This window comes from Cololabis saira, chromosome 10 (assembly GCF_033807715.1).
Source record: "Cololabis saira isolate AMF1-May2022 chromosome 10, fColSai1.1, whole genome shotgun sequence".
NCBI classification, from domain to species: domain Eukaryota; kingdom Metazoa; phylum Chordata; class Actinopteri; order Beloniformes; family Belonidae; genus Cololabis; species Cololabis saira.
Genome location: NC_084596.1, coordinates 21,190,502 through 21,248,000, shown reverse-complemented (window position 1 = coordinate 21,248,000; position 57,499 = coordinate 21,190,502). Strand labels below are relative to the sequence as shown.

Genomic DNA, 57,499 nt, shown 5'->3' with positions numbered 1-57,499 from the left:
TTTACAGTAGAAAGTTTGCAGGGGTGATCAATTTCTTTCGTGTTTTTCTTTGTGTGTGTGTGTGTGTGTGTGTGTGTGTGTGTGTGTGTGTGTGTGTGTGTGTGTGTGTGTTTAAAGCATGACTTTTGATTGGTGGCCAGTACAGCCGATGGGCAAGCTGTCATTCCTTTTTGTACTGAACACACAGTTTAGACCTCTGAGCATAGCTTTGGAGCAGCGAATAAAGACTTGACAGAGCATAATCATTCATGTCACAAGAGAATATGTTTTATTATAGTGTTGATTTTACTGAAAAACCGCCATTACTGAGTGTGGGTTAGCCACAAAGGGGCCAAGGATGAAACTTAGCTCAGCTGCAGGCATCTTGTGCTAACCGAGCATTAGAAAAAAAATGCAGATGTTATTTCCAATGTTGCCTCTGAAATCATATTGGAAAAGATGTAAAGTCTGATTCACAATCAGGAAACTTTATTGATCCCAGGGGAAATTTCTTAGCCAATGTGGATGATTTCAGGACAGCAGCTGAAGTCTGGTGTGACCTGCAGAGTAATCGGGCCGCAATGCCGGTAGACTACAATGGGTGTAGCCTCTTTAGCTGCAGGCAACGGAGCTCGTTTCACCTCTGGCAGCACTCGTTTTGGATGTCTTTTCAGTAGCGACACTTGAAAAGATGATATTTGGAAAGATTTAATCAGAATGAATGAATATGACCTCAGCTTAGCATAAGCTAAGCATGCCCTGTTAAAAACAGCTAACCATGACAGAAATAGGGTGGACGTGTTCCAGCCAAGTTTAGTTAAAGGAGTAGGGAGCAAAGCTAACCTTGATTGACATGTGGTAGGCGTGTTTGCGTCGGCTTGCTGAGCAACATGGCTGCAACACATATCAGGAAAAACGGGCTTCAAAACGGCGCTTCGGAAACTGATGGGTCACATGACCAAATGCTTTGTCCATTGTTATACACAGTTTATGATTCCAGCTGGCTTCCCAGACTTGTTTGTTTTGCCCATTTGCATCATAGTACCACACAGTACAAGGAAAAAGAGGCTTAAAACCACTTTCAGAAAACCCATGAGCGACATCATAGGGGGGGAGTTTCCAGTTCTTTTTATACGGTCTATGGTTAGCCCCTGATATATGATACAACAAATTGCACCTCCTGTGCAAGACGTGCCGGACTTTCCCCACTCATTAGTACAATATTGTCCGTGGCTTTTTTTATGTGGTCTGAAGTGGTATTGCTACAGGGAGTGGCTTTCAGGATTATTGGAATAGCCATTATGATATTCCGTATTTTTTCTCTTCATGCCAAGTTTTGACAAAAAGGAAAGTGGGAAAGGAAAGGAAATGTAAAGACAGAGGTAGAGCCTTTCTTCAGAAAGAGAAAAGAACCCAATATTTATGAGACAAAAATCCAGTCAAACATTGATTTATTAAATCTAATGAAGCTAATAGGACCTTATATCACATTCATTCACTTTGCTTTTTTTTCTAAATAGTGAACATACTCCAACACATTTCTGATTTGTCTTATATTCAATGAACGTCAAGTCCACTGAATACATTTGCACATTTTTAGCTGTGGGTTGATGCATCATTCAGGGCGATTTTTCCCTGCAGTCACTGTTTTACACCCAATCTCATCATTATTTCATAGTGTGCTATTTATTATGCTACTGTACAGCACACACAGACACACACACAAACACAGACAGGCATACTGCTGAAGAATTCCGTTAAATTTAAACTAATAACCTATTAAAGCACATTTTCATTAATAATGTTAATCCTTCATCAGGGTAGTCATATAATATGCTCAAATTACAGAATTTCTGTTGTTCTTTTAATACGAAGACAATTTAGATATGATTAAATACATCTGTGTGGAATTGAAATCAAATGTAAATCTTTATTCAAAGGCAAGTATATTTAAAATTGGATGTCATGCACATTGAAGAGGCAGAAATTAATTGTGTTGATGTGTTTTAGGTTTTAAAGCAGGCTGTGTTTATCAGTGAGCTGGTTGAACCTTACGTCTCTCCCTCCTCCAGCTTTTCATGAAAAACCTTTTCAACTCAGGATTTATCTGACTGGTTAATGAAGTTAAAAACACGAGCACAGAAAAAACACTTGCTTTATTCTTACGCAGTGTTACACAGCACAACCCCGAATCAGAAAAAGTTGGGACCTCGCTCAGGTGAAAGACATTGTGGAGAAAGTAATATGTTGCTTAGAGAGGTAACCAAGGTAACAGTAGTTAAACAAAACATGAGGACATGCTTTCAATTAAGAACAAGGTATTTTCCGCTCAGTTCCCTATGCCTGCCTACAATAACTTAACTTACTACTAACCTAAATAATACTTTTTCAAGAATTTAGTTTAAAACGCATGTGGCTGCAGCGGTTGGACACTCTGGAGGAAAAGAATGAACCTTTAACAAAGATATTTCTTATCAGTTCAGTATTGATGCCGGCACAACTTCATTAATTAATAATTGCATGTTTTCAGAGTTCGTCAAGGAGATGCAGCATGAGAAGTGTGAAGCCAATCACAAAGCAAAACTCCTTGGATTTCACTGCTTACTATCCCAGCCGACAATCTTCAGCGTTTGTCATGTACAAGTCGTCATTTTTCCTTTTTTCTTCTCAATCCGAAAAGCACTGAGGGAAGTATGTATGACAGGAAATGAGCTGCAGTTTGCAGTAAAGTGAAGAATGACGTGACTTCAGCTCCTAACTGTGCTTCTATAAAAGGCCCCAGAAAGCTCAGTCGATGCCTACATAAGTGTGTGCATTCATGGTGCTGGTGCCACTCTGGGTGCTCATGTTTCCCAGCTGCCCCAGTCCCATTTATTGACCAAGCAGGTATTTACATTTGACAGATGGGAAAAAGATACTAATGCTTATACTCAAGTTAGATATTTCATTTAAGTCAGTGAGAGCTAGAGAATTGAACGTTTTATCTGTGTTGTTGTAGCTGCCTTTCAAAGCAGATATACCTCCTTTTCTTCCTTCGGCTTTCCATTTAGGTGTCACCACAGCAGATCATTAGTTTCCTTTTTTAATACGGACATACTAAAAGCTGAAGTGGACATGCTGTGCAAATAGTTGTTGTATTTCTATGTGAAATAAAGACGGTGTATCCAGATCTCTGACTCTACGACATAAGACTTTATTTGAGGACTTCAGCTAACTGTGTCATTCGATGGGCATTGCTCTGATTGTTGGGATTCTGTTGCAGACTAAAGGGGCCACACACATTCATGAGAGGGACAGTTGCCATCTACCCTCAATGATGTGTCCAGGCCAGCCAATGGGAAACAGTGATGCAGCAGTTTGAGACTTCAGATATACAGCATCTCCAGACCAAAGTCATTTCAGAAGTGGACGGTTTCAACTGAGCATCAATGAAGGAGTGATCAGCTTCTGCTTCATATGGACTGATACTTTTGTTGAATTGCTTTTACAGGTGTCCTAAATATATAATCTGTTTTGTTGCAATTCCTCCAGCTGATAACTTTAATACATGGGATCTGATTCTGGCTCAAGCATCCATTGCTGGATGTCCAGACTGGTCTTTCTTGGAAACAGAAGTAATCTCTTTACGCTTTGTTTGCCATAGCTTGATTTAAAGCTGTGCATTCAGTTCCTGACTAGAAACCGTAGCTGTGCCCGTAACCCTGCCCCTCATGGAAAGCTTACAAAAAAGTGACCAATCAGAGGACACTTAAAACCAGAGGTTTGTCCAGTGTTCTAGCCTGAGTCCGGGCTTTAAAGGATATATTTGCTGGTTTGGGGTCACAACCAGCTATAAATCTCTGATATAATCCAACCCTGTTTGGGGGAGGCTGACATCACATTTTTTTATTTTTTTCGTTGAGCAGAATTAACAAAGTTTCCCCGCCTTATCTCCACCTAACTTAAAACAATTCTGCATTTGCTGTACCTAAGCATTGGGTAACACAAATTTTGTTGACAATTTAAAAGTAAGAGGCACAGGCCACAAAATAGCAACGTAAAGTAGAATCAAGTGGTTGACTCCAATCCATTGAAGCGACTGCTATGAACAGGGCTGTAAAAAGATGTTGAAAAGGAGCTGTTTACTGAACCCCCTTGGTACCTTTAAGACATTTTACAGAGACCCCTGCCTCTCCCCTGTAATGAGCTGGGAGAGGCAGCAGACCCCCGTGACCCTGCAGAGGATAAACCAGGTATAGAGGATGGATGGATGGATGGATGGATGGATGGATGGATGGATGGATGGATGGATGGATGGATGGATGGATGGATGGATGGATGGATGGACATTTTATAGACATTTCACTAAGATGTCAGGAAAATTACTCAGCTGTTGAAAAAGTATTATACCATGGCTCATTTAAAGTGTGAGACTAATCACCAGAATTGCTAAGTGCAGTACTGCTCTATCGTAAGTGTAAACATCTTTGATAGGATGCCAACAATGTCTGTTGCCGAACCACCACAGCGGCATTTTCTTTTATCAGGCATTTATGTGATTATGCTTTAAAACCTTCCTTTTCGATAGCGCTTATAGCGAGGGCTGGCTCGGATACCATGGACCATACCTTTTAATTACATTGGCTGTCACGATTCAGTAGCTGGGGATCTGAATGATCTGAATTAGGTTGTCTGCCAAAAAGAAAGTCAGTGGTTTGATCCACAGCTTTGCCACATCCCAGTCTGCTTAGTTGAGACACTGAACTCCATCTTCTCTTGATGTGCTATAGAGTTGGGGATTTTTAGAGAAAAAAGGGTTATATAGCATGCTGAGTATACAATAAGAGTAAGAGAGCTTGTGTAAATGAGAAAATACATTGCAAAATGCTTAATAGAACCCAAACAAACTTGATAAGGTGTTGCCTGACTAGCATTTCCCATCTTATCCTACAGTATATTATGCCATGTGTCACTTCGCTGTGAAATGTGATTTCATAAGATATCATTGTTCGTAAACATACAAAAAACCATGAAAAGGCTATCCTGAGGTCTTATTCACAAAATGCCTCACAGTAATCTATAGAAAAAAATATTCACTTGATTGTGGAATATTGTTTCTACTTTGAAGGGGACAGAAAAAATATTCCCTGCAAATTAGTTTGAAAGTGTTTTGAATGCATTTTCTAAAACAGCTGTGTGTTAAGGATTATGTCAATAGAGTTCCCTTTGAAGTGGGCCGGTGCATTTAAAGTGTTTCAAAGTAAAAATGTCCAGTCTTTTTGATCAGCCGATTTTTACAGTAAAGTCTGGAAGCAAATTTTAGTCATTACATCACACGCAAAAGGTGTTTAAAACTAAAAGGTTTTCACACCGATATTTCAACTGATCATTGTTGTGTATTTATGTTGTATTTTTGTGCATTTATGTCAGCTTGTATGATCCCCACACAAATAGGGACTCTGGGGGGAGAAAACAAGTGAGAGGGAGAAAGAGACGGGATAGTACTGCAGACAGCCTGTCAGCATGCATCAACAGCAATGTGGTGATGAAGCGTACTCCGTTTTGACAGGGTGTCCTAAAACACACACACACACACACACACACACACACACACACACACACACACACACACACACACACACACACACACACGTACAAAGACAGTGAATATGAACACTGGAAAAACAGCATGAATAATATAGTTTTTATGTAATTGCTAGTTGTCAAGGTGACAGAGGTCTGGTGGAGGAGTCACATGGTACAGAAGTGATTAGTTGAGGGAGACAAAATAGAGCAATCAAAACAAGGGCAGTGACAGAAAGGGTGAGTAAGTCATTAATTAGTCATTTAAGTCTTGTGCAAGCTGGTCAGGAGTTAAATGTTTCTTTATGAACTTGTTTCATGGATTTCTAGTGTCACATACATATTTTCTAGTCTGAACAATATCTTGTGATTTTTTTAAACATGAGCAAAATGATTTATTCAAATTGTTTTGAGTATTTTGTAAGCGATTAATCATTTAATTTAAATTTTATTCAACTGGTTTTGGGGGCATTGGGAATTATTATAATGAATGTAAACATGTATTTTTAAAAAGTGATGCAAAGACTGAGATAAATCTGAAAATGACTCCAGTGCTGTTACTGTATTCAGTTGCAGATTAGACTTCATTAAAATCAGAGTGGGCATAGTCTGCAGGCTGCATTAGTTACTCCCAGTTAAGCTCTCTGGATGTGAGCTGTTGGTAAAAGAGTGTCATCAGCATGTTTAAAACAGTCATTACTCTTGTCAGAAGCTGTGCCTTTGCACCAACATGCAAACAGGCAACCCGCACTCTGAAAAAGGTATGGTCGTCATACAGATTTGGATTATGATAGCTTTGTTGTTTTACTAGATTGTAATCTAGTTCTTCAAAATGTACATGAGAACAGTATTTAGTCGAACTGCCAGTTTGGAAATTATTGTTAATAATTTGAAGACTGGTTTGTCAGTAAATGTGTTTACTGACAAGATAAGCAGGAAGGGGAATCAATCAAGATCAATTTAAAACACTAAACTTTAAAAAAATACAGAAATAAATAATGTTTATACGGACAACAATGAGTGACAGCAAAGGGCCACTCAGTGGGCGTTCAGTCCTTTGTTCTCTGCCTTCCAGTCAGATCCATCTGCAAATCACCTCGGGTTACAAAAAAAACTAGGCGATGACAGTTGAATTACAAACCCTGAGACCTCAAAACAGCAATCCATAAACCAACAAGTCACGTCCCAGCGGCCACTTATACAGCTTCACCTTACAAAAGCAACAGTCTTTGGCTCTTTTATTTTATTGTCTTTCTGAAAGTCACACCAGGTCAAAAGGTCAATCTACAGTCCCTCAGTGCCATCAAATCTTTCATTACATAAATGTCAGTTTTTTAATATATATAATTATTTCATACACACTGTACCAATATTGTTTAGTGGATTAAAGACCAATCAGAACGAGGAAAAGTTGAATATATGACGATGAAGCCAGCAGCATCGCGTGTTCCCTGAACAATGAACTGGACCAAATTCCTGTGATGTCACCCATAAGTTTTCTGTAGCTTTTGAGGCTCGTTTTCATGTCTGCACACGAGGTCACATTTGCAGAAACTGACACTGCGACCCACAGTCACTTGGTCTGAGACAGTCACAGGCAACTGGGGGATGAAGCCAGTGGGCTAGCAGTCTTGAATGGCTCAACTACTCATTAGCCACTGACCTGGTTAGTCAACCAAGAAGAAACCTCAAATGATCCCATACAAAGGTCACTACATCAGAGGCCCAAGCCAAGATGTAGCAGTGGATGAGCTTGATCCAGCTGGTGTCCTCTAGCTTTCCCCTGCTTCCCCAGACTGGTTTGCTAAGACCCCCCCCCCCCCCCAGAAAAAAAACCCATTCCAGGCTGCAGATTTACAAATCTTACTAAGGCTACAACAAGACACCGCTAAGACACGCCCCCCTCCGTCTCTTATTGGATCGCCAAGATATCTCACTTTGGCCACTGCGGTTCAAGTTTGTCACAGGACTGAGAAGACGCTCACTACTGTCTCAAACTGTCTGGGCTATCAAAAAGCCATTTTGACATTTTGAGTGAGTTTGTAACTAAATATGCCCCACTGTCTGTACATAAAATGTTTAACTTTCCTTTATTTATACAACACAGAGTTTTGACATGTGTTTTTTCACCAGTAGAGCTTTAGATATGAACTTAAAATAACAAATTGTTGTGTTGCATACTGAATTGTGATGGTAAATGGTGTATATGTGCGTGATAGTTTGTACACACATATGCTTCAGGCTCTGAGTTAATATTTAAATGTTTACAAAGTATCTTGAAGCCCATGGCCATACTTTGTAATGCACAGTTCTTACATCTGACACTGGGTGCTACTGAGCAGCACACTTTCTCTCTAGTTCTTCTTAAAAACCCTGATTGTATATCAAAGATGAAAATAAATTAAATAAAATAAAAATAAAATAAAATCGCTGTGGGCAAAATTAGTCATTCCAGTAGCAATACAAGATGATGTGCAGAGCCAGCCGATCAGAGACAGCGTAGGGTGGGTCTTGGTGTGGCCATCGTAGGATTCGTAGGTCAACCCAGAACCGGGCACAGTTGTCTCTTATTACAATAAAAATAACAACGAACCATATTATCTTGAAAAAAAGAATGACATTCCTCGGTTAGGTCTTTAGTCACAGCTCAAAAATCAAGTTTACTAATAGGCAAGGCAAGTTTATTTATATAGCACAATTAAACACAAGGTAATTCAAATGGCTTTACATCAACATTAAAAGCGGCAAGACACAATTAAACAGTATATAACTACAAATGAAATAAAATTATGAGAAAAGAAGGTAAAATAATAAAAAGAAAACTAATGGCAGTAGAGTACCGCAGGTACACATCTCATTCGCGGTTTTTGGAAAGTATTTAATAGTATCAAGTAGCTAAAGTGACAGCTAACTATTTAACACTGCAGGCCATTAATCAAAAGTCCAAGTCCTTGATTTGGCCACTTCACATTTGGCTGAGAACTGCTCCAGTGAGAGTTGTACCCCATGTCCTGATGAAGCCAACAGAACCACATCATCTGCAAAAAGCAGAGACCAAATTCTGAGGTCACCAAACCGGACTCCCTCCACTTCTTGGCTGCGCCTAAAAGTCCTGCTTGTAAAAGAGATGAACAGCATCGGTGGCAAAGGGCAGCCTTGACAGAGTCCAACCCTCACTGAAAACGAGTCCGACAATTTGGCCCAAGCATTGACACCGGAAGTACAGGGACCTTACAGCACGTAGAACAGATTCTGGCAGCCCATGCTCCCTAACCCTAACCCCCACAGTCCCCAAGGGATTGGTGGGATCCCTGCTCCAGGCCGTTAAGCACATGTAGTCTGGTTGGTCAAACTCCCATGCCCACTCTAGGATCCTACTGAGGGTGCAGAGCTGGTCCATTGTTCACCACCGGGATGAAAAACACGCTGCTCCTCTTGAATCTGAGGTTAGATTATCCGACAAACCCCTACAACCCCTGGATAGACATTACCAGGGAAATTAAAAAAAAAACACATAATAGGAACATTAAAGGAGCTGTATGTAAGAGCAACCCCGATATGTCAACAGACATTTAAAAATCATGTTCATTTCAAATACTTATGTCACTGACAACAGCACTCAAGCCAGGATATTCCAGTTTAAAAAGAGGAGTTGCAGCCCTCAACTGATGTTTATGTTGTCATTTTTTGTTTTGGCCTGAAGCTCCACCCTCCACCTATCTCCCAATCACCAAGTCAGTATTGTTTCTGAAGCTCCACCCTCCACCTATCTCCCAATCACCAAGTCAGTATTGTTTCGGCATCTGGGTTGCCAGCTCGGCTCTAATTATCGCAGCCATGGCAGCCTACGTTCCTGCTGCATTCTGCAGCCTACCTGGCAACCTCTGGTCGGGGGGAGGAGGGGGAGGGTACACGCCGCTCAACAATATTTTGAAAGTGACTGCAGTACCAGTTTTGGACATTTCTTACAGACGGCTCCTTTAAGCCTACAAAATAAAATAATAATACTCTGGTTCTAGCAAGAGTTTAATAACCTGATATTCACTGAAGGCCGGAAGTTCCTGAAAATCATAGGTGCTTTCAAAACTATACTTGACAGGTGACTGGAAGAGATGTCTTACTATCAAAGTCATGAGTTAAACGTCAACGGATCTGATTAAACACTCTTGCAGGGCACATATAAAATGAGATAAGACCAAGAACTTCCAAATATATTAAACATATTTGAGCATTTTTATTTTATCATTTGTAAAGCGCAAGATGTGGATAAGATTGTCTCTGACTGCCACCCTGCATCTAACCACAGGATAACGGGAGTACACCCGGACTCAAGCAAAACTCTTCATGATTTTCTTCTGATTGTGAAAGTAGGGATAGGTTAATAGGTCCCACCTTAAACCCCATCCCTACAGGTAGTGACCATTCCGTGACATTATTTGTTTTAAATAGGGTCAACTGACTAAAAGTGAACGATCTTTTAGGATGAAAGACTACATGGAGGATTGGAGGATGCTCTATGGAGAGTAGATGAGATTGTCTGGTATTTCAATCTTAAAGGCTTTATTTTAGAGATCCAGATAATGAAATCATCATCCCATCTGTCAGGATGTTAAAAGATGTCCTCATTTGTTAAAAAGGAAAAAGAAAAAGGGGTTGTAGCCATAGATGAAGAGTTTTTTCCCCTCCTTTTCTGTTTTGATGTTGTTTTTTATTCACGTTTAGCTACAATTGTGCAGCTGGCTGATAATTCTGAACAAGACTATCTGAAAAACCTAGATTTATTAGTAAGAGTAGTAAAGTAAATCATTTTAACATTTATAGAGCAATTTGTGTGTGGCATATTACAGAGGCTATTTATGATGACACGGTACACACCCACACACACTTACACACACCACCCGACACAACGCCTGAACGGTCTAATGCAATGACACAGAAAGATTGATTCAGGCTCCTAAACAGGCCACATCATATGAAAAACTCTTCTCCTCTCTTCTATTTTCTAATCCTCCTTTTAACCTTCAATTTTAGGTTAATCATTACAATACACAATTAGAGAATTTGTTTTTTGCAAAGGACTAATTTGTTTTGTCGTCCAACAGAGATTGTTTGTTTGTGTTTGCTCATTACATGAGTGTGTTGTCTTATGATGGCTCAGACACACAAAAACAAGGGGCAGGGTCTGAGACAGACAGACATTAACGGTCAGACAGACTGAGAGAGGGGGAAAAAGAGAAAAACAGAAAGAAAAGGAGAGCGGGTCCAAACAAGGAGAAATGCAGCACAGCACATCAATCATTAGGATGATTATTATGGCAGTTGCCATAGCAACATTCTCCCATCCCCCCTCTCCTCTTTTTTTTCCTCTCCTTCCATTTCTTTCTCTTTGCTCCCAGATCAATTCAAATGCACTTAAATGCCACCGTGGGCACAGTAAGGTGCTGCATTTGTAGACGAATATGAGAAGAGAAAAACCAAGGAAGAACATTTCAAGTATGAAGTGAGACATTTATTTTCATAATGTAATGTTTATTTATAGTGTGATGCACAGCAATTTAATTTCCTAAAGCATTTTAATTATTATGTGACTAACAGAAACGGATCTAACAAGCTGCTAGTATGTGATCACCTTTCACCTAATGAGAGACGCTAATCTACTGGTTGTGTTCTGACTCACAGGAGAGAGAGGGAGCTGTCCTACTCCATCAGCGAGGTTAAACGGCTCTGTTTTCCTGTAAATGACAGATACAATGGTCCCCAACCTATCTTTTGTTGCTGTTACAAGGAAGTGATTAATTAAGGAACAGGAATCCTAGTTTTTAGGTGACTGATGGACCTACACAATTACCGGAGCAGAAACTAGAAACTATGGTAGTTAAAGTCCTGAAGACATCACTCAGACATCACTTTTCTTTAATCAATCACATCCAGTCTTATCAATATGATTTTTTTTTCTGTATTTTTATTTTTCTGTGTCTGATTCAGGGATGAATCTCTAGCACCGCTGCTGATCTTTTGGTCCTCTGCTCAGCAGAAGTGGAGGTTACTCTTCAAAGTTGAAGGCCTCCTCTTCCATATTGCAATCACTCCATGTCAGCCATGATATCCTTTTAAATTAGCCTCTATTCAGGGAAATTAAATCACATTTTATGGCGTAACATTATTATCATTATTTCTATAGACAACATTTTCTACATGAAAATGCCAGTAATGCTTTTGAGGTCTCTGAATTTGATCTGTTTCACGGACGCTTTGTACATTGAAAAAAAACCTTACATCTGTGTTATTCTGCGTTCATGAATGCGTTCATTATTCAAACCCTCTCCATTCTGGATTTTGTTGCCACCAAAACCTTTTATCTTCTTTGTGTTTGTACGAACAGTATGTATGAACAGGCAAGTATCACTTCATTAGTCGCCAACAGAATGAGATAAAAGGTTGAAAAAAAGAGCATTTGAGTGTCTTTCACTGCTCTGCTCACTCCTGTTGATGTTTTCTCTCATCTTTATCATCAGAAAAAGATCACTGCGGGCTGATGTAGGAACATACAAAAGCAAAACCAAAAGTTCACTTTCGTGCAAATAACAAAAAAAATGTAGGTAAAACTATCTATTATCCAGAATAATGCATAAAGTGCACATGGACAGTTTTTATAGGGATTCACCGCAAAATGAAATGATACAAAAATGTCGACATGGAAAAATATCCCAAATGATCAGTAATATAAGAGATTTTTATCAGCAGATAAATTGAGTTCCTGAATACAACCAACACTTATTTTGATGTGGTCATAGAGAAATGTTGAACTTTGGTATCCCCTCAACAATTATGCAAATATGAATACCTAAATATCTTCATGGCTCAAAACATCCAACAAAAATTCGCCATGTTAAAAACTTAAGGCAATTATATTTTTGAATAAAAAGCAAGTATACTTCAGTCTTTCCCCATACTTTAAGGGTCGCCATAGTGCATACCTGTCAAGTCTCCCGTTTTGGCCGGGAAACCACCGTATTTTACCCCTCTTTCCCGCCGTCCTCCCTAGTATTTTCCCGTTTTATAATATAATAATTTTCAAACAGCAAACGGAATTGTCACTGGCCTCGCGAGAACTGCCACCTGCTGCCCGTGGCACCAGACAGGGGTGTCCCCTCTCTCCCCTATTATTCGCACTAGCTATAGAGCCCCTGTCAATCTTTCTGAGGTCCTCCCCCACTTTTACTGGGATCTCCCGATTGGGAACAGAATATAAGCTGTCACTTTACGCTGATGACTTACTGTTATATGTCTCGGATCCTGTCCTCTCCATTCCTTCAATTTTATCTGCTTTCCAGAGATTCGGGTCTTTCTCAGGCTATAAAGTGAACGTATCTAAAAGTGAATGCTATCCCATTAATGACTCAGCAACACAGCTCGTACAGTCAGATATCCCTTTTAAGATTAGTCCTTCCGGCTTTAGGTATCTTGGGATCAACGTAACCAGAACGTTAAGCTCTCTTTTTTCTGCTAATCTCTCACCTTTAATGTCTACAATTAAATCTGACCTCCATAGATGGAAAAGCTTACCTCTTTCATTAATTGGAAGAATTAACGCAGTTAAAATGAATATTTTGCCCAAATTTCTATTTCTGTTCCATTGTCTTCCACTTTTCTTACCAAAACACTTTTTTAAAATAATTGATCAAACTATTTCTGACTTCTTATGGTGTGGGAAGGCTCCTAGAATCCGCAAATCCACACTTCAGAGATGTAAATTCAATGGCGGACTGGCACTTCCCAATTTCCAACTGTATTATTGGGCAGCACATATTCAAAAAATTTCATTTTGGTTCAAATCGGTGAATATGCCATGGTGTAAATTGGAGGCACAGTCATGCATTTCATCCTCTTTACCTGCTCTACTTACCTCATCTATTCCATCCAACCTCTCTGTCTTTACAAATAATCAAGTGGTTCACTCCACACTTAAAATTTGGTATCAATTTAGGAAACACTTCAAATTTAAGTCAGCATCTACTTTAGCTCCATTACTGAACAATCATTTATTTCGACCTCCGCTTACAGATTCAACCTTTCTCATATGGCATAATAAGGGCCTGAAAAGTTTTGGAGATCTTTACAAGGATGGTATCTTTCGCAGCTTTGCAGATCTCTCAGGTGAATTTAATCTCCCGCCTTCTCATCTCTTTCGATACTTTCAGATTAGACACTGCGCTAAAGCTTTGTTTCCAGTTTTTCCATCCTCTCCGCCGACTCTACAGTGGGAGGTGCTTTTAAACCATGATCCACTTCAAAAATCACTGATCTCTAAGGTTTACGATGACCTTCTGTCTTACGATCTCTCTCCAGTTATTAAAGTTAGGGCTGCCTGGGAAGATGAACTGGATCTAAATTTGGAGGATGACTGGTGGGACGCTGCTCTTAAAAAAATTTACACAAGTTCATCCTGCGCTCGTCTTACACTTATACAGTTTAAAGTACTGTTTAGAGTCCACTTTTCTAAAGCTCGACTCTCACAGATCTATCCCAGTGTCACTGACGAATGCGACAAATGTCATGCCTCGTCCTGCAATTTAACCCATATGTTTTACTCTTGCCCACTACTTTCTCGCTTTTGGTCGAATTATTTTGACACCATGTCAAAAATACTCTCGGTGAATATAAAAGTCTCCCCCCATGTTGCCATATTCGGGCTCCCAGAGGACCATGGCCGGTTTACTTCAAACCAAAAAGACATTTTGGCTTTTACTTCCTTACTGGCAAGACGCCACCTTCTTCTCCACTGGAAGTCGACTAAGGCTCCTTCTAGTACCCAGTGGCTCAACGACACCATGTTTTTTCTGAAGCTGGAAAAGATTAAATATTCACTGAAGGGTAGTTGCAACAAATTTTATAATAAGTGGCTTCCCTTTCTTACATTCTTCCACTCTCTCCAGTCCCTGCCTCCTGATTGACGGATCCCCCCCCTCCCTCTCTTCTCTCATTCCTTTCTTTCTTCCTCCTTTTTATTTATCTTTTTACTTTTCTTTTGTTTTTGGTTTTTTTTTTTTTTTTTTCCCCTTTTTATTCATCTATTTTTTTAATTCATACTGTTTAGCTTAAATACTTAAATATTACTTGTATATAAGAATATAATAATTTTCGTGTATTTGTCATTGTTTTGTGTGGATTTTTTGTTCTGTTCTTAATTCCAAAAAAAAAAAAAAAAAAGGAGGTAGACTGTATATCTTTTTTTTGTTTATTCCTGTTCAACTGTGCCTTACCCCCTAATAAAAATATCAAAACAAAAAGAACTGCCACCTGCTGTAGCCTGGGTGGCAGTTCTCGTGAGGCAAGTGGCAATTAACCGAATTCACTTTTACTAATGATGAGCAGGACGGGGCTCAGTTACGCTTTCTGAAAGTCATGAGTGAAAATGACTAAATTAAAAGAAAATGTAAATGTTTCACTTGAAGACAACCAATGTGTATATAAACTAAAAATATTTCAAACAAATAAATGTACTTTAATTCACTCTTGTGTTTACATTTAGGCTCTATTAGGCTCAGTGTCCTTGCCAGGGACATTACCCAGTACTGGACCCCCATCAGAAAGTACAGGATGCCAGCCAGTGTTGCTGAAGTACACACAACACATTTAAGATCATATGATAAGGTTTTTTGGGGATTTTTTTAATACTGTAGCTTCTGTAAAAAGATATGTGTTTAAGTTGAGGAATAATAGCAGATACGCACCTTAAACACTCCCTTCGTGCTTCACCCTCTTCTTCTCCTCAGCCTCTATCTTCTCTCTCATACGCATCTGGAAGCTCAAGAGACGCTGCAGATCTACCAAACCTTCCCCGCACCACAGACTTAGTTTACTTCTCATCTTCATCATACATTTAACAATTTGAAAAAACAGCTGTGAGTATGCCATAGACGGCTGGGTTGCATTAATGAAATTGATGTCATTTATATCCACCTGGAGTCCATCATTCACTTTATTTTTAGCTTTGTTTTAGTTGTTTTGGACTGTATCAGCTTTCTCCATTGAGGAAACAGGAATGCAGCAAAGATCCCTGAGGAAATGCTTATGCTCTTAACCCCACCTGCTCTCCACATCCATAAGCATGAGACAGTTTCACCCTTTACAGATGCACAAGCGCTTTCATTATTGTTGATTATTGTGATAATTAAGGTGCAAGTTGGTCTGCAACAGAAGAAGACGAGCTGCTGTGCCTTTCAACTGCAGATAAATCATTAATTATCAACTGTGTGTCCTTGGAGGAGGCTACCTGAACTCACAGAATTGGGATCATGTCCAGTAACTCCTGTTTTTCTTCTCTGAGCTCGCAAAGTTCCTGCTCTTGAGAACCAATTCACCTAAATAACCAGCTGAGCACAGATATCAAGTGGTGAAACAAACTACTGAATGACAGTACTTAGAATTGGACGATACTTCTCAAATTTAAGCTGCAGCAGCAATTCCAACACTAACTAATCGAGAGAAGAAAAAAAAACACAATTCATAGACTAAATTTTAAGAAAATTATATATGCGCTAGCTTTTAAATTGCTATTTTGCCTCTGTTTGGTGCAATATAAGTGGGGAATATTTATGTTTTTTTTCATCAAATATCAATAATGCTGCAAGTGGAAAGGAGGCTGATGACTGCAAAGTTTAAAAAAAAAAAGATATAATAAGCTGAAAGAGGGTAAATAGCTATGCAGAGCTGGGCTATTATAGTGCACATGTAGCAATTTGATCCATTGTTGAATTAAAAACAGCAATTATGCAGCTTGTCAACACAAATCCAGAGCATCATTCTAGTTTGCTTTGGCTTCATGGTGCAGAATCAGGTCTCTAAGAGTCCAGCAGTAACAAATCACATGGCAAAAAAAACCCATTTCTTTTACACCTCTCATTACCTCTGATGAGAAGCCCTTGAGCATTTCATAACATGCTTCTTGTTGCAGTGAAGCTGCCTATGTCCAACAATGTGCTGCAGTGGGCACTTATATTGCTATTATCTTTTGAAAGAAATATGAAGGGTATTAAGTGCGTGCTATTACATCTGTGCCTGTGACCAGCTGCAGCCTTCGCAGTGGACCACGTGAAGCTGGTAAGTCAAACAGAAACCCTGCAACTTTCTGTGTGCAGAGCAGTGAATTACAAAAAACAGTAAAAATACTTAGATAGATGACATTTAGCTAAATTCCAGATGATGGGAGGACTCTCTTTCACTTACTGTCTCTATCTATCCGTCTATCTGTCTGTCTGTCTGTATTTTCTGGGTCTTTGCTCTGACACAATTACACTTCAGCGCATATCAGCTCGCTGGATGCTCCACTGCACCGCAGGAATGGATGGAAGTGCACACACTATCGCTTTTTGGGAGACCTACTCGGATGGGATTTATAGATGACTTTTATCATGTGATGCTTTCTATGTGCCCATGGTGCATAAAACAATTAAAATGTGTTTAACAGTATTACATGAAAACAATTTGAATTGAAATACTTTCACACTCAGAGAGGAAAATCAAGATTCTGCTATTTTCATTGTCATTTCAGCTCATAATATATGAGTATCTGGTGTCATACCTATGTCACACATGATGTCTGCCTCTCATATATAATCGTGTTAACAGTAAAGTATAAAGTACTCTATGCATTTTAAACAGGCTTATACAGTAGAGGTCACATGCATTTCTTGTATATTTCGTAAAGGAAAATTCTAGTTAAAACAAACCTGTGACTGTCATTGGTCGGTTAAGAGTTGCTTACTCCCAATGGCTTGAACTGAAGCAGTTATGAGTTAGAATGTAGCATTTGTTTGCAGCAAAATGGCCAATAATATTAGCACAGAGACAATAGAGCCACATCAAAGCAAAGCGCTATTGTAGACTATTTCACACTGAATCACTTGGCTTCGTCTTTTTCCTTCAGATATCTAGCCTCTGCTAACATTATAGAGTTTGCCCCATTTCAGCACCAGTAGGTCACAGTTGTAGCTCTGGATGGTAGCAGCATGCTTGCAGCTGGGATGTCACCTCTAGGTTTATTGAAGCAAATGTTGCAAATGTGCAGAACAAGAGTCCGACTGGAACCCGCCCACCTTATGTCAATCAGTGTTGGTCGTCTAAGCTTATCTGACTTAGCTTACACTAATGTATGTTGCTATTACTTACTACTATATATTAATTCAGTCTTGATATCAAAACATTCAAAATGAGTCCTGGCAGAGCTGAAACAACGACGAGCAGAGCTCCAATGAGCCCCCCAACGTTTGTCCTGCTGCTCGCGGTACATCAGGCCACTCCCACTGGCGCGAGGAGGCTTCTACTTGTAGGGATCCTGAAACCATTTGCCGTGTCTCCCAGCTAATTTATTTAAACCACACCGGAAGAGCCACACCGGACACCGTATTACGGGGACCCCGAACGTTTTTTAATCAGGCTGTAAGTATGTTTTTTCATTCGGCAAAGATGGACATTTCAACATGAGGGTCAACTGCAATTGACTTTTGGAGCCAGCCCCCGGTGGTCAGTCGAGGAACTGCTATTCTTCCTACTCTGGTTTCCTTTAAATTGAACAAAATCATTCTTGTAGCACTTGCTTTTCTGGGTCAAGTCCTGATGCTGCAGGTTTTCATCAACTTGTATATTGGCATCATCTCCTCCTCCAAGTGGACAGTGACACTTTCTCCTGGTATTCCAGCGCCATGAGCTTGTTCCTAAACATGACGCATGTATGGCATGAACTAAAGACATGTGGGGATGTGAATCTTACTTAAGATTAATAATTAAATTAATGCAGAAATGATTTAAGACCAAATTATCATGACATAGAAAGGGATCAAATGTAAGTACGGTACTCAACACTGATTTACGACCCCTGATACTTTTAATAGTTCAGTCTGAGTCCTTCATATTAGGATTTGAGTCGGACTCGAGTCTATGTCCATATCTCAAGTCTGATCCATATTAACATTGACATTCTTCGGTTCTGAAAATAGTGAAATGGTGTAATAATCCACAGTCTAGTGAAGACATAAAACTTTTGAGGGGTGAGCTGGCAAATGGCAAAAAAAAGTATCTGTTTTCTTTGTTTTGTGGCCTGTCATTACTTTCTCGTTGTATCTCTAAGCTGACGGGTGTCTACTGCCGGCAAAACACTGACTACTCATAAGTACTCGATGTAAGGCAAAGGCACTTCAAAAAAAGAAAATAGCCTTTCAAGTGACAAAGACAACTGTCATGTTAATCTATAAATTGTCAGCGCTGCTGCTTCTGGAACATGCCAGTCTTGGACCAGATCTGTCTAATCACATCAAGGCCAAACGAGAGAAACTTCTGAAAAATAAGAAATGGCTCATTTTTTTTACTGTTTTTTAAATGTTATTCTTTTTACTGCAATGCTTTACAAAAACCTTGTATGGTTTTATTCATGGTTTCAGTTTCCCCCCATTCCTCCCTCTCCTGCTTGACACAGATTGCATGACTAGTTCCTCTCCATGTCCCTGGCTCGCTCTCCATTATGCTGCCGTCATTTGGTAGATAATGAACTCTGCACTAATGTGAGCGAACCCATGGGGCACAACGGGGAGACACACGGGGTTAAAAGTGCAAAGGTCCTGATAGACGGTCAAGTTACCAAGCTGCAGGGGAGATCAGATGCTGCTTGACCACACACAACTTCTTGAATAAAACTAGGATGTAAACATCAGAGAATGGGAGAATACGTCGTCATGGAGTTTTAGTCATCCATTTCACTTAAATAGAGCAAGGACCTAAAAATAAAACAACTGGACTTTGAGATTACAGAAAAATGTGTCTCACTGTTATATCTTTGTGAGAAGATTTAAATCTTGAACAGCAGAGGAAGACTATAGAAATACTGGGGCGTTATTCCTACATATCAATGTGGGATGACTGGAGAGATGACGGGTCCTCTGTCATCTATCCGGTCTTCCCAGTAAACAGCAAGACACAAATCCAAAAGCCAAGGATAGGGAGGCTAAGGCTAAGAAAGAAGAAAATATACAGAATATAACATCAACTCAGACAAACCAGGCAGGGATCAAGCAGAAAGATGTCAACGGTCCATATGTAGAAAAAGGTTGTCAGAGATGAGACGACGAGCAAAAAGAGCAGAAATCATACACAAACCAATGACCATAAGAAAAAAAACTATTTCAAAGTGAAAAAAAGAACATTGCACATATAGTCAAACTATTCAATGAATCTTCCTCAAGGCTTCGTTGAGACATGTCAGTGAAAATGACGGAGAGAGCCATGGTGCATGCACAGTATTTCCCATTTGCATGAGATTGGACAGTAAATCAAGAGAGATGCACCTCTGAAATCCTCACAGGACTTCATCCACTGCTGCTATTTAAAACAATCCCACCAAGTTAGACTACCGTTGCAAAATTGTACCAGTAAAGCAAAAGTAGGAGTTCAGTCATGCACCGACACCAACACGTAATTACGTAGCCCATGTTTCACAAGTGGCTCCACTTCCTGGAATGGTTGTGAAACAAGTACCGGGACCTTTGCCTTGATCCAGTTAGCTTACTGAGAAAAATCTGAAATGATCTGCGTGTGCACGGACGTTAACAGCTTTAACTGCATTGTGTTAACTGGACAAAAACAGTCAACAAGTACAAATCCTGAACGGGAAAACACTGCATGATAATATCAGTTGAGGACATAAATCCTGAAATGCAAACATGAAGGAACCAAATGTTTGGAGAAAAATCAGATTGTGTTTTTGAAGGTCTAAAAACTGGAGACTAGATCCATTCAGGTGTAAGTTGTTAATCACATTTGCCAATCACATACATCTTAGTATGTATTAAAGCTCTTGACTGCCTTCACTTCTTATTTTTAGATGCAACATTTTCCAACTCTTTCATCAGCACACTTATGAGAGGGCTCAAAAGTAACATTTGAGATTGTAACAAATCATGAAAACTGACTGGCTGATTGTGGCATTGGAGGTTCACATATAGGGTTCAGCTTCAAGCCCTAACCGTGTGGTTCTGGTTTAATTACATTTCACTGATAGCAGTCTAGTAACACGAGCAAACAGCTCCAAAACTGAGCTCAGACTCAGATTCCTGAGAGTCAAGACAAAACTGTGTTAATGAATTCCAACAACTCAATGAAAGATGGAAAAAATAATAATTTTCTGACACTGTAAGGTTTTTTTAATGATAAAAATCAGTATTTGTGGTTGTTTTTGTGTACTAGTGTAACACAGACAAATCCTGGCTGTGTATGAGAAAGAAACTGAAAATGCAGTTTAGACGTTGTTTTCCTCAGGTTGACTTTACCTCTGTCCTCTGAGCCCATCGAAGAAAAAAAGTTGTTTTAAAAATCTCTCACTTCCAAAAATCCCCTCCAATCCTTGCTTTTCATTTATTTGTGACGGTACGGAGCCCCCTGCTGATCTTAAGGAGGGACTGCTACTGCAGCGCTCAGCAATGGTTCAAATAAAATAGGTCCAAACTCAAACGAAAACCTTTTCTATATGTTTCATTTCAACCACATGATCATACTGAATAAAGGTTCAAAGAAATATGCTGTGTAAACAGTCTTTTCCTCTCTGCTTTTCCCGTTAGGGGTCACCACAGCAGATCACCTGTTTCCATCTTCCCCTGTCTTCTGCATTTTCCTCTGTCACATCATTAACTGCATTTCTTCTTTCACCACATCCAGAAAGCTCTTTTGTCTTCCCCTTTTCTTCCTCTCTGGTAGCGCCATCTCCAGTATCCTGCTACCAGTTCATTCGCTATCCTTTCTCTTTAAGTGTCCAAACCATCTCAGTCCACCTCAGTTTATTTGTTTCCAAGATGTCTGACCAAGGCTTTTTTGACATACTTATTTTTAGTCCAAAACATCCTCAGTGCTCCAGCTCTGGTTCCTGTCTCTAAGTCAGTGCTGCTGTCTCCCAGACACAGAGACGGGCTACTTTCAGTTCTGACGTGTAAACCTTTCTCTTTATTCCAGCCCATAGATGTAAACCATTGACTGTCAAAAGAACTGGACAATGCTGCAGTGACATCACCCGTAGGTTTTCTGAAACCTCTTTTTGTTTTCTGTCTTACTGCACAGCACCATCTTAGTAGGTGGTCTTTACTCATAACTCTGAAGTCAAGTTAAGACAGTGCTACGCATGAAGTAGCTTAGGTGATGACGGTTCCCTTCAACTGTAGTCAGCTGTCAATCAAATTATGGCCAATTACATAAAAGTTCATACCACATGCAGTGGTCATGGAGATCAATGCTAGCTCTGGACACCAAACCCTTTTTGAACTTGTAGACATATTTAGCCGGCCAATTTAACGTGCCACTCATTGGAGATTAACTCGCTTTTGGAGTCAGTCCCTTGTGGTCGATTGAAGGAATGCAGCTTTCTTTCCCTCCCAGGTTTGAGTTAGACCAGTAAATTGGATGCAGCCCCTTGATTTAACTGTACGTATCTTGTCACCACTACTACTTGCATCCTCACAGTTCTGCCTGTTTGCCTTTCACTTACACATGTATTCTATGTTCTCACAAGCACGTAGATGTACCACTCCAGTTTTTCTTCCATCGGCTCCCTACTCTCACCACAGATCACAATGTCATATGCTATATGAGCACAAAAAGCAACTAAGACTGCTCAGTGGAATCCAACAGTGGAATCCAACAAATGCCAGTATGAGTTGTTTGCTCTTCTGAGACGAGCTCTCCAACTGTGGGGTGTATTCTATCTTTCTAACGGCAGAGGGCAGCATAGTCACGCTGATCTTCCTGTTCAACCCGTCATGACTGGAGTCTGGTACTGGACAGGCTCAGTTTGAAAGTCTTTCATCATGAAAGTTAGTCACATATTTATATTCAAAAGTATAAAACATTTATTATGCAGCACTTTAATTTACAATACTGCACAGTTATACTATTAAATCAATTAATTAATTACTATTAAAGTCTGAGAAGATTAAGACCATGTGCCTTAAAACTTCACCTGTATAGCTTCCTGATTCTTCTCTCCAAACTGTCTGCAGAGAGCAGAAACGAGCCGGCCCACAGTGCAATAAAAACTCTGTTTGTGGATTAAGGAGTGTAAACATAAGGCAGTGTCATCCTGACACCAAACAACCACACCCTGATAATCCACAAAAGGTTTGTATAAAATATCTTAACGAAGCTCAGGTATGTTTGATTTACTTAAGCAGACACATAACTGAACATCACACGATCAGATCAACTAATTCTTCATCATATTTCCACAGGATAAGGCAGGTTTGACCGGTTTTATATATACATGACTATATGTAGTCATGTATATATGTATATATATACATGTATATATACTATACGTTTATATATATATATATATATATATATATATATATATATATATATATATATATATATATATATATATATATATATATATATATATACTATACGTTTATATATATATATATATATTAGAATTTATTTTTATCAAGTATTTCCCGGATAAGACTATACCAATAACATGCCAATCCATCTCTTAGCTGTTGCTCAGAATACTTACTTACTTTTAATCAGGGGTCAGAACTGTAACAACCTTTTTAGGAAGAACCGCTCCTCCTTTGTAACAACTCGCAGTTCTATGAAGTTTGAAGGCCTCTTAGCAATAGTTCTGGAGCCTCATTTATAAAGCTTGCGTGCGCACAAAACAGGGCTTGAAACATGCGCATGCCATCTTTTACGCAAAGGTTTTAAAAAAAAACTTAACGGGAAAATGTGCGTATCTCTACGCAAACTTTGATCCTAGTGCACGAACATTTTGAAGATATGGCGATGCAAACGGTGAGGTGGTGAAATGAAGCCAGATTCATGTCATACTTTTAATGTCATCACATATCAGACTTATAATTTAATAGCGCTGATCGTGTCCCTCTGTGTTTGAAGCACAGCGTCAGTCAGTCGGCCACTTCCAGGTGCGCCATGTGCTTGGATCGCTCTGGTGCTGCTGCTGCAGCCGCGGTGCAGGACACACCGTGCCGGGAACCTCCTCGTCACTCACCGCTTCCAACTGGAGAGTAACTGAGGACAGAACAAATGAGTGCCGGGGCACTCTCCTCTTGGCCTCCACCTTCAGATCGCACCACTTCTTTTTTATTTCTGTCACAGATCTGTCCGCGGCACTCAAGGCGTTTAGCGCAGCAACGACGTGCTGCCACTCACTCGCTTTCTTTTTGTTAGTGATGCCACTACTGTGACCACCAAATAATGTCGTTTTCCTGGCCTTCACCTCATCCACAACATCTCCATCTCGGTCTCCTGGACTGTGATTTATAAAGAGAACATTGCATGCAGGTGTGCGTGCACACGGTTTTATAAATCAGGATTTTTTTGTGCGCACGCCATTTTCGGCTTTTTAGCGCACGTACACTTTTAGTATGAATACGCACTCACACAAATGAGGCCTCTGGTTGAGGTCTGAATTTTGGCTGCCCTAGTCCAACTATCTCGCCTTACTAGGTTTGAAAATTCACACACATATATATATATATATATATATATATATATATATATATATATATATATATATATATATATATATATATATATATATATATATGTATGTATGTATGTATGTATGTATGTATGTATGTATATATATATATATATATATATATATATATATATATATATATATATATATATATATATATTATCATTCTTTTAGTAACACTTTACTTGTGTTGCGTCAGACAGGCATCCATTTTAAAAATGTTTTAACATTTTAAAAAATGAGCTATTTCCTCAGTTTCACATTCATGCTGTGCATCTCACACAATATAATTTCCAAAGGTGTTGCACTAAAATTAGTTTTTTTATGTTTTTGGACTGAATTGATGAACACCTTCATGAAGCCAATTTGAGAGGACTTAGCATCTTTGGCACAGTGTATGATTATGCACTGTTAGCCTTTGGATGATGCAAAACTGTGATGTTATTTTGGCTTTAAGGGGCTTAATCTGCTGATTAACATGCCACCTGCAGCTTCTGCAGAAATGGAGATTCTGCAGTACCTGGCCAGACTAAAGTTGTCCAATCTACAGCTTTGGTAAGCCTGTGTCCACTGCAACCTATTCTGTCCCCAGGTTCAAACGCTTTTATGCTGTGCATGGTTGTAAAAAGTGATTGCTCTGGTTAGTGTTATTGTCATCCTTCCAATCACTCTCGACAATCTTCAACTGGCAACACTCATTAACAATACATTTATACCTTAATTATTAAACTCCAGGAAGTCTTGGGGGTGAGACTCTCACGAGATCAGCAAATTCACCTGCCTCCATCAATGATGCCAACGTTACAAGATCAGACCACCCCCACTGTGATATACAGCACTGACATTCCTGACCTGCAGGATTTTATACACAGAGCTGTTGCCACATTAACAACTTACTTTTGAATCCATAATTATTTAGGTTTTTCATGAGCTTATATCATCACTTTAATAAAACAGGAACAGTCTTGATTAGTGTTTCTGCATTATAATAAAAAATAGAGTTTAGTAAGTCAAACATTGTTTATTGTTGCTTTACAGTAACAGTTGTTAGTTCTCACAGTTTATTTCAGCTCAGTTTGACACAGACGGTACCTTGAAAGGACTACGCACACACTGTAACACACACACACACACACACACACACACACACACACACACACACACACACACACACACACACACACACACACACACACACACACACACACACACACACACACACACACACACACACACAGTTATAAACAAAAAAAGAAAAACATAAAGGGTGTGTCGGGAGTAGGCTTGACTGATTCAACATTCAAGCTCCAGATTGCAACAACATATTGATTTTTGTTTTTATTCCAACCTTCAGACCATGACAGAGCACTGAAGTAAAAACAACCTGACCCGGTGGGATTTTGCTGCTAAAGACACTTCCTTGGAAGATCTACCGGGAGAGTTTCTCTGTCACTCCTAATTTACATCACCCAGCTCCAAGACTTCTCTTTCTGTGAGCAGCTCAAATGCATCATTTCAGAAAGTCCGGTTAGAAATAAAGCCTTCGATTGTCCTTTAGGACGGTTAGGCCAGTTATAAAGTAATAATGATGAATGATCAGTGAAGTAGAATCTGTTCAATCAAGAAGAAACCTGTGGCTTCTGCTTTCAGCTTGGATGCGGAGCCGCTGATCACAATCTGAAAAACTGTAATTTCAACTTCACTTTCAAGATAAAGTTCTACAGAATTTGCTAAAACACTACTTTTTTGTGATTGTGCGTTCCAGTGTGTGTGTGTGTGTGTGTGTTTGTTCTGGCACATCTGCTGTTCATACTTCCTCCTGCTGTGATTGTAAAGCCTCCTATCATCTAGTAAAGCAAACACATCACCTACTGTAACAATAATAAGCGACATATATGTACAACACACACACAACCACGGGGTGCTGGACTCACTGTAGGAAAGATGGGGGAGAGAGAAACAGTGCAGGAATAGAATAACATACCTGCACACACACACACACACACACACACACACACACACACACACACACACACACACACACACACACACACACACACACACACACAAAACGGTGAAGTTGTGAGATCAATAGCTTCTTTGTCCACCTTCAGTCTGCAGCTGATACAACCAGAGCCTCATTTCTCTCTTTCTGTTTCCTCTCCTCTTCTCGTACTGCTTTCTTCTCCCCTGTAAAGGAAGAGAAATACAGATCTGATTAAAAGAATGAGAAACGGGGAGCCAGATGTGACCTGCTGTCAGGATGAGACAGTCAAGGGCGTTTTAAAAAGTAAGGGTGCAGTTTTACTGCACCCTTATTTGTGTGCTATGTTTGACTTTGACAACATTAACGCTTTGATCAGACTTGAAACAAAAAGAAAAGGGTGCAAATATAGGGTGAACTAAGAGTGGATCTCCAAGCAAATAAATGATGCTGGCACAGAGAGCTTTGATATCAACCAGCTGCTTTAGCTGTTAATTTAATCGGTTGGAGCCAAACTTTTCAGCGTTATCTTCGGGCCAAGACTCAGCTGTCGTTGCCTTGATTTAGTAGTTCTGTGTCGTGTTGTGTTGTACTGTATGGACACAAACAAGCCAGTCTCAGAAGGAACTGTGTGTCAGGTATGTTTGCACACATGTCCAAAATGTTGCATTCCTACAATAAAAGGTGCATAAAGTGCAGGATTCACAGGGTTACCAGACATTCCCATTCACTTCATGAAAATGCCCTTTAGGGAAGTGGGTCTGGTAATGCTCCCATTTAGACCCCTTTCCACCAGTACGAACAAAGCGAACGAACCCCAACAGAGCAAAAGGGGGCTCAAAACAGTACAAAACAGCCACTATTAAAAACAAATAAGATGGCTGCAGAATTGCCTACAAAGTTTATTTGTAAGGCACATTTCACATACAAGACTTTATAAAGTGCTTTACATAAAAACATTAAAAAGTGCATTTAAAACGTTAAACAGACAGACATGTGTTAATAAATGTAAAAACAGATGAAATGTAGGGAATATAAGTTAGGTCATTTTAGGAGATAACTGAAATGCAGCAGTAAATAAAAAGGTTTTAACCCTGACTTAAAGTAACTGAGAGTTTCAGCACCCCTGATGCATTCTGGGAGGTTGTTCCACAGGTGGGGGACATGGACTGTAAAAAGGCAAGGCAAGGCAAGGCAAGTTTATTTATATAGCACAATTCAACACAAGGTAATTCAAAGTGCTTGACATTAAAAGCAGAGAGACATAATTAGACAGTAAATAACAAATAAGATTGAATAAAATTATGAATAAGATGTGGATGTGGATGTGGAAAAAGCCTCTAGGTCACGTGACCCATTGGTTTTTCTTCTTGGGATGCAGCCATGTTGCTCTGGAAGCCGGGAACAACGGGAACACACCCACCTCGTGTCTGGCAGACGTTTACAGTATAATATATTGTGCAGTTACAGTGGCTGTTGTATTACTATGTTCTGTATCCGGTACAGTATGTTTTATTTGTCTCGCTATGCTGTGGCGCTCCAGGAGGTTGGGCGTGTCCTGTCGGCTGATTACTCACACCTGCAACTCATCAAACAACCTCCACATAAAACCAGATCCTCACCACAATTCTCCGCCAGATTGTACTGCTCTCTCAGGTTCAGTAACCTACATCCTCCATCTCCGGCTTTTGTGGCTTACCTTCCAGGAAGTCAGCCATTTTTTTCCAAACTCACAAAACCGTTACCATTTCTGGCTGTAAATAAAATATCCTTTTATCTACTACCACCTCTGTGTCGGAGTATCTCTCAGATCCCACTCTTGGTCATTCTTGGCCAGCATTTTTCAAGAAAAGTCTTTTTATGTAAAGCACTTTGAATCGGTCATTACACGTTTAGCCATTGCTGAGTTAGATAGACACAAGTTAATGGAGAGTAAATAGTTAGAGAGTTAGATGGTTACCAACCATGTAAGTTCCGGGTTGACGCTAGGATCCGTTGCATTTCCTCGACTGACCGCTAGAGGCTGACTGCAAAAGCGAGTCAATCTCCATTGGTGTTCATGGTAAAATGTCCAGCTTTAGAGCAGAAATGTATTTACAGCCTGGTTCAAATAAACATTTTGGTCTTAATTGACACACGCATTTGACTGTCTTCACGCTCTCATGCCATACATTCAATTTCTCACGCTGAAAAAAAGTATACAGTTTCTCTATCTGAGCTACCCACTGCTTCACGCCAAATACCACTTCCAATCCATCAGTTACGCCTGTTACGCATGGCTTAATTGGTGTTCCGTTCCCCTACTGTACACACCCGCCTACAATAGGTGGCGCTCCTAATGATGCTGCACTTGCCGGCAGCTGAAGAAGAAGTGGACTACCGCCAATTTAGGAGAAGAGGAGGGAGAAGGTGGTGTCCAAGGTGTTGAAGACGAGTGTCTAATAGGACAGGCTTGTAAATATGCAGGTAAATATGTGTCGTAATTGTGCTCTCAAACCTAAAAATAAAGTTTCTTGAGCTTCTGGTTCTTTTTTTTCTACTACTAATTACCAGCAATAATGATACTAGGATTGTTAATATTGTTATTATTAGCCTTGTTAAGATTTGATCAGATGGCTTAAATGTGTTTTTCACTGTGCATTTTCTCTGTACCTTCAGACAAATGTACCTTTGACCGAAAAATGTGCATGAAAAAATAAAGCTTGTATCGACATTTGATTCTCTTCTCTGGTTTTTTCTTATGGTGATAAAAGAACAAGGCAAATCTTTCAGCCTGGTTGTTTTTGCTGTAGATGTTATTATAATTATTATTATATTATTAAAGGAGCTTGAGGCTCCTTTTAAGAAATGAGACTCTCTAGCGCCACCCTTCACCACGACGGCCGTTGGGGGTACTGCAGCCAACAGTAAGACCGGCACGGGAGAACGGGGAGAACGTGCATGCAGCGTCATGTGACGTCACATCCGCAGCCCAGCGCAGGAAATTCCGGCCCGGAATTGCAGCACATTTTGCAGCACACAGCCTGTTCAAGGCAACGGAGAGATACACTAGAGGGCTCATTCTTTTTGATTTGGAACGCTTCATCTGACATTATTACTAGAAAACTTGAAACATTTACGAATTATTTTCATAAATCCTGCCTCAATCCTGCCTCAAGCTTACATGTATATATATATATATATATATATATATATATATATATATATATATATATATATATATATATATATATATATATATATATATATATATATATATATATATATATACGTCCTTTTCTTTTTATGTCTGTTTGTCTTGTGTTGCCGTGTCTGTCTTTTTTGCTGCAACACATTTCACCACTAAGACACATCACACAGACGTTACAGCAGTCACCACACTACACACACTGCATCCATCACTGTCTGGCACACACTCACTCACTGTAAGAAACTCATCTGCTGCAGGATTAAAATGCATATATATGTCATGGATAAAGATTTTTACCAAATCATGGTACTAACCACTTATATATAAGCAGACAGATTTTTTTTTTAAAAAGAAAGAAGAGAAAGAAGCTTAAAAATAGCGATTCACAATCCAGTGACCTAAAGCTGTTTTTTTTCAATACGGTATATGGTTCAGACCAAAAGATGATGAAAACCTTTTCATTCCCCGGAGAATTGGCAGCAAGTGCTAGCCAACAGAACCCTTCAATAAGGTCTGGACTGTTTTAAAAATCAATATGACAAAGGCACATCAGAAACATCCACTGTTAAGCGTTGCAGTGAAACTGCTGTGTGACGGGGTTGCAAAACAGTGAACTATTAATAGTTTCCTTGTGTGTAAATTGCTAACAAAATGAACCAAAAATTCCTTGTCACGTGTCCAATCTCCCCCCCCTTTCTCTCCCTGGGCCGCAGCTTTGGCCTGGGGAAATATTTCTTCATATTGGCATCAACCTGGAAGGTAAAATGTTGGCGCTTGGTGTCAAGTTATTATTGCGAGCAAACCACACTGGAATATCAGCATGCAGCTCCAGACACACCTGCGACCTCCCGAGACCTCTTTTTTCTTTTTTCTTTTTTTTTTTTTAGATCCACAAGGAACACTTTACGAACAGATCTTGATTTAAACAACAGCATGAGCTTTGTGGCCAGTTTGCTGTAAATTAGAAAAGTCAGTTATAAAACAACGTGAAAATATTCAGGTAGTAAGAAGCTTTTTGCCTTATAGTTGCTCTTCCAGCAGGTCTGGTCTCAGGTGGGTGTGTGCTGGTGAGACCACACCAGTATCACTTTCTCACAACAACAATGGTCCTCTGTTGTTTCCTCCTTTTAGCTCCCCCTCTCTCCTCTTTCAGACCTTTAGCATTCTCACCTCTCTTTACAGAACTGCCCCTTAACCTTCCCCTCTTTCAACACATTTCTTTTCTACTTCAGAACAGTCCTACCGTTACCCTCGCCCGGGAGGAAGTTCATTCAATCTTCATGACATAAAGAAGGACTGCAGTGAGACATAAAAGAGACAGACTTCAAGGTCTTCTGTGTGTCCAGGGTATTCCAGGAACTCTGTGCTCCAGTAACAGATAACAACCCACAATGCAGGTCACTGAATCCAAAAAGCAGCACAAAATACTTTCTTTCATGTTAAATGATCAGTTTCGGCTTAATTTGAAGTAATATTTGAAAACTTTTAGGACGGATCGTTTAGCTTTAGCAGTCTTCCATCCCTGCTATTGACAAAAACCACCCAAAGTAACTCATCCTGGTGGTTTCTGGCTTTACAGCACCATGTCACACATCTGGCACGAATTAAACTAGTTCACAGAGTGCGCATCATAAACCCATAGGGAGATTCAATGAACTAAAGATCTGTCTATCGTCCACTCGTAGCTGAACAAAATAACCTTTAGCACTAAAATGTGTCCTGACCTGCTGCAGTACTGCTGAGCTAAATCTGGGACCTCTCATTCACTGTACTGTTTCTAGGATAGTCCCAGATTAGTAAGTGAACTGGGTTAGTTCTACAAGGGCTTGATCCAGTATGTTCGGAGGACCACAGTGCCTGTGGGACAGCACACCTACTTCCTTTAGAAAGTTCTCCCTGGTGAGGAAATGTGCTGAACGGACTAAAAATACACAGACCGGCGTCTGGGTGATAAGTAGAGCACATTCTGGTTCAGTTTCTTGACCTGTGGGTTTTTTGTTTCCTTGTAAGTTGTATCATATAAGATTTATGAACAACAAAGCAATACATGATAAATTCTCAAGTGAAAACTATCTTTTCATGCTCTGTAAAGCAATCATTTTGTTATTTTCTTTTTTTCCACATTTGCTATTTGTTTTCATATACTTCTGACCAGAGCTGTCTGGGAGATTTGCAAGGCCCTGTGCGAAATGGCCGGGGGGGGCCTCGCTAAATTTTTGGGTTTTTCGGGTCGGATCGGGTGTCTATATGTGCAATTTTAACTCTCCAATTAGCAAAATACTGGATATAAACACATACACACGTTTCATTATGAAGCATTGCATACCTTCACCTGCCTCATCATCATCTTGGCTTGCCTCGACACGGGGCCCCGCGGCTGCTTGAGACCCGGTCGGATCGGTGATTTTTGTAACAAATTTATCAAACCAGCCTTTCAGAGATACATTAAATTCTTCCATTTTCTTTCGATTTTTTCTTTTTTCATTCCCTGATGGATATTTCCTGAATCTGTCTCGTTCTCTTGACATTGTGTGACAGTTTGTTCCTGTGGCAGAGTGGAGGAGCTGCAGCCACTCAGGCTGACGGGACACAGGTGTGGCCCGTCAGCCTCTCCACCCTGCCAGCCTTATAAGAGGAGAAGCTGCTGCTGAGACTGGTGGTCAGACTGAAGCTGCTGGTCGTGGTGCTTGGGCATGTGTGAGAGTGTGTTTTGGGAATAAAGGGTTCTGCACAAAACTCTGTGTCCTCTCCATCCTGTTGGTCGGGCCCCGTGGCACTCGCCCTGCTACACTGGCGCCCAACGTGGGGCCCGACGGGATGGAGAAGGGAGGCACGGAGCGGGCCCTGGAGGCGCTCGCCCATGCGATGGCAGACCTGGCAGCCGTGCTTCAGAGCCAGGGGGAGCGGCAGCTCGCGGCGCTAGAAGCGCTGGTGGCCGCGGAGCGACCCACCCCTGCGCCACGCTCGAGGTTCGCCGCAGCAGCGCGGGAGGAGCTGGCGGCGCCGCAGCTGAGAGGCCGGGGGCAGAGGCCGGGAGGCAGAAGCTGCGGGCCGTCAAGCGACTTCTCCCGAGTCGGCGGGACCCCCGGAGCGGCCCACCCCGGCGCCACGCCTGAGGTTCGCCGCGGCAGCGCTGGCGGCGCAGCAGCCCACAGGCCGGGAGGCGGAGGCTGCTGGACGCCAGGCGACGGCTCCTGAGACGGTGGCGGCTGCGGAGGAGGCGGCGGCGCTAGCGATGGCGGGACCTGCAGAGACGGAGGCGGACCCACGGCCAGAGCAGGGCTGCGTGACGGAGGAGGCGGTCCTGGACACACCAGCTCCAGACCAGGGCTGCGCCGTGGAGGAGGCGGTCCTGGAGGCGGACCAGCGGCCGGCGCGGGTCCGCGTCACGGAGGAGGGGGTGCCCGACCGTTCCCGCTGGTCGGCCCGTCGCCGAGGACGGCCACCCGACCGTTCCCGCTGGTCGGCCCGTCGCCGAGGACGGCCACCCGACCGTTCCCGCTGGTCGGCCCGTCGCCGAGGACGGCCGCCCGACGGGGCTCGGCGGTGGTCTGTACCAGGAAGGCCCGAGGGCGCAGACGGCTTCCTCTCCCGCTCCGAGGGGGGCGGGGGGGGAGTAGGCTCGGCCGGACGGACCCCGGCGCGAGTTTGGTGTTGGGGGTGTGTGGCAGAGTGGAGGAGCTGCAGCCACTCAGGCTGACGGGACACAGGTGTGGCCCGTCAGCCTCTCCACCCTGCCAGCCTTATAAGAGGAGAAGCTGCTGCTGAGACTGGTGGTCAGACTGAAGCTGCTGGTCGTGGTGCTTGGGCATGTGTGAGAGTGTGTTTTGGGAATAAAGGGTTCTGCACAAAACTCTGTGTCCTCTCCATCCTGTAGGTCGGGCCCCGTGGCACTCGCAGTGCTACAGTTCCACACTCCACCTCGATCAGAGCACCTTGTATCAATGCGCTTGGTCTGACGCAGTTGTATTGAACAACAGCGACATCAATCAGCAAGCACATCATTGCACATACCGTATATTTATTGATATGCACAGACTAGTACAAATTTAGGTCTGTAATGGAACGTGACTGTAGATATTTATAAGGGAAAGAAGGAAAAAAAACGAGAAAAAAAAAAAAGGCCCAGAGGCCCTTGGGGCGCGAGGCCCTTTGCGGTCACACAGTTCGCACACCCCTTGCAGCGGCCCTGCTTCTGACTTCAGCATCAACAGCAGGAAGTTCAGGTACAACTGATTAACTGTGTAAACCTATGAGTCTGTAAACATGTTGTAAATAATCTGTTGCATGTTATGTGCTGACCTGTTACCAAGTCAGAGCTGGACTCTCTGTTACCTTTATATCTATTCATGTAGGTCCACAGTTTTTCTGAGACAGCAGAAGACATTGAGAGTCACTGGAAGGCGGCGCGAACTGTTCGATCACTGAGCGGCTGGGTGGGACGAAAGTTGTCTCCCAGCAGTCCGTCGTTCCCTTCGGGCAGCTCCGCCCCTTTGATGTGGGATCGCAACCTTCGAAACTCCTCAATCTGCAGAAACAGAAATTAAAAGATTTAGCAGCATCAAAGCAGGCCTCAGCTTCTTTGCAGTTTTTCCCGTTCATCATAATGAAAACATTTTAATAAATAAATATATATATATATATATATTAATCAATCAATCCACATATTAGTTTCTTCCATTCCAAATTAACCCATGTTTGTCTCTTGGCAAACATGCCTCTTGCCTCCCATGGCTTCTATGCTGATGATGTTTAAGTGTGTTTAAGGACACAACAAGATGCAAGTAGTGTGAATGTGTGTGCGTTTGAAAGCATTCATTCATTCATGGGTGTCTTTGAGATAACAAATCCTAAAAACTGTGTTTGGGGTCACTGAAAAGTGACAATATGTAACTGAGTGAAACATTGAGATCTGAAAGCGCAGATCAGAGTAGAGCGATCTGCCTTTAACTCCACCAAACTTCACATCATGCAGCCTTCCCTGTACCTTGAAGGTGGGTGATGCAAAGCTTTGACACAGACACCCACTCAAAGGTGAAGTGTAGTTTTAGATGATTACATAACCCCCTCAAAATAGAGTTGTCTGTTGGCATGTCTGTTGTTTTTGTTTTTTACTGCAACACACTTTACCACTAAGACACATGACACAGACATTACAGCAGTCACCACAATACACACACACTGCACCCATCACTGTCTTGTTTTTCTACCAGTCTTGTCATTGAAGAGAACCGGTGAAGGTCACACACTCGCACACACTCACGCACTTTAAGAACACTCACATCTGCTGCAAGATTAAAATGCATATGTCATGGATGAAGGTTTTTATCAAATCATGGTACTAACCACTAATAGGGGGTCAGTACTGTTTCTTTGAGGTAATTTGACCAAAGATTGTGATCAATACTTCATTAAAACCTGAGGAAATTTTGTTTGAACAAATTTTAAACAAATATAATAGTTTCTTTGTTCATGCATATGGGATACAATATAGGTTTCTTTGTGGAGGCTTGATGGCTCTTTGGCTCCGAACCAGGTTTGAGTCCCAGCCTGTGATCCTTCACTGCATACCAACCCCTCCTATAGGATTCATAGCCCTGGTGAAAACGGCCCCGGTGTGAGATGGGCGTACAAAGAGACTGTATTCACTTGTCATTATCTAAAGCAACAGCATCTTCTGCTTTTGTCTTTCTCAGGTCAAAACGTTAAGATCACAACTATGAACGGAAAAAGATTCAAAACCTGACTTCCTCTTCGTGCAAAATTGCAGTCGCTGCAGATTGTATCACCCGTGTGCCATAGGTGGTTCTCCACGTAGTTGAACTAACAGTTTCTCATCTGTCGTGTAGCTGGCCGACAGAAGGAAGATATACAGCACGCTGTCAAAGAGCAAAGCTGGTGGGCATGGCAACTTCTCTATGATATATACATATACACACACACACAAACACACACACTGGGTCTTTAACAGTCAATAATAGCCGGATGTTTGAAGTGTATTCTAGGCAAACAGGACCAGCTGTTTTGAAATATCTCTGCTATTGTCTGTGTTTATTCATCTGTGTAACCACGGCTCAAACGACAGAAAAAAAGAAAAAAAAAAGCCCACTTCGTTCTAAGAAGATAGTTTACATTCAATATTGTATGAAACAATCTGTTGGTAACGTTCAACATGCTGGAGATTTCATGAGTTGATTGGCTACTGCTTGGCACAGAAGAGACAAGAGAGAGAGATGGATATCCGAGATGCATATCAGTGCTCAACAATCGCCAGGAAGTCTGTTGTCGTGGCGTTACCAACTAACGTGGCTCATGAACATGGAGCTGAAACGGTTGAAACAACATTGTTAAAAAAGACCCAGGTGAACAGGTAGGGCACTGCACAGGTTTGTAGTTTCATGGTGTCAGACACCTATCTCCATATCCAGTTTGGTATTAGGTGCCCCACAGCTATCAGCTGCAGACCATTAAAGCACCGGTTTACGTCCCACATGTCTTCCAGCTTGGATTTGAGAGGATGGGGTGGGGTTTTTTGTTTTCTTTCTTTGAGGGTGCAGGTGTGGCAAAATGGGCAATTCTCTGAGGTTAATAATTTTTTAATGTAAAAAAAATGAATGCATGATTTATGATGCAAGCCACACATGTATTTGAAGAGAAATCTGCGTGAAAAAAGCGAGAAATAATGTCTGGAATCCTTTTTTAATCTATTAAGGACTGACTTCTCAACATTAGCTGTTTCTTTGCTCCTAATTCCTTGTATAGGGTCAATTTGGATTCAATGTTGCAGAGCAAGACCAGCTTTGGTTGTCAAACAGCTTGTTTTTAATATCAGATTGGACATTTCAATACACATATAGATCACTGAGTATTTCAGGCAGGCAGGTTAGCATTTTGAAAGGTTGAGCAGGTGAGAGGGCAGTCATGATGAAACGCAACAATAAATGTCAGGGTTAGTGCCATCGTCCGGTACAGTAACCTGCTTGAGGAGAGCCACGAGTCAGCAAAGGCCAAACCAAGTTTGAATATATCAAAGGCAACATGACGGACATCTCGATAGTAAATGAGTCAAAAGGTTTCCCGAATGCCAGAAAACTGCAAGATCACAGATCTGCGTGATTGTAAAAGCCACAAAAGGTTCTGACACAGAAATACGACCTAGAAAACCTGAAATATGACGTAGAAAAACCAGACATACATCTCTAGAAACATATTGTTCTTCACAGTTGAGTACTTAACATGAGTAACTTTATTTTTTTTCACTAGGTTCACAAGTACATATTAGTCAATGTTAGCGCTTCAGGCAACCGACCTACTTCAAGAATAGATTACTTTTTTGAGCTCTGACAAGACTCAAAACTCTCCTTCCATTGAGGTTACAGTGTGGATATGGTCACTGCAAACAAAGCAAGGTAGTTTTAACTTTGTAAGTGTACAGAAAGAGTACAAAAAAAAAAGATTGCTTGTAGAGGCATCTTCTTCTGATCGCTGCCACATTGTTATAAATGCAAACAAGTTGGCTACCAAATGTCATGCGAAAGGAGACAACGTCATAGTTTTTGCTGACATCGAACTGAATCAATCCGTAGACAAAACAGACAAAAGTTAAAGGCAGACACCATGAGATCACCCCATTTTGCATTTATTAGAAGAATTTTGTTTTATATTAATTCTTGTACAGACATGTAATGGGGTTGGAAGGAGAAGCCTGTTATACACGTTTCATACATGTTTCTATACACTTACAACGTTAGAATGACCCTGGTTCACTTGTAAGACACTCTATCCACACTATCACTCAAGGGGAATTACGTTTTTGAGTCTGGTTAGAGGCTTAAAAAAGCTGTTTACTTTGACACGAGACTGTTGCTCTGAGCACTAACATCAGTTGCCATTTTGCTGTAAACACATGATCAAATGTCACTGGAAAGTGCTCTGATCCACCTTGTTTTGCCCCCACCAAATGTTTGCCCTCATCACAATACAATAATTAACCCAGAGTTGATAAACTCTGAAATGTTCCTTTAAATGTGTTAACTGTGCCGACCTGAGCGGATGACCATAGAGTTCTTGTGGGATGAAACAATTGTTGATCCAAAAAGGTTTTGATAAAACAGGTGTGGGAGAAGCTTTTACCTGTAGCTGTGAAATGGTGAGAGGGTAGCGGTAGAGGATCCAGGTCACGTTTTCACTACAAGGCGGCGTGGTCAGAGATCCTTCATACACCCAGTAGTCTCTCAGTAACGGATCTGATGGCAGATTTCACATTTGACAGTCGGCACTCATTAAATAAATGTAGGGTTTTATCTGTAATAAATGGTAAAGAACATGCTAACTCGTGTATTTAACTTATTTCACTAACCCATTCAAGTTTTTAAAATAAGGACAGTCATTTTGTGGTGTTCACACTGATGAAATTGTAATTGAAAAGTGCAGAAGAAGCTCTGTGTGATCATGATCAGAAAGCAGAACGATATGTGAAGCTGGCTAAAGGTCCAGAAATACATTTAGTAGAGGAGGAAGTAAAGTGGCTGTCGTTGAGTTATGATGTCGAGGTGGATAGATGGACTTTGAAGGGGATATACGGTATTGCACTTATCTGTAGAAAATGAATTTATGTCCCAGATTGTATCTTACATAGCTCGTTGAGACGCTTCATCCCGTATAACCCACAGCGTTGCAGCTGCCTCATACGAGTTACTCCTGTGTGAGTATCTGATAATCCAATCGACTGAACTCTGTGTCTGAATTTTTTTCTTAGTTTTTTTCAACAGGCTTTATTATTCAATATTATTATTATCATAACAGCTATTGTCAGCTTACCAGGCAAGAGAGTGTTTGGGTTGAAACAAGGGATAATCTTGTTCTTCCCCTGATGGAAATACAGTTACAGAAAGTAGTTAGTTTCATCCAGTTTAACGATGGGAGGATGAACGGTATTCTGACTGTTCCAGTTTGGTCTCACCTTGTACTGCAGGTCCAGAAGAACTTCAGTGATGGCCTTCAGACCCAGATGCTCTTTACCAATCTGAAAAAATAAACAAAAATACAAGAGTTCCAGTGCGTGCTCATCAAGGTTGCTGGTGACTAATTTTACGATGTCAGCAATGGTTTCAGTAAAGGTGAGTTTACGTCTTTGACTATCGTACAGGAAGCAAACCAGAGGCAGAAACAGTAGAAACTGTTGTAAACAGGACGTGTGAGGTTGACACTGAGGTTGAGGTCTAAGAATGTTCAGAAATGTGTTGGGTTTAAATGAGAATCAGAATAAAATGGACATTTCTTTTTGTTTTTTGGGGGGGCTTTGTTTTCCTCAGATAACATGACTCAGATCATTTGAGAGCCAAGTCCTTTTTCTGCCGTTTAATTCATCAGACATGAATCACAGACTTTTAAGAGCTTTCCAAGCAAGGGAACTGATAGTCGTTCTCTAGGGAAGATATGAAGGAGGGGAAAATGGGGGGTTTTACATAAACCTTAGTGACAGAACAGTCTGACTTTTCTCATATTTCAAGGTTCGAGCTAATCGGGAAGCAACTTACAATTCCAGGAAGGAAAAACACAGGCTAATCTGCTGAAAAAGTCCATGTTTTTAACCGGGTGTGTGGTGGAGGGAAAAAGTACACGGGCATGGTATCATGTAATTTAAATAAGCACCTCATACAGTTATTAACCAATTAATTCCACCAGATTAAATGAATGCAGTTTTATACAGAAGACAAATTCCCCTTTCACGAACGTGATGTGGTTTATTAAAAGTATCAGTTGGTCATTTCATTTTGTAAATTGACACATAGGACTTTTAATTAAATCAGATAGTACTACGTTAGCCTGTGAAACAGTCGTATTTTGTCAACCCTACTAATTAAAAGAAAGTTAATATTTAAATACTGTTAAAAAAGGACACAAAAGTAATCAATAGCAGGGCCGTCAAATGAGTCTGTACCTGTAATGTATGAAGGTGTAAATCAGCCTATCTTTTACTAACATTACAAGTGAAACACATCCAGAACCAAATGTCTTCTGAGCTATAAAAACGTTAGGGCAGTGATTTTCAAATATTTGTCCTTTCATCATTGTTGTTTCTGTGACAGTAGAAAAGCCCAGAGAGAAACTTTAAGTACATTCATGATCAAATGCATTAACATTTATCTTTTTTTTTTCTTGTTTTTGTTTCCTGATCTGCTCTCAGTCCTGAATAAAGTCAGTGAACTCACACCCCAACCCGTGAGGCAACCAGCCTCTTATCTGGTCGCTACGTGCCGACCTTCCGGCTCTTCCTGTGAATGTTTACCTGCACGAACAGAGCGATGATGAGGACTCCGTTCTTCTTCCCCAGAGCGTCCTCCAGCGTGTTGAACAGAGTGCTGTTCCAGTGAATCAGATGGAGCTGTGCACAAACAGACAACAGAAAAGCAAGACACACTTTAAAAAGGGAAGAGAGTGAGAAACTATCAGGTGTGGGTAAAACGGACTTTCCACATGAGCGCTGAAAAGACAAGAACTGACTGAAAACTAAAGCACTAAAGGAAGGAGAGCGATGGGGGTGCATGCAGTACGATTGTCCACGGTGACGAGCTGCAGGTCACACATTATGAAAAAATGTGTTTTTGTAGTCTCCAGGAAACAATGGTGCTCTATCGCCCTCAGGATTTTATTGGGCTGTGGACTCACATAAAACACTCGTTAGGAGGACATCATCATCAGTTTAATTTTCATGGGATTTGTTGACATAAAAAATATGAAATGACGCAAATGATCTCTTTGAATGTCTGATGTCTTCTCAAATGACTCTTTTCCAGTTTCCAGAAGTCCAGTGTATGAACTGATAACCTGTCCAGTGAAGCCCCACCTCTCGTTCAGTGCCCGACGGCCACCCCATCCCAGCAACTCTCGTTTAATACCATCCTCTCACCTTTATCCCAGAAGGTAATTCCTACATCTAACTTTCATTTGCAAGTCGGAGACGATCATTTCAATGTGACCAACGCCTGCTGCACATTGATAACCACTTTTTAAATCCCCCTTTGGACAGTTTCTCTTTCTGGAACCCAACGAATGGCTAAAATACCAGGTAAGGTTAGGTCTATGAACAGCAGGGAGTAAGACAAGTAATAAAAGAGTCATGTTTTTTTCCCCCAATCTGCACAGCTATGGCACATGCATCCTAAAGCTTAAGCTTTGTATCACTGCAGCAACAGTAGCCTTCATGGGAGATAGATATTTTGTTGCCATAAGATTTCAGAGCCAAGTCATACGACTTACAGAAAGAAAGAAAAAAGGTAAACTGATTACAGACCCCTAACTGGGAAAAAAATAAATAAACAAAGAATAATCAAATCCAGTGTTCTGATGTCGCAGTTGTGGCATTTTGGTTTTGACCTTAAGGTCCAACTAAATGCCAGATGTCAGGCCATGCTGTCTGAACGAGCACATCCTGCATCCAGGTTTTTGGCCTTTATAGTTCAAAGTTTTACAGAATACAGTAAGCCCTTACTCTGAAAACAAAAAACGTCTAATAAGAAGACTGATCATTTCTTATATGATTACCCTTTAGAAATATATTTTGTTATCAATTTCACTATGTCCACAAGTCTTGCTAAACATTCAGTTGTCTTCTGTTTCTCCCTTCTGTCTCTTTTTAAACCTTGACTGAGGTCGTACAAATAACAAGAAGAGGATGTTGTCTGGTCCTACCAACAACAGAACCTCCCTGTGGTTTCCAAAAGTGCACCTGTCATCACTGATGATTTTACTCCCTCTGTCTTCTTGTGATTTTTTTTTTCTGGTTTCCCATGGTGAGTATCCTTTTCCCCAACCGGTTTTCCTGACTGGACCAGACGTACCAGACCAGCATCAACAAAACACATCCAAAATGGTGCGCAGCCAAGTAGCAATGAGTGACTGTTTTTGGTTTTGATGTTGAGCCGACGTGTTATTGGAAACTTTACAGCCATTCTGGTTGTTTAAAATATTGATTCTTGGACAGTTTTCACAGCATAATCAGATAAAGTCTATCACAGCCCCTTACGTTTGGTTTAGTATGCCTGAAAATGGTTGTAGATGAGAAGTGTACCAGATCCACTTCATTAGAGAGAATTTCAACACAGCTGCCCAGGCTAGCTATCCTTGGTCGAACTATTTAGTTTTTTGTCTTTTGTCTTTGTCCTGTTCTTTAACCCCCCAGCTGATTGAGGCAGATTGCTTCCCTTACTGGGTCTGGTTCTGGGGCAGCGCTGGCTCAGGTGGTAGAGCTGGTCGTCCAATGATCGAAGGATTGTTTCGAACCCCCTCCCGCAGTCATCTGTCCTCGGGCAAGACACTTTACCCTCCTTGCCTCCAGTGAGGGCATCGCTGGTGTGTGAATGTTCCTGTGGTGGTCGCAGAGGCTGTTGGGGCAGATTGGCTGCCACGTTTCCGCCAGTTTGCCCCAGGGCAGCTGTGGCTACACATGTAGTTTACCATCACCAAGTGTGAATGAATAATGGAGCCTTGTGGGCACTTTGACTGTCCTAGAGAAAAAGCAGAACATAAATCTAATCTAAAGTTTTTTCCTTTCTACCAGCACTATCTACCACTTGCACCCCAGCCAGAATTTGCCCATTGAGCAAATGCTGGCTTTAGCCAATATTAAAAATTGTGGTTGTTTTGAAGATTTGCCACCTGAGATATAAATGCGAGATATAAACTACAGGTTCCATAATGGTAATTGCCCATTTAAATTATGTGGTTGGCCAAAGTGGGACCCAGATAAAACATCCATTTTGGGCCCATGTCCATTCATCTCTCATTACCTTTAGTTCACATGAGGCCGACATGGAGCCTATGGACGATCTCATTATCAGCTCCATTACTCGGCTCATCTATGACAGGTTCGCCACATAAATGCTGGCAGGGATGCTCAGGTAGACGGAAATAAAGATTAAAAATTAACCTCTGTAGTTGTCCGCTTAGGTTACCCTAGCTAGCTCTACTACGTGCCGTGGAGCTCTAGATGTGAAGTTCTGTTGCACAGCAGCTCTGAAGTTATGTCTACACAAGTTAAACTTAGCAAAGTAAGTTAATTCAAACTTACATGCAGTGCATGAGCAGTGTTGATCGTGTCAGATGTTGTCATCTGGATCATGACATCTACAAGATGAGGTTTCTCTAGGGTTGCCACCTTTCAGAAATAGAAATAAGGGACGTCCTGATTTCAGCAGCGCAGGAGCCAAAAGAAAGCCCCAAAACTTCTAAACTGAATAAAAATGTGTTTATTTTATATGAAAAAACTAAATGCTTTGATTTAAAGTTTAAAGTGCTTTAATAGCATTGAATTTTCATGACCGTACAGACAGCCAACCATACTAGCAGCTGAAATAGCCTCCTATGCTCTGTATGTCCACATCAGCCCAGATGTAATATAGCCTACAGGTGAAGAATATGGTGTAAAAGTTAATTTATTTCAATAATTCAACTAGAATATGGTGTAAAAGTTAATTTATTTCAATAATTCAACTAGAATATGGTGTAAAAGTTAATTTATTTCAATAATTCAACTAGAATATGGTGTAAAAGTTAATTTATTTCAATAATTCAACTAGAATATGGTGTAAAAGTTAATGAAAATACGGTACAAATCGTGTCCCGTATTAGTTCAATACGGGACGCAACATTTTTTTCTCAAATAAAGGACAATTCCGTATTTTACGGGACGGGTGGCAACCCTAGGTTTCTCCCACTCACGCTGTGATCTGTTAATAATCACCTCCAACTAAACCTTATTACCAACCGTTCATATCCCTCCATGCCAAAGTTAAGCAACATTTGAATCCTCCTCAACAAAAAAGGTAGACCTTTTGTGTCCAAAATTTGACTAAAAACATCTTGAGAGAAGGGTTTCACACAGACAGCCGGCACTGTAAAGTTGTAAACAACGGCGACAGATTACTCAAGCTAGCAACAGTAACTAAGGTAGGTGAGACTTTCCAAAAGCTCAAGCGGCTGCATCCAGTCGGATTATAATTAGACTGTATTTACCTAGTTTGAAAGACAATTAGTATTAGAAATGGACTGAGTTGGTTGTGCTGAGATGGTTTTAATCAGACTCAAATGGACTGTATTTCACTGTCTCCTTTTGCTCAGAGTTTACTTTTGTTAAGAACTGATGAATTGGATTGAATTTGATGTTCTGGCCAATGGTGTTTATCTAGTCCGGCTACGCAGAGAAACCTAAAAATATTACCGGACTTACTGGACTTCACTTATTTAACTTATTGAACAGTCATATGGATGGATCAAATCGTCTTAAAGTTTTCCCAGACACACAAATGTATTTAAGGAAGAAGAGAAAGCCTATCTCCAGCATCCAGGGTCGGACGCCAGAAGTGTTACTTGTCAGAGAGGAAGGGCGAGAAGTCAAGGACTGAGAGGTAACAACGTTTTCTGCGGAGAGAGCAAGGCCAGTGCCAGACATTTTCTCTGGAGAAGAGTGAACTTCCAGGTTACGGCCTTTTTTTTTTTTCTTTCTTGTGTGTGTGTGTGTATGTCTGGGGAGTTGTACTGAATACCTCCATAGGGAAAGCCTTGAAGTTGACAGTGTGTTCGGATCCTCTCTGGTTTTCTTTGCCCCAGTGGAATCGCACCTCGTGAAGCTCATACTCGTGGTCGCTAGGCAATGGACCCCCAGTCACCACTGGGGAGAGCACAGCAAACCCAGTCAATTATGAGCAAGCACACGCAGGAAGCAGAAGGCAGACCAACGAGGTCAGTTTAACAGTTACTGTGAGAAAAGTGGGTCATTTGCAGTGGGGTATATTTACTTTTGCTTTCACACGTTACATATAAGATGCAAGAATTACTCACCACTAAACCACAGTCACAAACACTTGAAACCAAAATGAATGTATCCTGCTCTCTCAGCGCTTCTCATTTTAATATGTCGTGTATGCTGGTATGCTGTCATGTCTCCTGGGAGTCACCTGACTTGGACTTGAGAAGGATGCGGACGGTGTGTCCGTCGTTGATGACCTCACAGTCTCGACACACCACGTAGTTTGGTGATAAACCAACATCCAGAAGTGAGGGGTCGTACTGGGCCTCTCTGGAGTTTAAATTAATGGGAGACTGGTATTCACCGTTGGCTGCTGGGAAATGGAGTCCCCATTCTACACCTGTGAGGCGAAACAGGCACACAGACACATCAAACAATTTGTAGTGTTTTGATATAAACTCTCAATAGCTACAGTATCCTTTAATACACTGACAAAATAATAACTGTTAACAGCTTTTACTAATATCAATTCATCATGAGTTTAACTTTAATGTTGCTTTAAAAGTCAAAGTGAAACTGAGGCTGCTACCACTATAAAAGCTGGTTCATACCGAGGGCTCGTTTGATATTAATTGCTGTGTATAATATTACTGAACGCACACAAAGCTGTTGCCTAGAGTGTTGCATGAAATGTAACTAGATCGTCAAAGCACCTAGTAAAGCTCATTTTAAGCAGCTTAATCAACAGTTAAAGTCAGAAACGTGACAGATTGCCTTCACAAGGATTCAGACTTTTATACATTTTATAAAGCACATATAGCGGGTAACACTTGCAAATGCCTGAGTACATTACAGTTATCACACTGATTCAGTGACTCAGCGTGTCACTGAATCAGAGTGATGAATCTCTTTAGAGCACAATGTGGGTTCTCCTTAAATGAATTCCTCCATCAGTGGGTGTTCTTCAGTCAATAGTTATATATTTGGCTAGAATCACTTTTTATTTCATTACACGGTTGATAAATACCGTCATTGACTGAGGGGCACCCACTCCAGTTCTGCAGAGACAACCACGCTGCCTCAGATATCTCTTATGTTTAACTACTGCAACTTAAATGAGCAGGTGGCTGCAACTTTCTGAAGACAAGCCTGCATCCAGGACGTAGAAACTCAAGAGCTTCACTATTCACCTAAACATCATTTTGAGATTTGCAGTTGTGATTTTGAAAATGTGACATTTGAAAGGGTTTTCTGTTGCAATTATTGGTTCTAATCTTGAAAGCCATGCAAGAGAATTAGCATGCACAATACTCAGTCACTGAAAAATAGGAATTATTACGGCTTTAGATGACATAACCACCTGAATGTCTGAAAGTAGAAACAGTAAATGCATACTTAACAGTTTCTCCCCACTACCAATGATGATGGTGACAAAGCAACACAAAAATAAAGTTATCTGGCCCAGCTGAGTCAAAACATAATGACAAGTTAACTACAGCGGGTTGTCATGGTTATCAGAAATGCATATTAGTGGTTTAGATACAAAGCTTGTGGTGAGCATAAAAAACAACATGACGCTTTTATGGAAACAACCAAACAAACAATAAAACATGAAGCGACAGATTGTCCTGCTGCTCCTCTGATGGGAAGTCTTCAGCAAAGAGAAAGACAGATGCTGGATGTGATTGAAATGTTGTATTGTTTTATTTAACATATGCTCATTGTCTTGAAAGTCATCAGTTCAGCATGTCTGTTATTTATCACTGCTCTCCAGTGAAAAAAGGAAAAGTCTTAAGATGAGCCTTATCATAAAAGGTGTTTGGGGTCACGTTTGCTTTGTAAGTAAGTAAAATGTATCTATAAAGCACATTTAAAACAGAGATATTACTGACCCAAGTGCTATACATGATAATAATAGTTTTAAAAAAAAACACATTCAGTGACAACAAATAAATCATAAATTTGACCTAAAAGCACAGACATACGAAATGATAAGATTAGATTAGATGAGAAAGCTGGTGAATAGAGGTGAGTTTTTAATCTAGACTTAAAGGTGGAGATAGTTGGAATGTCTGAGGGTAACTACCACCTTTCAGTTTCAGCCGTGACCGCGGCACATGCAGTCGTCCTTGACTAGAGGAGCTCAGGGACACGGTGGCTGACTGGAACTGGAGAAGGTCAGTGATATAAGCAGTTGCCTGCCCATTTAGAGCCTTAAAAACCAGTAAAGTAAAGTAAAAGTAAAGTAAAACTTTGAACTAAAATGAATGGGGAGTCAATGCAGGGAAGCCAAAACGGGGGTGTTATGTTCACACTTCCTTGTACCAGTCAGCAGTCTTGCCACAGCATTTTGGACCAACTGCAGGCGTGTTAATAAAAACTGAGGGAGGCCGAGGTGGAGGGAACTGCAGTAATCCAAGCGAGATGTAATGAATACATGGATCACTTTTTCCAAGTCATTATAGGTTAAAAACGATTTAAAGTGGAAGATGATTCGTAACCGATAAAAAACGTTTTTAAAAACAGAGCTTTCTGTTTGTCAAGACGCAGCCCTGAATCTAACCCCCAGGTTTCTGGCATGGGATTGAACATGCGTGGGTGAGGTGAGCTAGTTCACTTGCAACAGTGTTTATAGATTTAGGAGGACCAAAGATGATGACTTCTGTTTTACCACTATTTAAGCGGACATAGTTGTTTGACATCAAGGTTATGTTTCATTTATCTTTTTTTTTTTTTAAGTATTGTTCAGAAATGACTAATAAGTGCTCAGCATAAAAAAAATAATTAATTATTTAGACAAAGGCAGGTTTGTGAGGTGTGAGTAATACTGAGGAGAGGAATTATGCATTGAGAGTTTAAGGACGTCATGCATCAGCTCTTCTGTTGAACTGATAACAAAATAACACTAAAAATGCATGTTTCAATTCCTGTTTAATCCATCAAGTCGTGGTAGGACAAACCAAATCTGATAAACCAGAAATGATAAAATAGCTGCACATGAGGAGTTTTGGGTAAATAGTGATACCAAAAGGAGACTGAGAAAACTGCTTCAAACACAACTCTGTGGTCAGCAGTCCTCTTTTGCCTTCTTCATCCCTCCATTTCATCCTTGTTTGCTTCCTGGCTATGTTGAGTGTGTGAAGAGGATTTCTTGTTATGATCAAGTACAAAAATTAGGCAAGTCATGGTGAGAAAAGAGGCTCAGACCTTCTTATCTGGAACAATACCCAGGAAGGGTATGTGTAAAGGGGAGTAGAAAGAGAAACTGAAGTGGCAGCCTGTGGAAGCTTTCTCGGACAGAGAGACTGATACTCTCAACTGGAGCTTTACTGCACTGGCTGAGACTGAAGACCAGCAGTCCAAAATGCCATACTAAACAGTATATACTAAAAAGTATACTTAAAGGAGCTTTAGGCAGGATTCATGAAAAAAATTCGTATACGTTTTAAGTTTTCTAGTAATAATGTCAGATGAAGCGTTCCAAACCAAAAAGAATGAGCCCTCTACTGTATCTCTCCGTTGCCTTGAACAGGCTGTGTGCTGCAAAATGTGCTGCAATTGTGGGGCCGAATTTCCCGCGCTGGGCTGCGGATGTGACGTCAAATGACGCTGCATGCAGGTTCTCCCCGTTCTCCCGTGCCGGCTTCGCTGTTGGCTGCAGTACCCCCGACGGCCGTCGTGGCGAAGGGTGGCGCTAATGAGTCTCATTTCTTAAAAGGAGCCTCATGCTCCTTTAAGTTCGGCACACTTTTGAGTAAATATCAGTAGTGTGCATTAATTCGGACGTACTATTAAGAGCGAACACGTCACCTCCTGCCGTTGGGAGGAAGTGACCTGTCACAGCAGCAGTAGCAGCTGTTACCATGGTAACAGCAGCAGTAGCAGCACCGCTCCGCTATTTCCCGTTTATTCTGGCCGAAACAAGATGACATTATACAATATTATTATATACGAATATTATAATATTGATATTATATAATAATATTATTATACTTAATATTATACTTATGACATATACATATCACTTAGCAACCAAACGCCGCTGCATTGCATTGTGGGAAGTTTCTGCTCAGCTAGTGTCCATCTATCCACACTAAAAGAATTATCCGGAATGAGATGGATAGAGCATACTATTGAGTACGTTCTAATGTTTCGGACGCACTAAAAAATCTTGCATACTCATTTTGCATACTCATTAGGGTGGAAGTATGGGATTTTGGACGCAGCCCAGGTAAGGAACCTGATACTACATGACACCAGAAGTCTGCATTCACTTCAGTTTATGTACCCACAACAGTATCGTGACAGACGTGTTGAATCCACTGTGTTTTTAAAAAGAGGAAACAAACACCTCGAGTTTCAGGAAGGCCACTTCTGTCCTTCCAAGAAAACTCAGCCCCTGTCCTGCAAGTCAACCATTTCTACAGCAGGGACACACTCCCCACACCGGCCTATCAGTCGCTCTACAGCAGAGGTTTCCTCACATTCCCTCTCTCCTCGGCAACTAAAGCCATGACAACGCTTTTCTGAAGCCAGTACAGTTTGCAACACTAAATAAAATGAGGTTTTATTGGCAGTATTTGTTTGGTAGACTTATACTTAAAACATATGAAATAAAACCCACAGCTAAAGTTGCCCTGTAATGTCGACCCTGAACGGATGAAGTGGGCATAATGGATGAATATGAATGAGTTAATGGATCATTTTAGCTGGTTTATATCAGCTGCCTGCACCACAAAAATGAACTGCTCCTCTGCTTGTTCTGTCTCTTGTTAATGTCAGAACTGTATGATATCTTTTCTTTACGTTAACATGAAGATGTGGTTTGGAGGTTGTTAGTTTCATTTAGTAGCCTCGAACTGATTTGAACGTGCCATTGTCTAGCACTCAGCAGCTCATTAAGTCACGGCATGTTTACAATTTTTCTTCTTTTTTAGTAAAAAGCCTGTTGGTGTGTTGCTTGTCTCAACCAATTGTCCTAAATCAAGTGGCTAAACAATATTTCCTGTTTCTCTGCAGAGAACTGCGCGGTACTGCTTATTCGAGACTGTAGGAAATCCCTCCTGATTTTAATGCCCCGATTCAAATCATCGAGAAGCCCAGAGATCAAACACAGGAAAGTCTGAATGAATCATGAGATCCATGTAATTATAAGTTGTAAAAGGTAAAGTCTTAGGACACAGGTTTAGAGTTATATACGTTCACACTTGAAGAGAGCGCATCGCCTACTTCACTGCTGTGCACCAATTGGTCAGGTGAGGGCACTAAATCAGTGCATTAACACGATGTTAGAAAGAATGAGGTTGAAGTTTTAAAACGCATGTAAAAATCTGAGTCTGACAGAAACTGAACTTAACTAAACTAATGCAGTGGAAGTCGAGCTATCGTTGCGGCATCTACTTTGATTTGAAAATCAATGAGAGTTGATGAGCTGAGACTCGGCTAACTGACAATGACCACGGGGCTCCCTTTATCAGAGCTGCGTCCTGGTGGAGATCTGCCCATTTGGAGTTTCTCAATCCACAAGGGTTACTGATCTGAAAACCCATCGTTTATTGGCTTCTGCCAGGGCAAGCAGACAAAGTAGAGGCCGTCCAATGCTTAACCCAGGAAGCAGCCTTTGGTCATAAACGAAGGTATCTTTTGCCTGCTGCTTAGCTTAGCTTCATGCACAGACACAACCAGCCCAACCAGAGCCGATCAGTCTGTTAAGCATAAGAATCGTTAGTCACGGTTAGGTCCTTCTTCACTGCTCAGACACCAACACAGAGCTAAGAGCTAAGTTATGCAGTTATGCATAAGTTTGTGGTTTACCTCATGAGGTACATAAAATGTACTTTTGTTAATTCACATTTAGTTGCCGAGGACGTGAAATCCAGTTATTCAGATTACAATAGTTGTTTAAACCAGGCTGCAAATATTCAATGGAGTCGATGGAGATTGACTCTCATTCAGAGTCAGCCCCTACTGGTCAGTCATGAAACTGACATATTTTTCACTTCCTGTTTTGTTGTGAGACTAGTAAACCCGTATATACGATATTGGGACAAATAAATTCAAATTAAATGGCCATATTGCACCATAGCCATAGACATGGTTCAACTAAACAGTGCATGTGAATGTAACACTAAGAAGGCGCAGATGTGTGTCTGAACCAAAGGAGCTATCGAAAGAGTAAGAAAAGTAAAAAAAGGTTCAGAGAGGGACAAATGAATGACTGGTGGAAAAACTGAGCATGAGGGGAGCAGAAATATACACAGAAACAATGCTGAGGATCTGGTGGAAAACAAAGAAAGCCAATGACTGTAAATACCGAGGTGTGACCGATGTGATCTGAGCTAATAACAGAACCCATGTGTGAAAAACTAAACAGAGAATAGAAAGAAGAAACAGCTTCAAAAAATTAAGTAAGGAAATAAAACAACAACATGAAAGATGGAAATTCAAGAGAAACATAATGAAAACAAAGAATAAATAAAATGAATGGAATATAATCATCATATAACTTTGGCAATGCTTATTATTTCATGACTATGATTTCTGACTGAGGCTATCTGCCTGATACAGTTTACCTGAGATTGGATACATGTATACAGTAATGCAAGATACGAGTAGGTAAATGAAATTTAGGGGGAAAAACTGACGATTTTAGCTCTGCTGGTACAACAACTGAAACTGTGATGTCACAAGTGTCTTGCATTGAGTCTTGTTTCTCAAATAATACTGTATCAAAGTAAGTGATTTCAAACATAGTAATACAATCCAATCAAGCTGATCATTTTATTAGAAAACACGTGTGATTATGACCAGGCGTCCGCAGTTATGCGGTCGATGTACCGGACCGTCGTGGGGAAGAAGGAGCTGAGTCGAAAGGCGAAGCTCTCGATTTACCTGTCAATCTACGCACCTACCCTCACCTATGGTCATGAACTTTGGGTAGTGACCGAAAGGACAAGATCGCGGATACAAGCGGCCGAGATGAGTTTCCTCCAGGGTGGCTGGACTCTCCTTTAGAGATAGGGTGAGGAGTTCGGTCACCCGGGAGGAGCTCGGAGTCGAGCCGCTGCTCCTTCACATTGAGAGGAGTCAGCTGAGGTGGCTTGGGCATCTGTATCGGATCCTCCTGGACGCCTCCCTAGGGAGGTGTTCCAGGCATGTCCCACCGGGAGGAGACCCCGGGGAAGACCCAGGACACGCTGGAGAGACTATGTCTCTCGGCTGGCCTGGGAACGCCTCGCACTCCCCTCTGAGGAGCTGGAGGAAGTGTCTGGGGTGAGGGAAGTCTGGGCATCCACACTGCTGAGGCTGCCCGACCCGGGAACGGATAAGCGGCGGACGATGGATGGATGGATGGATGGGTGTGATTATGAAAACATAGAAGATGATTTAGGTTCTTGCAGGACACTTATGGCTTAACATCCCATAGTATCTAATTCATGCACAGAGAGTATTCCTGGTCAGTCAGTATACTTACAGTCAGAACGACAGTATCAGTATGACAGTACAACCCGGACGCTCAGCAAAGGCAGAAACAGCAAGAAGAAAAAGTGAAACATCACAAGAACACGTCACCGCATGACATACTGCTTTACATATGTAAACCTTAAATGCTTATGTAAATGTATTTTCATGATTTTTAATTATGATGTGGATATCATGTAGAACCAAATTAGGAGGTAGGGCTTTCCATAATACTTGTACAGCATTGCATTCATTCATTCAAAAAATATATATATTTCTAAGCTGATAAAGTCTGACTTATAAGACTTTTATTGATCAGCCCTAAAGTTAGGTAGTTATGTTAATCTTGGGGAGTCTGTGGCTCTAAGACCAACATCACTTCTACGTAGTAACTACACACATGGTCTATGTACAGGACGTATGTCTCTCTTAGTATTTATAGTACTTATCCATCATTGTTTGTAATGCTTAGCGTCCTGTCGTTTACTTGTTTTAAATAGCTCAGACAAAGCACATAAAACATATCTTATTTGAGTTGGAGCAAAACATTGTAGTAATCTATCTTTCTACCTGTTTGAAAATTGAAGAAGAAGAAACATTAACAGGAAATACGTAGAACATAGAATCCTACCAAGCGGACATATTTATTGCAGTTGGTTACATTACTGCAGATGTTCACCTTAGACGACAGAAGAGGTTAAGATACAGAGTTCCTCTGTTCAGCAGGCCAATGCTGTCAGTTCAGTGTATTAGCATAAACCATGCTTAAGCCAAGCCCTGTTTTTTAAAAATACCACTATTTCAGCTAGTTGTGTTTCCAAAAGTCTCCATCTTTATTCTCCGTACAATGTTCTTTATTTTCTCCCAACCACTGTTGGACAGGATAGCTTCATTGTTGGGTTTTTGCTTTTTTTGGTTTTCATTTCAGTTAACCTCAAGGTCGTATTACAATTGAAAAGTTAGGCTAAAATATTAGTGTTTCCATTGCAAATAACTGTTAATAATGTATATAATTACCAACAGGAGACACTGTATACAGTATGTGTACTGTACATTACAAAACATGAAGAAGAGTGTCCTTAGTTTCATGATGCAATAATTGATGTCATAATGAAACACCCGTAACATGCTTTGGGAGTTCACAGCCCCCTTTTCAAGTTTGTCTAGTTCACAGCAGCTGGTTCCAACAAGTAACTCAACTCTAGCCACCTCTGCTGCAGTGCACGTCTCTGAAGGTCAATGCACATCCATGGAAATGTAGGTTTGGGCACAAATCAGTAACCTTTGAGAAAGAATACAGAATATGTGTGAAAATATTTAAATTGTTACATGTTAAAGATGTGCTCTCATGTTTTTTTAATGTTTCATATATAGATGTGTGTGTGTCCTTTAAGATCTCATTAAGGAGTCATAAACTGAGCCTCCTTTTTTCATCCACTTTGTAATAGCACCAATTTACAAGGTAAAACCAACAAATGTGTTAAAAAATAATGGACATCTAATTTGTACGTCTTGTTCTGGTATATGTTTTTAGGATACATTGACACAAACACAGGCATATAAAGTGTGCGTTCACTCTGCAAACCTCTATTTAAAGAGTCAAGACACACACAGACGGAACAAAGCCCCTGTGAAAAGTTTTGGTTTCAGATCCCTTGCAACTCAGTCCGAGCGCTCAGCCTGTCATGTCCCACACTGTCCGTCCCAGCATCCACTCACACACATATGGAGACCAGCCTACCTTCCTCGTAGCCCCAGGTCAGCTCATCTTTCCCTGAGATACAGTCTGACTCCTCGTTCACATTGTTGGCCATGGTGCTTGGCAGCTTGGCAGCTCACTGTGCGTACAAAACACTTGGTCCTCCCAGTATACTTCCAGTCACACTGGTGTTGCCCCCTCACTTGGACACAAACTGAAATCCCTGCAGTCTACTGGATAGATGTCTGGAAGAATAAAAACAGTCTTTCTCTTTCTGGTTTATGTTGGTTTTTTTTAATCTATATTCTTTTTCTAATTTTGTTTCTCTTTTCTTATCCTCCTGTCCTCTTTTCAGCTGCTGTGCTCTTAAAAACTCTAACTGATGTGACTGTAGCGCTCTGCCTCTGTTTCTCTGCTCTCTGAGGCTCCTCCTCCTTCTCTCTCTCCACCTATCTCTGCTGTTACCCACCTCTGAAGCCTTTTTTCTTCTTTTCTTTCTGACTTCACTTTCTCGCTCTCTGCAGACGCCCCCTGCCTAAGATCACTCCACCACACACACACACACACACACACACACACCCACACACACACACACACACACACACACACACACACACATACATATACACACCCCAAAACACAAGCCCCTAAGGCATATTAGCTTTATGTGTTATGTTTGAACCTTTCAACTGTTTTGGGTATTTGGATGTGGCGTGTGCACGTGTGTTGGAATGCTGGTAGGAAGGTCATGCCCGTGTTTCTTTGGGAGGCCACAGCCCTACCCTTGGGTGAAGAAGCAACACTAGAGGAGAAAAAAAAAATCAGCTTTACAGAGAGGGTGAAAGGCCGGATTGTTCTCCAACCTTGATGACTTCAAGATGGACAGAGAAATGTTCCCCCTTTGGGAGAAAGCTCATTAATCCCAAATGAGTGTTAGTATGGACTGTATATCTCCACCCTGTCATTGGATCTCCACTGAACTGAGCAGTAAATATTAAATGATAGTCCTGTATTTCAGGTCGGGGGTTACTCGGAGAGGAACATGACTAAAAGAAAGTTAAAAGGGAGGCATAAATAATTGTCCCGCTTGCTCTTCTGTGGTTCACTCTATATCTTCCAGGCTGCTGATGTTAATTGCCCTACATTCCTTATCTGGAAACTGTCCTCGGGGCATCTAAATAAAGGCAGGCTCCCTTATTTTCGTGCCGTAACACCAAAAACAGAATATGAAGCGTCTCTGCCCATGGTACACAGTGCAAACCCTGGGTAAAGCAGCCAATGAGCCTCTGGTGACCCTTCCTCGCCCAAGTTCATGGGCTGTAACAGAATAACATGGCTCTGTGACATCACAGTCTACTGTATCTAACTCAGTACTGTTTCGAGGCCGAGAGTTTGGTGTAACCTCCTTCACTCCAAATTATACCATCCATCCATTTTTTTTATATGCTTCTCTGGGACCAGGTCAGAGGGGCATCAGTCTGATTAGAGATCCCCAGACATCCCTCTCCAATTACTCCAGTTCTTCCAAAGTGACACCAAAATATTCCCAAGCCAGTAGAGGGAGGGAGAGGATTTTTCCAGCAACCGCAGGGTCTCTGCCAAAAGACCTCCTCCCAATGGGACATGAATGAATCAACTTCCCTGCATGGTATACTCTAGTCGGCTATCAATTTCACATCAGGTTTTAGATAAACACAATTCTTTTTGCAATAGGTGAAGACACCTCCTGCTGGCCATTTAACAGGATGCAGGTCCAACACTGGTTTCACACGGTCCCTGAAACAAAGATCCTGTCGGTACAAAATTAACGTTCAAGTTAGTTTATGAAGCTTTACCGTCCCTTCCGCTTCCAAGCGTGACTGGGAGGCCAAGGAAACCAACTTCTGACTTCAGTTTGCAGTGAGAATTGTTCCCTCTTACTTGCTGCCATCAAGTGGAGTTTTGCTCCATGTAGCCACACCTGAACCCTTCAGATCAAATAGCATGTTACTCTCTACAAGTTTATCAGAAAACCCCTCCACCTCCTCCGCTTAGCAAAAACACTGTGCTCTTTCTTCCTTTGAGTAAGACATCTCTTTTCTATTGGGCAAACATTTTTTTGTATTATGTGCTGTACAACTTTATTTCGTCAATATTTTGTATGCTCTATATTGTAAATTATTCTAATCACAACACCCATCAACTTATCTCTTCTGTATGTACAGAAAAAAGCACTGTTTTCAGTAATTAAATGGCTGTATGGAGCTCGGTTTAAAGGCTGCTGTTACGGGGGCAATTTCTGAACTATTTTATTACATTTTGGTTGAAATTTAGCCAAAGAATAAATAAATAATAAATAAAACAAACCGAACTGTGCTGTCATCCCTCCAGCCACTCTTAATACTCAATTTCAAATATTTTCTTCCTTTATATGCTTATCTTCTACATGCAAGTCCAGCACATGAAGTCAAACAGTGGTCTGCATTTTGATTTAACGTCTAACAGCAGATCTAGAAAATGTTGGTGATTATAACATTGAATCCACTGTTGTACGACACAGTAAACAGGTAATAAAACCATGCTTAGCAAACAGAGACATTATAGGCTTTATAGATATAACTCAGCCAACAAATCCCCTTTAATCGTAGCCCGCTGTGGACAGGGTCCTGTGGACAATCATCAAGTAGCTTTGTTCAGAGCTATCATCGTTGATTATATCTTTGAAAAATTAACAATTTAAAAAAAAAGAGCAAACGATGGCTGGAAGTGGTTCAGTATTTCACGATCCTGTACCACAATACTTTATCTACTGGACACAGCAACAATAATCGTATACATGTAAGGGTTCTTAAGAATGTAGATATGTACAGGACTGTCTCAGAAAATTTGAATATTGTGATAAAGTCCTTTATTTTCTGAAATGCAAAAATGTCATACATTCTGGATTCATTACAAATCAACTGAAATATTGCAAGCCTTTTATTATTTTAATATTGCTGATCATGGCTTACAGCTTAAGAAAACTCAGATATCCTATCTCAAAAGATTTGAATATTCCGTGAATCTTAATCTTAAACTGTAAACCATAATAGGCAATATTAAAATAATAAAAGGCTTGCAATATTTCAGTTGATTTGTAATGAATCCAGAATGTATGACATTTTGTTTTTTTTAATTGCATTATAGAAAATAAAGAACTTTTTCACAATATTCTAATTTTCTGAGACAGTCCTGTAAATGGCTGTTCATTCAAATCAATAAAAGGCAAATTTGGGAAATGGGCTTGCTAAAATTGATTGTGAAAACTTACATTATAATACAACACATATGACAAGATAAAATACATATATTGCTTGTGTTTGTAAGTCAGGAATGACCACATCAAGAGAGTTGTGTTTACATATTCTTCAGTTCAGATTCAATCATTTAAGTCAATATACACATAAGGAGGAGAGATCATGACCTCTGGTTCCATAAAACTGGATCAGTACTTGGATATTTATGACAAAACAGGAAGTGGAAAAAAACAGAGGCAATGAAGGGAATCTCTTTTTGGGAAGTCTTTCTAGGACACTTTATGCACCCATACAAAGTTAGAAATACGTCATCATAGGGACTGTATCCATGCTATCACATAACTGAAATTACATTTTTGAGTCTTGCCAGAGGCTTAAAATAGATTTCCATGTAGGTCTATTGCCCTTATGGCTAACATTCATTTCCATTTTGCTGCAAACACATATTTCATTGTAACGCAGAGGTGCTTTGATTCATGTAGTTTTGGCCCCTAACAAAACTCACAACTATCTATATAATGTTCCTTTAAAAGAGCCAGCAAACTTAAAAAATAAATCAAGTGAAAGAAACCTAGTAGTAATGCTTTAAATAGATGTAAAAGCTCTGACTTTTTCTCGTTATATGATGTGATAAAAATTGAAAGCTTCCACAAAAAAAAAATCAATACTCAGATAAACTAAATATTGAAATGTATGTCCTGTGGCAGACTAAACTTTTCCATGGTGCCGGTCATTTTTATTATCATCATTATTAGTTTTCTGAATCTGAATCTGAAATGTAGTAGTAGTATTTCTTTTTTAATTAGTCAACTCCATTCTTCTCCGCAGTAACACCTTCATAGCATGCACTGCAGACCTCAAGGGGACACTTGGCATCAAATGTCCTTTTTTGACAATGATCATAAAGGACCTAGAGCAATATTACACCTTTGAAGTTTGGGTATGCATTTACAGACCCTTCATGTCGTGTTAAGATACAATTAATTCTGGGACTTTTGGTCACTTTCTCTGTGTCTCCACAATAAGGTATTCAGTTGTAAAAACAGTTGGTGTCAGGTT

The 57,499-nt window shown here is 40.7% G+C and overlaps 1 protein-coding gene across 2 annotated transcripts; it reads right to left on the bottom strand.

Annotated features, from left to right (window-relative positions):
• Nucleotides 1-25,206: 25,206 nt before the first annotated feature.
• On the bottom strand, nt 25,207-53,534 carry ca8 (carbonic anhydrase VIII). 2 transcript variants are annotated; one of them, XR_009783266.1, is made up of 9 exons: nt 53,208-53,534; nt 44,214-44,405; nt 43,803-43,927; nt 39,548-39,643; nt 38,219-38,281; nt 38,077-38,125; nt 37,390-37,502; nt 33,592-33,784; nt 25,207-26,272 (listed from the first exon to the last, which is right to left on the bottom strand). XR_009783266.1 is itself a non-coding variant. In XM_061731996.1 (8 exons), the coding sequence occupies exons 1-8, from the start codon at nt 53,278-53,280 to the stop codon at nt 33,650-33,652; spliced, it is 846 nt and encodes a 281-aa protein (XP_061587980.1). In that variant the 5' UTR covers nt 53,281-53,534; the 3' UTR covers nt 33,335-33,649. The 2 variants fall into 2 exon arrangements, 1 of the variants encoding a protein (XP_061587980.1); XM_061731996.1 differs by lacking the exon at nt 25,207-26,272 and having other exon boundaries at nt 33,335-33,784.
• Between the last annotated feature and the right edge of the window lie 3,965 nt (nt 53,535-57,499).

What these genes read in the sequence shown, in the direction of transcription:
- ca8 (XM_061731996.1), bottom strand. Translation starts at nt 53,280, where the DNA reads ATGGCCAACAATGTGAACGAGGAGTCAGACTGTATCTCAGGGAAAGAT. An exon ending in GACCTGGGGCTACGAGGAAG is followed by an intron (nt 44,406 to 53,207) that starts GTAGGCTGGTCT and finishes TTCGCCTCACAG; the next exon opens with GTGTAGAATGGGGACTCCAT. An exon ending in TCACCATTTCACAGCTACAG is followed by an intron (nt 33,785 to 37,389) that starts GTAAAAGCTTCT and finishes CTGTTTCTGCAG; the next exon opens with ATTGAGGAGTTTCGAAGGTT.